Here is a 72,089-nt window from a genome sequence, read left to right on the forward strand (position 1 = left end):
TATCATGAAAGTGTCAAAAGCTCAGTTGGTTGCACTTTCATGGCTTATGCTTTGCTGTAACAACATTATTCATCTTGCCCAGGATGGCATAAGAGAGAGTATTTAGAACCCCAAATATCTCCAAAGGATCTCAGGCAACAAAATGAGAAACAGAGAGAGGTAAAGAGAGAGAGAAGCAAATGGAAAATAGGAATGAATTCAGCTCTAGATACTTTCAATTGCGTGGTCTGCATTTGATAGAATGAATTTACTTCTGAGCAGCCAACATTAGCCACGTGGCTGTTACATGTAGAATGCAGAATCCTCAACCATTAGCTGGGGGTGCAACGATAAAAATGTTCATACATTGGATTGCTAACAATATTTATTGAGTAACAATTTTGTTCAATGCACTCTATGTGTACTAGGCATTTAAAAATGCAAACCAACTTGGTGCTTGTCCTCGTGGACCTAGTAGCCAACTGGGGAGCAAGATAGAGTCAATAAAGAAATACATGAAAGAACTACATAGTGATAAATGCTATGAAGAGATAAGAAACCAGGCTATTGAGGAGGAGGGTAAGGAGAGGGTGACCTCTGAGAGGGTGACATTTAAGCTGAGTCCTAAAGGGAGGGAGGAAATAGAGTGAGAGAAAGAATATTCCAGGCAGAATCAACAACAAGGACAAGGGACCCCAGAGGAAAGGGACACAGCATGGTTCTTACCCTCAAGGATCTCACATGCTTCTAGGGAAGACAGACAAAGTAGTATGTGAAAAAAAAAACATACACGGGTACTGTGCACAAGAAGTAGTAGCTCAGAATGATCTTTTGTGGGTCATAGGAAAATAAGACTTTAATGACTGAACTGATGAATTAATAAGTTACTGAATGGACAGACGGACAGATGACTGACTGAGAGACTGACAACGCAAGGATGCATAAATGGAAAGAAGCCTTCTTGATAGATGGAGAGAGAATGATTTATTTATAATCCAAGGATAGGATTGTGTAAGAGAGAAGGGATATAGGATGGATGGGAAGGAAGGGAGAGAGAGTTGAAAGTATTTTCCAGTCTTATCCTTTTTTTCCCCCTTAGGGGCTAGCTCTGAGTGGCTTCTTGCATTCTAATTTGAAGAACCCTTCTCTACACAATTTAGGCATGAAATGAGAGCATCTTCCACTTCTGTGACAGCTGTCTGGCGAGCAAAGGAAAATTAATTAACTGGCACAAATGGCCTGCAGGTCAGATTTTCCACATAAATGACGCATAAAACAGTTGTATCTTTTAAGATTGGATTCATTTTGAGAGAGTAGGGGAGGCGGGATATATGAACCCAGAGTAATTCAATGAAAATGATCTTTACGAAGCCATGTATACCTGAATTCACACATATGGCACACATATATGTTTGTTGACCTTTTTTTCTTTCTTAGCTTTCGAGCGAAACCTTTTCATAGAAGACAAGAGAGGCAGTAGACATTATCTCTAGTGCTGCTGGATTGCGCCGCTCTGGGTTGCAACATCCTTCTGTGTTATGCCACATGGCAGTCCTGACAACTGTATATGTTACGTGATAGCCTCCATGGGCCAAGGCCAAATAGACTATCAGTATCAAAAATCATTCGAACCACTCACAGCTGGCCAATTTCCAACCTGATGGATTCTCTTCACATCTAGAGAATAAGCAGGGGTGGTCCTTGGAAACCTGAACTATTTGATTTCCCTCCAGAATTATTTTCTGTCATTCTAAGAGGAAATGAATATATTCCATCAATACAGGAACCCCAGAGTGCAAATGCAATTTCCCACAGCACAAGCAGCAACTCCAGAAAAAGGCCCTTAAGCTTCCCACTCATGGCCAGTAACATTGTTTTGTCTGATAGCATTAATAAAAATGACACATGGAGCGTTTGCTCAAGTTGCAAAATGGGACATTTCTGGCTCTTTGTTTAAATTATTCTCTTATTATATTTTATTCTTTCAGATCAAAATGAAATTAACACATGTGGAGGTCAGTGGGTAGTGGTGACCATAACAGGCCACAGTCCCAAATAACTTCAGTTTGCTCTCTATAAGCAGAGAGCAATTGTTCTCCAACAGGCAGAGGTTGCTGGGTGGACTGTGCTGATGCCCAGTCCTGAGATCAAAGAAGGGGGATAGAGGTGGGAAGTAGAGTCAGAGCATGGAGATTAAGCTTGACTCCTTTGCATGGCTATTGCCTTCTAAACCTTATTTTCTCTTTCTCTTTCTCTTCAGTTTCACTCACCTCACAATGACTTCTGATTTGTTTTCAAAGCACAGCATCTCTTCTTGTGCAAAGCATTCTTGTAACCTTCCTTCTCTGCCCTAGGTACCTGCTGGGGTCTTTCTTCCAAACTATCATTGCATGTGAAAAATTTATACAAATTGAAATTATTTTGTTAATCTCTCATTTGGGCTCTGTGATTCACAAAAATAGGGACTGATTGTGAAACTGCCTTTGCAAAAACTATAACAGTGAGAACGTTACGGCAATGAAGGAGATCTGATCTGGCCAACTCTCATCTTGCCTTTGGACTTCAAGCTGCCCTTAATGATTCCTGGGCGTAGGGGCCAAGCTAACTTTGGGAGACATTTAGTTTATAGTTTAAATGTTAATAGCCCTTCCCGCAAACTCAACTGCCTTTAGTAAAGCTAGTGAGAGACCACCAGGCTAGGATGATAGACAAGCCTGAATTATACTGAAATAGGGACATAAATCATCACCAGCCATTATTCTGGAGGTCAAAAGATATGCAACTCCCTCAATTACTCCTGTGGGTAACATCACAATTGTAGAACCTAAGATTGGCCTATAGAGATACCTTTTCTGGTTTTTTACATGTCTGATTACCAGTGGCTCCACCTGGAACACCAACCACTCCTGTGGCCACCCACCCAGCAGGAACTCAGTACCCAAGAGAACCATTTCCCACACCCCTATGATTGCACCCCCAGCAAATCAGCAGCAAGCACTTATTGCATAGCCACTTGCACCCCTTATCCCCAAACTACCTTTGGAAAATCCCTAACCTCTGAGCCTTTGATGACATTGATGGGAGTAATAACTTCGTCTCCTGCGTGGCATAGCCAGCTTCTTGTCAAGTAAACTCTACTGCAATGCCATGGTCTCTATGAATTGATTTTGTTTGTGCAGTGGGCAGGAAGAACCTATTGGGCAGTTACAATTGTGCTGATTGTTTTTTCCTGTTATTCCTATCCATATTGTAGCTACTTAGAAAATGAATAAGTGTGTAGGAACACCCATACATTTGTCCCCATTCTAGCAATTTTCACTGAATCTAACCTTTTTTTCTCCATCTTTATTTCTAGTCTACACTAATTTTAACATATTTTTGGTATTTCTTCAACTGATTTCCTAGAACAATTAATTTTAATTTTATTTTAGAGTCAGGGGTTTATGTGCATGTTTGTTATATGGGTAATTGTATATTGGTGGGATTGGGCTTCTAATGTACTCATTGTGCAAACAGCGAGGATTGTACCCAATAGGTAATTTTTCAGTCTTTGTCCCCCTCCCACCTGTTCCCCTTTTGACATCCCCAGTATCTATTGTTTTCGTCTTCATGTCCATGTTTACCCATTGTTTAGCTTCCGCTTATAAGTGAGAACATGTTTTTGCTTTTTCTCCCAACCCGGAGTTAGTTCACTTAAGATAATGGCCTCCAGCACCATCCATGTTGCTGCAAAGGGCGTGATTTCTTTCTCTTTTTTTCTTTCTCTCTTACGGCTGTGTAGTATTCCATGATGTATATATAGTACATTTTCCTGGGAACATTTTTATCAGGTATTTTTAGGTAGAAACTCTGTGACCTTTGCCTGGATTCCTGTAGCAGCCTGGCTGCACGCTGGCTACATTGTATATGCAGCGCACTGTCTCAATGTATCCTCTAAATGCCTGCAGATTACTATTTCTTTTTTTTTTTTTTTCTTTTAGACGGAGTCTAGCTCTGTCGCCCAGGCTGGAGTACAGTGGCGCGATCTCGGTTCACTGCAGGCTCTGCCTCCTGGGTTCACGCCATTCTGCTGCCTCAGCCTCCTGAGTAGCTGGGACTACAGGCGCCTGCCACCTCCCCGCCGCTAATTTTTTTGTATTATTAGTAGAGACGGGGTTTCACCGTGTTAGCCAGCATGGTCTTGATCTCCTGGCCTCATGATCCACCCGCCTTGGCCTCACAAAGTGCTGGGATTAGAGGCATGAGCCACTGCACCTGGCCCCCTGCAGATTAATATTTCTAAAGCCCTAATCCTTTACCCTGCTTCAAACAAAATCGAAACCAACCAAACAAAATTTTTAATTTATTTCTCTTGCCTTAAAGAGAAAACTTGAGCTGGGCGTGGTGGCCCATGCTTATAATCCCAGCACTTTGGGAGACCGAGGCAGGCGGATCGCTTAAGTCCAGGAGTTTCAGACTAGCCTGGGCAACATGATGAATCCCCGTCTCTACTAAAAATACAAAAATTAGCTGGGCATGGTGGCGGGTGTCTGTAGTCCCAGCTACTTTTGGGGCTGAGGTAGGAGAATTGCTTGAGCCCAGGAACTGAACGCTGCAGTGAGCTGAGATCACGGCACTGCACTCCAGCCTGGGTGACAGAGTGGGATCCTGTTTCAAAAGAAAAAAAAAAAAAAAAGAAAAGATCCATAGACAGATAGTATGGGTATTGAGTCAGAATCGTAGTGCCATCCTAACTATTTCCATAAATTAGTTTATCCAAATCTCAGTTTATCCTTCTGAGAAATTGGGGTAATAATAGTAGCTCTCAGATCCTAAGTGTGATAAAGCGTGAAATGGTATAGAACAAGGGGTGTGTGGCTTTTAACAGTAATTAATGTCGTGGGTAGTGACTACCTGGGGCTGATATTGTGTGCATGGTAAAAAGAATTTACCAAGTCATAGGTAAAGAAAGGCAGATTTATTAAAGAAAGTAGGAAAGTACATTGTTAATAAAGCAACAGGCAAGTCAGCAAGAGAGGAGCTGACTGCAAGGAGACAGAGGCTTGCTGGGGATTTTATAGGACAGTGCTTGTGCTGTGTGTTGAAGGGGGGCGCTTTGTGCAGTACTGACAATGCCAAGGTTGCAGTGAGCTCACTTGCATTTTTCTATCAACCAAGGTGTCTGGTGATAGCTGGGTGCAGGAAGATTGTCAGTTATTTGCACAAGAGGGCTATGTGTCCTGGACCACGAACAAAGGCAGACTTACAACTTATCTTTTTTTTTTTTTTGGCTTTCCCTTGGTCCTGCCAGCCCGACTCCTTTTCCCTAATTAGGACTCCACAATTAATATGTAATCCTTAATTTCATTGGTTATTGTTTCTTTTATTTCTATCCCCATTTCTTTTTACTCTGTTCCTACTTTCCCTTCTGCTTTAAATTCATTCATTCATTTATTCTTTCATTCAACAGCAGCAGTTACAGGATTAGTATATCAGAGACTTTTCCATGATGAATAACTTTGAAAACGAACATTTCTCTGTAGAAATTCTACAGAGAACTGTTAGGCAGGATCTAAAATTTGTGCTCTTGCTAATGACTGTGGTACCTGTGCAGAAAAACCTTATAAACACTGGTAGGATTACAGGATCAGAAAGGACAGCAGATCGCCCTCAGATACCAGAAAAGAGATTGCTGGAAACAAATCTATGGTCTCACCCCTTGGAGAGGATGCTCTGATTTCAAAGGACCAAAGCTTTGGCATGATGAGTTAGCATTATAGCCTTGCCATTTCTGCCTTCCTTTTGTGAATTCATTTCCAAACTCAGAGTGAGCCATTTCATGCAAATGATCTTGCTTCCAGGTTTTGGGGCTCCATAAGTTTCCATTGTTTTAGGCAAAACAATACATTTTATTCATTTCTTCTGTTATTTATTCAACAAAGTATCATGTGCCTATTGAGTGCCCAGGACTAGGGGTAAAGACAAATGAGATATATTTTTCTTGAGGGAGACAAATGATGGGGGAAGGTTGTAATGTGGGTGGAAAGGAGATGCTTCATGCTTTTTCTTTTAGCATGATATTTATGCAGTAGTTCCAAATCAGCGGACTCCCTTGGCAAAATATCACATTTGTGTGCCAATGCAGCAATCTACCTACAATAACCTAAAATTGTAAGTATTAATTATGTTTGGTCGCACATGAATCAAGCGGTATTAAGGTTTTCCTTTTCCTGATTTTCATGCAATGTCTCCCGACCTCACCCTGATTCTCTGTGTGTGGACATTGATATGGTTTGGATCTGTGTCCCCACCCAAATCTCATGTTGAACTGTAATTCCTAATGTTGGAGGTGGGCCTGGTGGGAGGTCATTGGATCATGGGGACAGTTTCTGATGAATAGTTTGGCACCATCCCCCTAGTGCTGTTCTTGTGCTAAATTCTGACAAGATCTGGTTGTTTAAAAGTGTGTAGCATCTACACCCTCCTTCTCTTGCTTTTTCTCTGGCCATGTGAAGTGCCATTCCCCCTTTGCCTTCTGCCATAATTTTGAGTTTTCTGAGGCCTCCCCAGAAGCTAAGCAGATGCCTCTATGCTGTCTGTATAGCCTGCAGACCCATGAGCCAATGAAACCTACTTTCTTTATAACGTACTGCGTCTCAGGTATTTCTTTATAGCAGTGTGAGAACGGACTAATACAGACATGATGCCAATTATTATAATAACAGGCCAGATAACAATGTAGGCAGAACTGAGGCTCTAGAGCCAGAGAGACCTGGGATCAAAACTAGTTCTAAACAATGTGTTGCTGGACAACTTATTCAACCTATGCAGAAGATGTAGAATGGGCCCATCTTAGGGCACTGTCAGTGCTGTGCAGAATAGGTGAGATAATATATTTGAGACATTCAGCCCGGAGTTATTGCATGGTAGTTACTTACTCAATGGAGTCTCTCCCTTTCTTCCTCTCTTACAGTGTAGTACTGTGCCATTCATGGCAGGGGTTTCACTTTAAGTTGTGGCCTATAACGGTTATCATGTGGTGCTGCTTCTGTCTGTTGGGGCAAGAATTGAATGCTCTCACGTCTCATCAGGCTTTTCTTCACCTTAGGGGTTTGAGCCCTGTAGATTCACCCTGAGGCTGTGGATTCCTGGGGAAGGCATAAAGAGAGAGCCAAAGGAAGGGACAGAGTGAAGCCTTCCCACCATTCCTCTCACTGAGCGCCACACTCAGAGGCCCTGCCTTATGAGGAGCTCTGAGGAGACAGCTTCCTCAGACCTTTTCTAGCTGCATGCCTGGCGCAGAGTGAATCAAACGTGGCATAAATCTTCCAGGACACCTTTAGCCTGCTTATGCAAAAAATGTTGAATCTTAATAGCATGGATCTTCTTGATGATGTTTAAAATTAAAAGTTTCTCCTCTTTTTGCTCCCATCTACTGTTGTGTACTTCATTAGAAATAAAGATGTGCATATCTAATGAAAGAAAAAAGTGCAGACCATTAAATTTAGAGTGTAATTTTAAGAGTGCGCTTTGTGTGTGCATGTGCATATCAAGATGCATATTTTGGATGACTACCTGGGGTGTGGGGCTGATATATAAATTTTTTTTTTTTGAGACGGAGTCTCACTGTGTCACCTGGGTTGGAGTGCAGTGGCGTCATCTTGGCTCACTGCACCCTCTGTCCCCCAGGCTCAAGCGATCTTCCCACCTCAGCCTCCCAAGTAGCTGATAGCACAGACACACACCACCATGCCTGGCTAAGTTTTTGTATTTTTGGTAGAGACAGGGTTTCACCATGTTGCTTAGGCTGGTCTCAAACGCCTGAGCTCAAGCTGTCTGCCTGCCTTGGCCTCCAAAAGTGCTGGGATTACAGGCATGAGCCACTGCACCCAGCCTGATACATATTACCTCTGGTGTGACATATCTGGTCTGGCACATATGATGGTTGTGCCTTGGGTGTTGGGGGTGTGGGAGGCATGTGCATGCAGGTAGCATGTCATGCAGTGCTCAGTGTGTTTGGTATGAATGTGTGGAGGGCATGTATATGAATGTAATATTGTGAGCATTAGTAATCCTGTGGTAGGCACTGTGTACACACCTGTGTGGGTGATACTGCCATGCTTGTGTAGTTGTGATAGATGTGTGGTGCCGTGAGTGTGAATAGGTATGTGTGCCTCTGTATCCACCTGTTTATCTGTTCGTTTTGCATCTTCCAGCTGCAATGCACAAATATGTTATAGACTAAAATAATTCTTATAAACCAAAATATTTGGCCTGTGCAGTTCAGCTGTGTGGAAATTGGCATCACACTCCCTGGCAGGGTGTTGATTGCCAAAGGTGAGGCTTTGGGGAGATTCCCAGCTATCTGGAGGCATGTCGAGATGACTCATCTGTGCAGATCGAAACACTCCTGAGATCTTAGTGTTTCACATTAATCAGAGCCCTCGCTCTGCCTTTTGACTTCTTTTTTTCACATCCTAATAATAGAACCATCAGGATCTCATTTAGTCTTTGTATTGACTCGCAAGCCCCAACTTTCATAATTTGCAAAAAGAGAGAGTTGGCAGCAATTAGAGATACGTTTTTTTAAAGCTCCAAATAGCTTAGTTGTATTTTCTCAGGAATAATGTCATGTTAATTTGAGTGTCTGCACTGCCCACAACTTCATACTTGATCCACACCGAAGTGCTTTGTGCCTTAGCTGGGAGGGAATCAATGTGGATTTTTTTTTTTTTTTTTTTTTTTTTTTAATACTTTAAGTTCTGGGATACTTGTGCAGAACATGCAGGTTTGCTACATAGGTATACACGTGCCATGGTGGTTTGCTGCAACCATCAACCTGTCATCTACATTAGGTATTTCTCCTAATGCTATGTCTCCCCTAGCCCCCCACCCCATTGACAGGCCCCGGTGTATGATGTTCCCCTCCCTGTGTCCATGTGTTCTCATTGTTGAACTCCCACTTATGAGTGAGAACATGTTGTGTTTGGTTTTCTGTTCCTGTGTTAGTTTGCTGAGAATGATGGTTTCCAGCTTCATCCATGTCCCTGTAAAGGACATGAACTCATCCTTTTTTTATGGCTGCATAGTATTCCATGGTGTATATGTGCCACATGTTCTTTATCCAGTCTATCATTGATGGACATTTGGATTGGTTCCAAGTTCTTTGCTATTGTGATTAGTGCTGCAATAAACATATGTGTGCATGTGTCTTTATAGATAGTAGAATGATATATAATCCTTCGGATATATACCCAGTAATGGGATTGCTGGGTCAAATGGTATTTCTGGTTCTAGTCCCTGAGGAATCGTCACACAGTCTTCCACAATGGTTAAACTAATTTACTCTCCCACCAACAGTGTTTAAGAGCGTTCCTATTTCTCCACATACTCTCCAGCATCTGTTGTTTGACTTTTTAATGATTGCCTTTCTAACTGGCATGACATGGTTATCTCATTTTGGTTTTGATTTGCGTTTCCCTAATGATCAGTGATAATGAGTTTTTTTCATATGTTTGTTGGCCGCATAAACGTCTTGTTTTGAGAAGTGTCTGTTCATATCCTTCACCTACTTTTTGATGTTTTTTTTTTTTTTTTTCCTTGTACATTTGTTTAACTTCCTTGTAGATTCTGGACATTAGCCCTTTGTCAGATGGATAGATTGTAAAAATTTTCTCTCATTCTGTAGCTTGCCTGTTTACTCTTATGATAGTTTCTTTGGCTGTGCAGAAGCTCTTTAGTTTAATTAGATCCCATTGGTCTATTTTGGCTTTTGTTGCCATTGCTTTTGGTGTTTTAGTCATGAAGTCTTTGCCCATGCCTATGTCCTGAAGAGTATTGCCTAGGTTTTCTTCTAGGGTTTTTATGGTTTTAGATTTTATGTTTAAGTCTTTAATCCATTTTGAGTTAATTTTTGTATAAGGTGTAAAGAAGGGGTCCAGTTTTTGTTTTCTGCATATTGCTAGCCAGTTTTCCCAACACCATTTATTAAATAGGGAATCCTTTCCCTAGTGCTTGTTTTTGTCAGGTTTGTCAAAGATCACATGGTTGTAGACGTATGGCATTATTTCTGAGGCCTCTGTCCTGTTTCATTGGTCTATATACCTGTTTTGGTACCAGTACCATGCTGTTTTGATTACTGTAGACTTGTAGTATAGTTTGAAGTCAGGTAGTGTGATATCTTCAGCTTTGTTCTTTTTGCTTAGGATTGTCTTGGCTATACGGGGTGTTTTTTGGTTCCATATGAAATTTAAAGGAGTTTTTTCTAACTCTGTGAAGAAAGCCAATGGTAGCTTGATGGGGATAGCATCGAATCTATAAATTACTTTGGGCAGTATAACCATTTTCATGATACTGATTCTTCCTATCCATGAGCATGGAATGTTCTTCCATTTGTTTGTGTCCTTTCTTATTTCATTGAGCTGTGATTTGTAGTTCTCCTTAAAGAGGTCCTTCAAATCTCTTGTAAGTTGTATTCCTAAGTATTTTATTCTCTTTGTAGCAGTTGTGAATGGGAGTTCACTCATGATTTGGCACTCTCTTTATTATTGGTGTATAAGAATGCCTGTGATTTTTGCACATTGATTTTGTATCCTGAGACTTTCTGAAGTTGTTTATCAGCTTAAGGAGATTTAGGGCTGAGACAATGAGGTTTTCTAAATACACAATCATGCCATCTGCAAACAGAGACAATTTGACTTCCTCTCTTCCTATTTGAATGCCCTTTATTTGTTTTTCTTGCCTGATTGCCCTGGCCAGAACTTCCAATACTATGTTGAATATGAGTGGTGAGAGAGAGCATCCTTGTCTTGTGCTGGTTTTCAAAGGGAATGTTTCCAGCTTTTGCCCATTGGCTGTGGGTTTGTTATAAATAATTCTTACTATTTTGAGATACGTTACATCACTACCTAGTTTATTCCGAGTTTTTAGTGTGAAGGGGTGTTGAATTTTATCGAAGGCCTTTTCTGCATCTATTGAGATACTCGTGATTTTCCTCATTGGTTCTGTTCATGTGATGGATTACATTTATTGATTTGCATTTGTTGCACCAACCTTGCATCCCAGGGATGAAGCTGACTCGATCATGGTGGCTAAGCTTTCTGATGTGCTACTGGATTCAGTTTGCCAGTATTTTATTGAGGATTTTCACATTGATGTTCATCAGTTATATTGACCTGAAATTTTTTGTTGTTGTTGTGTCTCTGCCAGATTTTGGTATCAGGATGATGCTGGCCTCATAAAAGGAGTTAGGGAGGAGTCCTTCTTTTTCTGTTGTTTGGAATAGTTTCAGAAGGAATGGTACCAGCTCCTCTTTGTACGTCTGGTAGAATTCAGCTGTGAATCCATTTGGTACTGGACTTTTTTTGGTTGGTAGGCTATTCATTACTGCCTCAATTTCAGAACTTGTTATTAGTCTATTCAGGGATTTGACTTCTTCCTGGTTTAGCCTTGGGAGGGTGTATGTGTCCAGGAATTTATCCATTTCTTCTAGATTTGTAGTTTATTGGCATACAGGTGTTTGTAGTATTCTCCAACAGTAGTTTGGATTTCTGTGGGGTCAGTGGTGATATCCATTTATTATTTTTCATTGTGTCTATTCTCTCTTTTCTTCTTTATTAGTCTGGCTAGTGGTCTATTTTGTTACTCTTTTCAAATAATCAGCTCCTGGATTCATTGATTTTTCGAAGGGTTTTTTGTGTCTCTTCTTCAGTTCTGCTCTGATGTTAGTTATTTCTTGTCTTCTGGTAATTTTTGAATTTGTTTGCTCTTGCTTCTCTAGTTCTTTTAATTGTGATGTTAGGGTGTCGATTTTAGATCTTTCCCGCTTTCTCCTGTGGGCATTTAGTACTATAAATTTCCCTTAAACACTGCTTTAGCTGTGTCCCAAAGATTCTGGTCTGTTGTGTCTTTGTTCTTATTGGTTTCAAATAACTTCTTTATTTCTGCCTTAATTTCATTATTTACCCAGTAGTCATTCAGGAGCAGGTTGTTCAGTTTCCATATAGTTGTGTGGTTTTGAGTGAGTTTCTTAATCCTGAGCTCTAATTTGATTGCAGTGTGGTCTGAGAGACTGTTTGTTATGATTTCCATTCTTTTACATTTGCTGAGGACTGTTTTACTTCCAGTTATGTGGTCAATTTTAGAATAAGTGCGAAGTGGTGCTGAGAAGAATGTATATTCTGTTGATTTGGGGTGGGGAGTTCTGTAGATGTCTATTGGTCCAGAGCTGAGTTCAAGTCCTGAATATCCTTGTTAATTTTCTGTCATGTTGATCTAATATTGACAGTGGGGTGTTAAAGTCTGCCACTATTATTGTGTGGGAGGCTACGTCTCTTTGTAGGTCTCTAAGAACTTAGTTTATGAATCTAAGTGCTCCTGTATTGGGTGCTTATATATTTAGGATAGTTAGCTCTTATTGTGTTGATCTTTTTACCATTATGTAATGCCCTTTGTCATTTTTTATCTTTCTTGGTTTAAAGTCTGTTTTATCAGAGAGTAGGATTGCAACCACTGCTTTTTTTTTGCTTTCCATTTGCTTAGTAAATCTTTCTCCATCCCTTTATTTTGAGCCTACATGACTCTTTGCACATGAGATGGGTCTCCTGAATACAGCACACTGATGGGTCTTGACTCTAATTTGCCAGTCTGTGTCTTTTAATTGGAGCATTTAGCCAGTTTACCTTTAAGGTTAATATAGTTAAGTGTGAATTTGATTCTGTCATTATAATGCTAGCTGGTTATTTTTCCCATTAGTTGATGCAGTTTCTTCATAGTGTTGATGGTCTTTACAATTTGATATTTTTTTTTGCAGTGGCGGGTACCGGTTTTTTCCTTTCCATATTTAGCGCTTCCTTCAGGAGCTCTTGTAAGGCAGGCCTGGTGGTGACAACATCTCTCAGCATTTGCTTGTCTGTATTTCTTTTTCACTTACGAAGCGTAGTTTGGCTGGATATGAAATTCTGGGTTGAAAATTCTTTTAAGAATGTTTAATATTGGTCCCCACTCTCTTCTGACTGGTAGGGGTTCTGCTGAGAGATCTGCTGTTAATCTGATGGGCTTCCCTTTGTGGGTAACCCAACCTTTCTCTTTGGCTGCGCTTAACATTTTTTCCTTCATTTCAGCCTTGTTGAATTTGACAATTATGTGTCTTGGGGTTGCTTTTCTCAAGGAGTGTCTTTGTGGTGTTCTCTGTATTTGCTGAATTTGAATGTTGGCCTGTCTTGCTAGGTTGGGGAAGTTCTTCTGGATAATATACTGAAGAGGGTTTTCCAACTTGGTTCTATTCTTCCCGTCACTTTCAGGTACACCAGTGAAATGTAGGTTTGGTCTCTTCATATAGTCCCATATTTCTTGGAGGCTTTGTTCATTCCTTTTCATTCTTTTTTCTGTAATCTTGTCTTCATGCTTTATTTCATTAAGTTGATCTTCAATTTCTGATATCCTTTCTTCTGCTTGATCGATCCAGCTATTGATACTTGTGTATGCTTCATGAAGTTCTCGTGCTGTGTTTTTCAGCTCCATCAGGTCATTTATGTTCTTCTCTAATCTGGTTATTCTAGTTAGCAATTCTTCTAACCTTTTTTCAAGGTTCTTAGCTTCCTTGCATTGAGTTACAACATGGTCCTTTACTTTAGCTCAGAGGAGTTTGTTATTACCCACCTTCTGAAGCCTACTTCTGTCAATTTGTCAAATGCATTCTCTATCCAGTTTTGTTCCCTTGCTGGCAAGGAGTTGTGATTTTTTTCGAGGAAAAGAGGTGTTCTGGTTTTTGGAAATTTCAGCCTTTTTGCACTGTTTTTCCCTGATTTTCGTGGACTTATCTACCTTTGGTCTTTGATGTTGGTGACCGTCAGATGGGGTTTCTGTGTGGACGTCCTTTTTGTTGATGCTATTCCTTTCTGTTTGTTTTCTTTCTAACAGTCAAGCCTCTTTGCTGCAAGTCTGTTGGAATTTGCTGGAGGTCCACTCCATACCCTGTTTACCTGGGTGTCTCCAGTGGAGGCTGCAGATCAGCAAAGATTGCCACCTGTTCCTTCCTCCGGAAGCTTCTTCCCAGAGGGACACCCGCCAGATGCCAGCTAGAGCTCTCTTCTATGAGGTGTCTGTCGACTCCTGCTGGGAGGTGCTTCCCAGTCAGGAGGCACAGGAGTCAGGGGCCCACTTGAGGAGGCAATCTGTCCCTTAGCAGAGCTCGAGCACTGTGCTGGGAGATCTGCTGCTCTCTTCAGAGCTGGCAGGCAAGAATGTTAAAGTCTGCTGAAGCTGCGCCCACAGCCTCCCTTTTCCCCAGGTGCTCTGTCCCAGGGAGATGGGAATTTTATCTATAATCCCCCACAGGGGCTGCTGCCTTTCAGAGATGCCCTGCTTAGAGAGGAGGAATCTAGAGAGCGATCTGGCTACAACAACTTTGCCTAGCTGTGGCAGTTTGAACTTCCTGGAGGCTTTCTTTACACTGTGAGGGGAAAACTGCCTACTCAAGCCTCAGTAATGGTGGACGCCCCTCCCGCCACCAAGCTGGAGCATCCCATGTCAACTTCAGACTGCTCTCCTGGCAGCGAGAATTTCAAGCCTGTGGATTTTAGCTTGCTGGGCTCCGTGGGGGTGGGATCCACTGAGCTAGACCACTTGGCTCCCTGGCTTCAGCCCTTTTCCAAGGGAGTGAATGGAACGGTTCTGTCTCACTGGTATTCCAGGCATCACTGGGGTAAGAAAAAAAAAAAACCTGCAGCTAGCTCAGTGTCTGCCCAAACAGCCACCCAGTTTTGTACTTGAAACCCAGGGTACTGGTGGCCTAGGCACCACAGGGAATCTCCTAGTCCATGGGTTAGGAAGACCAAGAGAAAAGTGTAGTATCTGGGCTGGAGTGCACAGTTTCTCACGGCAGAGTCCCTCATGGCTTTCCTTGTCTAGGGGAGGGAGTTCCCTGACCCCTTGCACTTCTCGGGTGAGGCAATGCCCTACCCTGCTTCTGCTTGCCTTCCATGGGCTGCACTTGCTGTGTAACTAGTCCCAATGAGAAGAACCAGCTACCTCAGTTGGAAATGGAGAAATCACCCGCTTTCTGCATTGATCTCACTGGAAGCTGCAGACAGGAACTGTTCCTATTTGGCCATCTTGCCAGCCAGCAATGTGGGATGTTTCTACAAATCTCCTTAAGGAGGCATTTTCCCACATCACCACCACCGTGCCCTACAGTGACTGTAGTGTATGTCCTGAGTGAGACCTTTCCATAAACCTTCCTTAACCACACTGGGGCTGGGGGACACATCTGGTTCTTAGTTGGTGCTGCCTAATCATTGCACATGTCGCACGTAAACCCAGATTCATAATGAGGTGTGAGGTCTTCTGCATCAGACTGTGAAATTTGAGGGCCAGACTTAGGGGCGTCCATCTTCAGTTCCTAAGCACTGTGCATTCTCTGCTATAGAAGAATAAATGTTGGACTTAGGAAAGAAGGAAAGTAAGAAGGGAGGGCTTAAAAATAATGATAGCCATCACAATTATGCTTACTCAGGGCCAGTCCCTCTAAACGCTTCATGTTATTACCTCACTTAGTTTATCAACTCTATTGAGTAGGTTCCATCACTCACCCCAAGTTACAGATGAAGAAACAGAGGCATGGTAGGGTCAAATGACTTGCCTGGCATCACTCAACTTACTAATGAGGCAAGCTTTGAACCCAGGAAGTCCACTCTAGATGCCAACCTTTAATCATCCTAAATATTGCCTAAGTTTTACATCCTGCCCCGACAGACGTGTTGCTGCTTCTATGACAAAGGGAGAGGGGCTTCAAACTCCATCCACGTCATTTGCCTGAGTACATTCTGCTCCACCACCCCGTTTTTTGTTTTTACTTTATATTAGTAAATATTTTTCTTGGTGGCAAATACTGTATATCAGATTTGCTCTTGCTTAAGCTAAAAGGAAATGTATTGGCTTATAAATAGTGTAGTTCAAGTGTAGGTTACATTTCATGCATGATGGAAGTAGGCAGGACTTCATATATTGGCAATCTGTTTTTTTCTGTCTTTATGTTCTTCTTTCTTCTGTGGGTAATTTATGGTTATGTGGACGTGTCATGGTGGAGCAAAAATAGCCACTAACAGCTCTAGGGATATATGAATGGAATTTAGCAATTCTAATGTTAAGTGGAAGGACTTTCTTTTCCTTGATGATTCCTGAAGAAGTTCTAGACACTGGTTTTCATTCGTTCAGCTTGGTTCATGTCCATCCTGAACCTATCACTGGGCAGGGTTCATGCTGTGTCCTTACTGGCAGGACCACCCCCTTCTATGTCCCACAGGAATGGCAAGGGAGGGAGCTCCTCTTAAACCGCAGGGGCTGAGGATGGGGAAAGGATGTGCCCCATGGGTACACTGGGCATGAGTAGTAATATAGGTCCATCACTGTCTCTCTCCTGATCTCTGTCCCTGACTTATCTCTTTCCATTAACCAACAGAAATGGTGGTGGATCTGCAGTTATCTAGAAATATTTAGACTTGCACTATTTCTAACCCTCTGGGGTCCAGGACATCACAGAGGAAAAAGCATTCTCATCAGATCCAGAGTTCTCAAGTTATACCAGCCAATATCTCCTCATAGTTAGAGTAGACCATGCTGGGCCAGAGATTGACAGTTTCAATGACATCTTTGCCCTACAACAAAGGCCTACTTGAATTTGAAGTGAGGATTAGCATTATAACTCTGAATACAGTCAGAAGGACAAAGGACTCTTTAGGGTCAAAGTAGATGTGACTGTATGCAAAAGAGGAGATGGTTCAGAATGTTTTCAAAAGAAATGTTATTTACAACAGAAAAGTGAAGGAGCATTTATGCACAATGCTGTATTTCCAGGCAATTATGGATCAAACAAAACTGCACAAAACTAACAGTATGCTGGAAACATCATTCTTCCTACTCTCACTTTCCATACATGTACCTGAGGGAAGGTCCTAAAATTCACATGTGACTATGTCATTCTCTGAATGATTTCTCATTCCCTACAAGTTAAAATTCACAGTCTTAGATATAACAAAAGAGCTAGGCTAAAACCTTTAGAGACTGTAAGCACTGAAAATATTATAGTACATACTTCATATGTAATAAAAGATGAAAACAATGCTAAACTGAAAAAGTTATCATTTTTCCCATGGCAGCTACTTGTGGATTTTGTTTGTATTTGTAATATCAAATTTTCTTTTTCCATCTCCTCTCTTGAGTGCCAGAGCATTTGATGATTCTCTATGTAGATTGTTTATTATTACTTCCCAGCTTTTCAGTCTTAATGTGCATACTAATCACATGGAGATCTTGCAAAAATGCAGATTCTGATGCAGTAAGTGTAGGGGTAAGGCCTGGGAATTTTTTATTTCTAAAAGTTTCCCCGGTGATGGTGATGTTGCTGTTTGTATTAGTTCGTTCTCACACTGCTATAAAGATACTACCCGAGACTGGATAATTTATAAACAAAGGAGGTTTAATTGACTCACAATTCTGCATGGCTGGAGAGGCCTCAGGAAACTTACAATCATGACGGAAGGGGAAGCAGGCACCTTCTTCACAAGGCGGCAGCAGAGGGTATGAGGGTGTGAAAGAGGAACTGTCAAATGCTTATAAAACTGTAAGATCTCATGAGAACTCACTCACTATCATGAGAACAGCATGGAGGAAACCGCCCCCATGATCCAATCATCACCTCCTTCCCTCAACATGGGGATTACAATTCGAGATGAGATTTGGGTGGGGACACAGAGGCAAACCATATCACTGTTGCAGCAAGAAAACAGGCCTTTTAATCTTTTCAACTTTTCTCACCATTTTCTGTCTACTGTATGTCATAACTCACTCTCTTGTTAATCTTGAACGTATCAAATCGTTTCCTAAACCTTGCTCAGATAATTTTCTCCTCTAGCACTGCATTGCTTCCCTTTTTGCCTTTCAAACTTGCCCTTTTACTACAAGGCCAAGTTGAAATGTTTCCTGTAAATACTGTTTGAGTTTCCTTTGGCAGACAGAGTGGCTCCCTCTCTTTGTTTCTCTATGATCTTGACCATATTAGGATTGTGGAACTGAATAATCAGAAGTAACAAATCATGATAACTGTCCTATAGGATGAAAGACTGTCATATGGGTAGAAATTTGATTTGCTTTTTGTAGGCAAAAGGAACAAACCTGATTCCTTGAAATAACAAATTTAGATTTTAGCTCATTATGAGGAAGAGCTCTCAGATATTGAGAAGTATTTAATAATGGGAAGGGATGCTTGCCTGGAGTAATAAAAAGTCCCCCATCTCTGGAGGTGTTTGAGCAGAGTTCAGTTAACTGTTTACTGGGGGTACCTCCAAAGGGAGGTGGAATAATGACACGGTTCTGAAAACCTAACACCACAAGGCGTCTCTCTGAAGCATCAGTTTTACTTCACAGGTTTTGAAAGGAAAAGGGAGGAAGTCAAGAAACGTTACTGAAAAATAATTTGAAACTTAAAAAATATATTACAGCAAAAACACAGATTTACTATGAAACAAAATATTGAAGATGAAAGAGAAATTTTGAACAAATTTCAAATTTGAAATTGGCTTATTCTAATTATGACCTATATGTCTTAGGTAATTCCTTCCTTCTGCAAAGCTGTAGGACGCTTTAGTAAAAGCAACTGGGGAGAGGTGGGACTAACTGGGTCACTAGTTCCCGAGCCTGACCGATAATCAGGGAGTCTTTCCAACTCCAAAGTCCTGGAGATTCTTCATCACCAGGGATCCAGGAATCTATATTTCACCAAACATTCTCAGCTGTGTTTGAAGATTAATCAAACATGAAAACCAATAAATGAAAGAATTCATTTTTTTTTTGGTACCAGCTGCAGCAACAAATTGCCCCACAATCACGTATCATAACACGGGGAGTGTTGTTTCTTACTCTCAGCCCACTGTGGGTCAGCAGGATCAGAAGAAAGGGGGAACTGCTCCATGAAGTCAGCCAGGGACCAGGCTCTTCTAATGGTTCTGTAGACCCCTAAACTGCAGCGTGGCGGTGGTCTGATTAGGAAACAGGAAAAGAAAAGAGTGTGTGCAGTGTCACATGAAAGACCTTAGCAGTGACATGCTGGACCTGGCTCTGCCGGCCTGTGAGAGCCAATTGCTAAATTTTTAGGAAATTTGTGAGCTGGTTTTTAAATATGACCATTATGAAAATAAATTATTTAAATCTATGAATAATCACATTAAAAACAAAACATCATTTCCTAATTCTATTACTATATTTTGCTGTTATCTATGGTCTTGAGGTTATTTACATCTATTGTATCTGTAGGGCAGAAATACAATCATCCCTTGCTATCTGCGGGGAATTGGTTCCAGGACTCCCACAAATATCAAAATCCAGAGATGTTCGAATCTCATGTATAAAATGGCATAGTATTTGCATATAAGCTACACATATCCTCCTGTATGCTTTAAGTCATCTAATACAGTGTAATGTTATGTAAATTATTTTAGTGTATTTTTTTATTTGTATTTTTAAATTCTTGTATTTTTAGAGTTTTGTTTGTTTATTTGTTTTGAGACAGAATCTTCCTCTGTTGCCCAGAGTGAAGCGGCATGATCTCGGCGGACTGCAACCTGTGTGTCCTGCTGCAGCCTCCCAAGTAGCTGAGATTATAGGCGTTCACCATCATGCCTGGCTAATTTTTTGTATTTTTAGTAGAGACGAGGTTTCACCATGTTGCCAAGGCTGGTCTGGAACTTCTGAGCTCAGGCAATCTGCCTGCCTTAGCCTCCCAAAGTGCTAGGATTACAGGCGTGAGCCACCATAACTGGCCTTTTTTGGGGTTGAAGATCTCTCTCTCTCTCTCTCTCTCTCTCTCTCTCTCTCTCTCTCTCTCTATATATATATATATATATATATATATATTTTTTTTTTTGTTTGTTTGTTTGTTTTCTTTTTGATTTTCAGTTGGTTGACATTATGGATGTGGAAGCTACGGATACAAAAGGTCAACTGCACTGCTTAATACATTTCTCCCGACTCCGCAGTCAGTGATGTTACACTGGTACCTTGAATTTAGCCATGGTGAAAGTATTTACATAATAGAAAATTAGCAAATGCTACACACATGACTCCTTCCACCCCACTTCTCCCTCCCCAGCAGCCAATACTGGTCTTAGGGGTCTAGGCCTGGAAGTGGCATATATAACTGTGACACATATTCCATTGGCCAAAACTCAGTCATATGTCTTCACTTTGATGTAGGGTCTGAGGAATCTAGTTGAGTAGTGTCGCAAGGGCTACAGATACTGCTAGGCATTTTGTAGCCTTGTCACAAAAGGTAACTTAACCATTGAAATGACTACTTTCAAGGACATTGCTGTGAGCAACTTACGTAGGTGTGTGTGAGGAGGGGGTATAGCTCAGAGGTAGAACATTGGACTGCAGATCAAGAAGTGTGTGTATATATAACTTATACAGGTGTGTGTATATAATATGTAATACGGTGGTTATATATTTGTGTATATATGTAATATGTATGTACACATACATATATTGGTGTGTGTGCATATATGGATACACATATAGAGCCACTTATGAAGATTCATAAAACTGTTGTATAAAACTAGAATTGGGGGTACCCTATGAAGAAAGGCCCATGGTAATACTATGCTTTAATACGTGAATATTGCATTTCTATTTATCATGTGCATTGCCAGCCTAAAATTCTCCTTTTCCTCAAGATCTGCAGTTTTATATTGATCTTACATTTGTGAATTGGGGCATAGGATGCCAATGAAAACACCTGTTTAGAGGATAAACATATTTAAATACCAACCTTTTACTCTGATTGGTTTTGAAAGTTCTACTGATTAGATATGGATATTTTAAATAATATCTAAAAAAAGAAGACATTAAGAAATCAGTTATATAATTAATTCTCAACTCATCAAAATGCTAGAAATTCTCACATAGTAACATAGGGGGTCAAACTGACTTGGGTCTCAGATGGTCTTAGGTAGCTAACAAGATTTTAATATGGATTGGGTTTTTATGCTGTATTAACAATTTTAATTTTGTATTTGTATATTTATTTTTGAAGCTTTTGGGTGATACTAAGTTTGGTCAGTACTGAAATGGATTATGCCTCCAGGAGTCTCCTTCTTTTTGAACATCAGCAGAAGAAGTGAACACAATGAATAATATGAAGTGAAAACAAAGTTCCTCTGCATTGCTGGTTGGAGCAAGGCTCAGTGCTCCTCAGAGCAGCATTTTGGGAAAGCAGTTTTGGAGCATATGTCTTAGGTTTAAGGCTTATGCAAGACTGCCAGTTTCTCTGAATCCCAAATCTAGATCACAGGACCTTATTATCAACTCTATGGGTTGATGCAATACATGGGGGAATGAAACAATGATAAAGATACTCTGAGATGAGTCTCTTAGTCAGTTTACCAATTTACACTGAGGAAGGAAATGAAAAATAAGCATGAGGTACACCCATGTGAATTACTGTTCAGAGCAATAGTTACCTGTTCATTAATAAACACAGCCCAATTTGTGTCCCAGACATTGACAAAATATTTTAATAACCCTTCTCCTTGTGAAGGAGCTGGGAGAGATGTTGAGAGAGGATGTTTCACTCAGTCACCAAACCATCATTTCAAAACTCAGTAGCTGAAGATTTGGAGAGAAATAAGATATTTCCACTTTTTTTGTATTTATTAATTACTATCTAACTGCTTTCCACATTAATCATCATATTGATAAAATACATAAAAAAGAAAATTTTCTTAAAAAACAGAAACCTGTATTTTACCTCACGTGGCAGCCATAAGATTGTTACAGATCTCCGAATGTAATTGATATGGTTTGGCAGTGTCCCCACCCAAATCCCATCTTGAATTGTAGCGCTTATAATTCCCACGTGTGATGGGAGGGGCCAGTATTAGGTAACTGAATCATGGGGGTGGGTCTTGCACGTGCTGTTCTCATGATAGTGAATAAGACTCACAAGATCTGATGGTTTTATAAAGGGCAGTTCTCCTGTACAGGCTCTCTTGCCTGTCGTCATGTAAGACGTGCCTTTTCTTCTCCTTTGCCTTCTGCTATGATTGTGAAGACTCCCCAGCCATGTGGAACTGTGAGTCCATTAAACCTCTTTCCTTTATAAACTACCCAGTCTTGGGTAAGTCTTTATCAGCAGTGTTGAGAATAGACTAATACAGTAATTGACCGAGGGTACCAGTTATTGTGCTCTGAAATCAATAGCAGCTCCTGTGAACAGATGTTTCCCACCAGCTGCTCCCAGCCAATGAATGTGATAGGACACTAAGGCAGTCCTGTTCCAGGGAGATGTGGGACTCCTTTGATGATGACTTCGGCTTAAGAACTCCCCAGTGGCCTTGCCAAAACTTCATATGACAGGGCAGTCTAGGATGCCTCTACCCAATGTCCCCTCCTACTTTCCTTCATTTGGGATCAGATTGCATAGTGTGCTGATGGTTTTCCAAGGTTATCTAGGCATTTCCTCATTTTCTTATACAAAGATATTTTCCCTGATAACATCCTTGAATGTCTAGTCTTGGATTAACACATTCTTTTAGAGTGATGGTTTTTATGAAGAGTACCTTTAACTTGAGAATTTAAGAGGGACTTGCCAAAAAGCGATTTCCATAATTTTATTTTTAAAATACATAATTTATGATGCCTTTAAGAAAGACTAATAAAAATTGTCTAAATTTTCCTTGTAGTTTTGCCTTAAATACTTACAATTTTCCACATTAAGGAAGTTGTTTCACTCGAAATCTGTTAAGTTTAATGAGTTGCCTCCAACACTGTTTAGTTTAAGCTTTATTGGTTGAAAGTACATTTTCTCAGAGGCCATTTTTTCAAGAAATCATTTATTTGGAACAAACTGAACAACGGAATTTTCCACAGCTTGCTTAGCCTACAGTGAAGTAGCTAAGACTTTACTAGGCACGGTCAATCTATCTCTTGGTCAATATCGATCTGTCAATCATCTATCATTTATCTATATCTATTATCTATCTACATCTATCTATCTGTTAGTTTATTATTTTAAAATATTGGTTGGTACAATCTGGCAAATGTAGTATCTTTAGTTGGATTATCTTTATTTGGGATAATGGTCAAGACTGAGTTTGTTAAAGTAAATCTGAATTATTCCAAGGAAGAAGTCAGTCTGTCTGTCTGTCTGTCTATCTATCTATCATCTGTTTATTATTTATTATTTTAAAATATTGGTTGGTACAGTCTGGCAAATGTAGTATCTTTAGTTGGATTATCTTACTTTGGGATAATGTTCAAGACTGAGTTGCTAAAGTAAATGTGAACTATTTGAAGGAAGAAGTTCATATGACAATGAGAATCATTGCTGTGGTAAAGTTCTTCCTGCACAGAGTTGATTAGCGGTGAATGCATACTTGGCTAAGAGTGTCCTGCTCTCAGGTGGTCTCTGTAGACGTGCTTACCCAAGTTCTAATGAAGCTTGAAATTAACATGGCTCTGTCAGTTTAATTCCTGGTGTCTGCTGGAGTCCTTGCAATACTGTCTTGTCAATCCTAAGCAAGGGGCCAGTACATTTCTAGCAATGTCTCTTGCTGCTGGAAATTTTGTTCAAGAAAAAGTAATATCCGCATATGTAGTTACATGTAATTTTCTTTAGCCTGGTATATTTATAGTGGCTAAGCAAAATTAATGTGTGTGTGTGTGTATTTGTGTGTGTGTGTACGTGTGATGGTTCTTAGAGCAGATACATCTCAGTAAATATTAAGTTGTTGTTGTTGATGATGATAGTCTGCATGATATGTAAGAGTTCATTAACCATATCTACATGTGCTGTGTATTTCAATCCTGATTGTAACTCTGAGAATTAATATAATTACCTGTTTTACAAAAGAAGAAGCTGAGAATCAAAGAGGTTAAGTGAGTTGAGAAAATTCTGCAGCTAATAAGAACATAAGCCAGGAAGACACGACTATATTTCCAGCTTATTATCAAAAGACATCATTTCTGTTTTGATACAGCTTTGATTGTGATTGCAAAGTATATTCAAATAAACATTCTATGGTTTTGGACGGCCAATAATTGTTAGAAAGTTTGAAGTTGAAAAATACTTTTGAGTCTTTATAACATGCTAATCAATGATCAGTTATTTTTATGTACATGATCTCACTTAGTCTTTATGATAACAGTTTGAGAACAAATTATTTCTATTTTTACCAAAAACTAGGAAGTTTTCTAAAAATGGCCTTCTCTTCAATGTTTTCAGAAAATGTCCAGTGTAAAGAACAAATGACTGTGGAAGATTAACTGCATGTCAATGTAGGTAATTTTATTATATCATTGATCCCCTGAATCCCATGAGGTAGGCAGTACAGGTCATGATATCCCTAATTTTAGAGATTGAGTATAGCAGAGGTAACCTGTCACTTAGAGTTCTTGGATGGGGATACCAGGAAACATCTCTGGCTAACTTATGAAAAAGGGATCACTTAATGGCAGGATATTGGGCAGCTCTGTATTCCACTAAGACTCGTGAAAGGAGGGTTTTCTCCAAAACAGGAAGAGGAATCAGTCCTCAAATTAGAACTTCTTGACAACTGCGATAATTTGCCAGGGCATCACAGATAAAAGTGTATTGGATGCTCAGTTCTCCCTTTTACTTAAAAAAATGTAAACTTCAAAACTCATGTTTACCCAGTTTCAAAACTCATGTTTACCCAATTTCTTGCTGGTTTTTTTTTTTTTTTTAAAAAGATAGAGTCTCACTCTTATTGCCCAGACTGGAGTGCAGTGGTGCCATCTCAACTCACTGCTACTCTGCCTCCCAGGTTGAAGTGATTCTCCTACCTCAGCCTCCTGAGTAGCTGGGATTACAGGCATGTTACACCATGCCCAGCTAATTTTTGTATGTTTAGTAGAGACGAGGTCTCACTGTGTTGGCCAGGCTGGTTTCGAACTCCCGACCTTAAGTAATCCACTGGACTCAGCCTCTTGAAGTGCTGGGATTACAGGCATGAGCCACCACACCCTGTTCCTGCCACCCCCCAACACCTCCACCTTTTAAAAAAGGAGAACTCAAAAGATCAATGTGCCCATTATCAAGTATCTGTGAATACCTATAATTTGTGAGATTTAGCTTTAAGTTTTGTGATGAGTACAAAGAAAATATACCTTTGTTTAGCTTCCTTCAAGTTTCCCTTCAAGAGTGCTGTGCCATGCTAGGTGGGCAGCACTGTAAACCACTGTAGTGGCTGAAGCAGGTGTTGAGTGGCCAAAACATTTTGGCAGCTAGTCACGCACTAGATTGGAGAGGTAACTAAACACAGAGATGAGGTTAAACTATTAAATTCCAAATGATGTGAATGACTGCATGGCTGAATGAATGACATAGAAAAACACCAAACCAACAGACCCATAATCTGTATTTAGGAGACAGATGATAGAGCCCTTGAGTGCCAGCCCAAGGATGACTAGATTTATGCTGTAAACCATGCTTATTTTGTTGAAAAAAATTCTGTAATTGTTTGCTGTCTTGCACCACAAAATCCTCTTTCATTAATAATAGACTTCATTATTTAAATTTACTGCTGTAAATTTCAAATATCAAGCCTCTTGTGAATTATTACCAGTCTCTAAATAATAAGAGCTAATACTTATTAATGAGAATTTAGGATATGGAAACTATGTAATTTATTAATCTAATCCCAATACAATGCAGTAAGTAATACATGTGGTCCACATCACTGTGATGATATTCTCAAAGCATTCCACCTCTCTTCATTATTATGAAATAATTGATCAGTTTGTCATGACATATAATAAAATTAATAGTGACTGTGCCTGCCAGCAAAAACTTAGATTTTACTTTTTCTACCTGTTTTCCCTTTCCCCCATATCTTTCAACATTGATGCTATGAAAATGAAATGCCATTCAAGATGAGATGCCATGTAGAATAGCATTATAGATTTGTCATCTAGCTAAATACCTTATAAAATAATAAATACAACACTGCTACCCTTTTACTCTTTCTTCTTTAATTTTTATCCAACTCTGGATTTGAGTGTAAAAACAGGCTGGTTGTACATAGAGCTAAAAATTGGGATGTAAAAATTTCCAATGAAATTATGACAGTTTTTTATGTGGAGAAATATTTTAAATGTGTAAAAATAAACATATGTTACTTGATTTCAACATTGAATTACATCTGCTTGTGGCATATGATTCATGTACACTGAATGCTGCTTTTGGCTTGGGTGATTATATGAAAGAATTTTGCTTATGTAACAGGGATATCTGTCTACTTAATAGGAGAATTATAAACGACTTTATCCAAGGAAAACACCTCAGGATGGAAGAGGAGTGGGCTTTAATAATGTATGCACACATTTCTGCCAATGAAAAAAATGTCCTCTTTTTTGATGGAAGCTGGCCATGAGCAAAATTTGTTTCACATGACATTACATATCTTATTCAAATTTGCAGTCATAATCTTGTCAGAGTTGATTATCACATGATTGGAGCAGTAAAAAAAATGAATTGGGGTTTAAACTTTTATGAAAAAGCACTTATATTGTGGAATAAGACTTTTTAATGGAGTATAGACATTAAACAGACCTTATATTAGGCTCTGAAATTAATGGGTCACTGTATAACTTTCTAGTTTTCATAGCTTGATAAGATTAATGCTTGCTTATATAGCAAATTCAATGGCTCATTTAATTTCATATGAATGTTTAAAGTCAAATTGCTTTTGGATTAAGTCTAAACTCATTATTCATTTTAATGTCTGAAAGAACTTTCATTTTTCTTTCATTTTATTTAATCAACTGCATCATCATTAAGTAAAGGCTAAGGACCTAGATAGTTAAAAATAATGTGAAAAGGAAATTTATTAATTTATATTTAAAGGGACTTATTTGTTATAAAATTTATTTAATACTATACCATGCTTATGTATGGTGCTATTTCAGAGAAGATGAGATATTTATAGGCTTTTCATCATGCTTTAAAACCCCATATTTAAAAGCTGCCTGTTTTGCTGCCTATTATTCAATGTGCATTCTTTGAGCAAAAATTACCATTGACTTTTACTTACATATTTTTAATTCATTCTTTTAGTCTACAAACACTTATTCCAGAACCTACAATCTGTAAATAACTAACCAAGCACTGTGAAGGATTCACTGATAAAAACCATTGCATATCTGACTTGAAAGAGCTAACACATCTCAATAGAAGGGAACTTTACTTCAGAGGTCTTTGGAGTTCTCATCTGTATGATGAGGGGATTTTATTCAACGATGTCTACAATCCCCTTCCATCCTTAAGTTCTGTAGTCTCATGCTTCATCATCCTGTGGGTTATGGACAGAAAAGGGGAAAAAAATAAATTGACCTTCAGATTTACAATATTGGTCATATTAATACATCAGTTATAAACATAGAAACAACTATAATTATTAATTTCAGTGTTCCTTTGAAATACATAAAGCATATTGCCTTCTGGTTTATCATTTCATGTTGTACAAGTAACCATTATGATCTTTGGTTTGGATAACCATTGTAATATGCATTTATTGATCATGTACTATATTTCTCGGATTTTGTTGAGTCCTATGACAGCAGGAATGTGTTGGTCTGTCTTGGTCACTGTATTAGTCTGTTCTCATGCTGCTAATAAAGACATACCTGAGACTGGGTAATTTATAAAGGAAAGAGGTTTAATTGATTTTCAGTCCCACATGGCTGGGGAAGCCTCATAATCATGGCAGAAAGTGAAAGAGGAGCAAAGTGATGTCTTATGTGGTGGTAGGCAAGAGAGAGAATGAGAGCCAAGCAAAATGGGTTTCCCCTTATAAAACCATCAGATCTCGTGAGACTTATTCACTATCATGAGAACAGCATGGGGGAAACTGCCCTCGTGATTCAATTATCTCCCACCGGGTCCCTCCCACAACACGTGGGAATTATGGGAGCTACAATTCAAGATGAGATTTGGGTGAGGACACAGCCAAACCATATCAGCCACTGTACTGTCCATGTGGCCTATAATAGTGCTTGACATGAGATGAGTGATCAAGAAATATTTATAAAGTGAATGAATAAAATAATGAAAGAGTGAAGGAACAAGTGAATGAATGCTCTTATTTCCTTTACTTTTCATGAGTAATTGAATGCAGTAGGTATTTTATACTCATTTTATAGATAATGTAACTGAAATTTTGAAAGGTTAAGTGGCTTTCCCAATTAATACAGGTAGGACAATACGGCTGAGTTGGAACCTTAGTTACTCTTTGTTCTTTCCATCTTGATGCACACGAGAGATGCTGGTTTTAAGATCACAGTGGTTCTCAACTTCGGCCATATATTTCAGTCACCTAAACTACCCATGCCTGGATTCCACTGCAGACCAATTAAATCAGCATTGCTGAGAGGTTGGACTTGGGATTATGCATTTTTAAAACTTTCTCACAGTTCTAATGTCAGCTAGGGTTTTGGTTCACTGTGATCACAGTCTCAACAATTGTATGAATGAAGACCATTGGCCTCTAAATTCCACTGTTTAGAGACTAATCTATCTCTCTGTATAATGCATTTGAGTTGGGACACCATAGCACCAGGATAAGAAGCTAGACAGACAATGAAGTCTATTCACTAAGGCTGATTGGCCCCTCCTACTCACAGATCTTGTGGTACGAGAGTTAAAATTACTAATTGGTATGTTTTAGCCTTATTTTCTTCCTATCTCCTTTGTTTCTTCTGTTAAAGAAAAAATATTCTGACGCTTGTTAAAATAACTCAGAAAGACTTTTTTCAAGACTATTGCAATAGGGGAGAAAGATGGAGCTTAATTCCAAATACAGCAAGGATAAGTGAGGATTTACGGCCAATGAGCACAGCAAGAGGGTCAGAGGATGGAAAATTCTCAAGAGGAGACATCAGGGATAGTCAGATGCTTGCTAGACTGGCCTAACAGGTTTCTTGCTAAAGAGAGGCCAAGGAATTAGACATCAAGGGTGGAGTATGGAGTATGAGGAACTCGATCAGATATCAAGAATGGGGAATTCTCCCCAAATTGACTTAGAATTCTTGCCAAGGGCAGGCCAAGATAAAGGTTAGTTGAGATAAGCAGCCTAACTAAAGTATGGTCAAGGAGGGGGAGTTTTTTCTCTTCCTTCCCTTCTCTCTCTCTTTTTTCCTTTCACCCTTCCTTCCTCCCTGCCCCCACTTTTTTTCTCCTTTTCTTCTACTAGTATTTTCTGTGCAAATCTAGGAGGAAAGACGTAAAACTTTGCCTTCAAAGAATATGATTTAGTGCAGTTCCTTCTGAATAGTCAAATCTACAAATGGTGAATCTGAGAATGCCAGAGATGTATTGTAGTAGATTTCTCACCCAGATTGACCATTTCTCCCTAAATCGTAAATACACTAAGGCTGCTGGTTTGGAGTTAATCTTGGCTCTTGACATCTTAAAATCTCCAACACGCCTATTTGTAATAAACACCTGGAGAGCTAGAGATTTACTGAATGGGAATCCACAGGGAGTGGAGTCTAGAATTTTGTATTCTTTTTTCCAGGCACTCGCAGGTGATTCTTAGGAACAGGTCAGTGTAGGAAACATTAATAAAACTCAGGGGTTCTTAAAAATATGATTCCCAGAGCAGCAGCACCTGGGAACTTGTTATAAATGCACACATTTTCTGATCTCTTTCAGAATGTGGAATCAGAAACTCCAGGGTGGGGGCTCAGCAATCTGTGTTCTAACAAGCCCATAAGGGGCACAGAAACATTTGAGAATCACTGATAATAGGAGATAGTTTTGTATTGGGTCCTAAGGAGATAGGAGCATATCCGATGCTCACACTTTTCTGAGATCCAGAGGGTTAGAGCAAAAGCAAATCAGCATTGCAGTTGTGGCAGTGGGAAGTCAGGGCATGTATAGGAAGAAAGAAACTGAACAGAAAGGAGAGCTGTGGAACCTCTAGACATTCTTCCTCTGTGGGCAGGGAAAGAACTTGAGGCACCATCTACAGGAGTTACCTAGCAAGTGTGCTCATGTCTGTGGCTAGGCTGAGTGTGGTAAGAGGATGTTGATTTAGAGATGGGTTGAAACTAAATAAGAGGATTATTTTAGAAGCAGGAGAGATCCAAAATATGGTGTGGCAATCAGTTAGGAAGTTGGTTATGGAGTGGCAAGGCCCATATATCTGTAATACAGAATTTCTTAAACAGAAGAAAAAGAAGAATTTTGTTATATTTCTTATGAGAATTCTAATTCCCTTCCTCTCTTGCTACATAAAGAGTGGCACAACGTGCTATTTTTTTTTCCTCAGGTATGTTGCCTTAGAGAAACATATTAGATAATGAATTATTCAGGGTGATTTCCTAGGCTGGCGGAGAGGCGCACCTGTCTGAGATGCTTATAGATTTGATTAGATAACATTTGTCAGCTGCATCAGCCGCAGGTAACTCCTGACGAGAATTGTATTTCCCTGTAGGTACTGGAACCAAGCGATGTTCCAGATTTCATGGGGTTGCCGAAGAGGCTTGCAGGAGCGTCATGCCGAAGAGGCTGTACAACAGTTGTCAAGGTAATCAGACTATTTGCAGTCACCATTTTCTGCTCTTTTTTTTTCCCCCTAAGTACCTAAATGGAAATGTAAGATAGCCAAGAAGAGAAGACGTGTGTGTGTACTATAAATAGATGATTTCCAGTCAAAGTGTAATCGATAATATAATTTTGCTGATAAATTCCTGTGAGTGCTGGTCCTCTCTTTCCCTCTCAAGTATGTCTTTGGGTGCAACTCTTGAATTATAAATACACAGTAAGCCTTGCTTTTCCCGTCAAAAGCTTGTCTTCATATACCAAATTATAATACTTATACCCAGGAGATTTTCCAGTTTGTGTAAAATGTCTTTTATTTTAGAAAAGTTTGCATTTTCTGAATATCTCTTTTGGAATTGCTTAAAAAATACATCTCCCAGAAAAGCCCAACATTATTTATTGTGTTGGGTAGGAACATCTGTGGTTTTGCTCTTAACATCATCAATGAGAAGGTAGAGCTTAAATCACAGTATGTGAGAAAGTATTTAAGAGACAGAATGCTTGGATTCAAATCTAGCTTCCCCACCAACAGGCCCCATCTTAGGGAGGGTCCATGGCCTTCCCCAGATGGCACCAGTGGCTACTTAAAACCAGTGTTGTGATATTAAATAGAATAATATATGCAAAATGTTCTGGCTCAATGTTAATAGCTTTTCATAAATGATAGTTTAAAACTTTTGGTAAAAGGTAGCAAGGTAGAGTGGGAAGAGTGTGAGGTAGAGATTTGGAAAAGCTGGCTGTAAAATCTTTGTAATTTCCCTCTAGTCCACAGTTTTGTTATTTGTGCTGTGAAGGGTTTGAATTCAGTGGTTTCTAGGAGCTGCTCCAATGGTTGAATCTCACCATTCTATTAAAAGGACCTCAGGCCTACTTTGAGGGGGGAGAGAGAGAGAGAGCGAGAGAGAAAGATAGCAAGAGAGAGAGCACACACATGCTTAACTAGCTGTTTCCTTCCTCCTCCCTTACTTTTCTCTTTTACTTTCATTTTTCTCACTCCCCTAACTTACCCACTACCTTCATATTACAATTGGCCCTTTGTGTCTACAGATTCTGCATCTGAGGATTCAACCAACCTCAGATGGAAAGTATGAAAACTACAACAATAGAAAATACAGTATTAAACAATCATTTACATAGCATTTATATTGTATTAGGTATTCTAAGTAATCTAGAAATAATATAAAGTATATGATAGGGTGTGACACCATCTCCTATCAGGGACTTGAGCATCTGGCAGATTTTGGTATCCTTGGGAGGTCCTTGAACCAACCCAGCCTGGATACTGAGGGACAACTGTATATGTCTTTCCTTCTCTCCTTATTGTGTCACCCCAACATTTATGAGAAGTGTCAATATAGAAAATTGACTTTCTTCCTAAAAAAACTTGTTCAGCAACCCCTTGTTACCAAGTCAGAAATTTCCACATTGTGGCTGGAACCATGCCATTGACAGACATTAAGATGACGGTAACTATTTGGGTCCATGAAGTCAGGGGTTGTTGGGACATTTGAATTTGCAGCAGGGCTGAATAAGGTGCTTCAGTTTGGAACTTCAAGTGGAGCTCAAAGTGCTGTGGTCAATTCAGGTTGTGAAAACATAAATCTTAGATCTACATCATTCTGCGAGAAAGGGAAAAAAAGCCTATCAGTTATTTGATGGATTCTTAGTATTAAGCCACAAGGGTATTGTTTAGATAGTTATGTTTAAGTGTGGGTATTACTCTGTTCTCACACTGCTACAAAGATACTGCTAGAGACTGGCTAATTTATAAAGGAAAGAGGTTTAATTGACTCATAGTTCTGCAGGCTTAACAGGAAGCATGGCTAGGAGGCCTCAGGAAACTTAAAATCATGGTGGAGGGCAAAGGGGAAGTAGCACATCTTACATGGTGGCAGGTGAGAGCGTGTGAAGGAGGAACTGTCAAACACTTTAATTAAACCATCAGATCTTATGAGGACTCACTATCATGAGAACAGCATGGGGGAACTGCCCCCATGTTTCAGTCACCTCCCACCAGTTCCCTTCCGTGACACATGGGATTATGGGGATTACAATGAAAGATGAAATTTGAGTGGGACACAGAGCCAAACCGTATCAGTGTGAGTGATTTGTAAACAAAAAATATGTGCACAACCACAGATGATTGGCTAAATAAAATACCAGAATTGTGGAGCCATTAAGACATATGCAGTAGAAAGAAAACTAAGTGACTCTGAAGGATGATTAGGTAGCAAGTTAAATGGTATGTGCCACTTCTGTGTCAATGAAAAATATGTCTGTATATGAGACTGTAGGTGATGAAAAGTTAGTAGGAATTATCTCCAAATGGTGACAGCTTGAACAAATTGATCGGTACGCTTCCACTATACAAACTTTTAACTTTAAAAAGAGGGGTGGAAATGTTAGCCTTTATGACAAAGACAAAACAAATGCCAGACTCAGAGGTGCTGAACTCACACTCGTCAAGGAACTAATTTTGCAGACAAATCTGCACTGGATAAAAGGACATAGAAGGCAGCTCTATTCTTCAGCCAGATATCGCCCTGTGATTTGAACTGACTCACTTTTCCAGTTCGCCTACTCTGAGCTCCTTGTTCAGTCCCCTGACCTTCTTTTATTTCTGTTGGTCAGAACTGAGCTACAGAATGGTGGATTCTGCCTTGAGCTTTGAAAGTGAGTCAAGGAGAGAATTAAGCAGCAATTCTAAGAGATAAACACATTAAGAAATATTGCCTAAGACTAAAAAAATTGCCCCCAGATTTTTCTCAAGTGTTGCGGAAATGAAAGCAGAAAATTGCTCTGTGCCATTTCTGGGGCCCACTGCTATTAGAGACAGATGATAAACCTCACCAAATTGGCACACCAGGCAACGGCTGGAGCAGATAGACATAGCTTGCCCTTTTTAAACAGAGCGAACATGGCAACAAGCTGATTGCAGCTAAATCAAACCCTCCCTCTGAGCTCTTTCTGGAGGCCATCCGTTGAGAGGAGTAAATATAAATACGTATGTGGACGTGTCTCATGTTCCTTTACTTAGCTCCCTCCAAAAAGGGCAGACAGGATCTAAACAACTTAAGCTTCCTCCTTCCTGCTTCACTGGAATGTGGTCTCAAATTACTCTGACTTTTAGGCAGATTTGGGGTTTCAGTCTCCCAGGAAGGCTCAGTATGCCCTCCGAATCAAACCTGAGTTGTAATCTTAGCTCCAGTGTTTATTAACTGAGTTATCCAAGCAGGTCCTCCCTTCCCTGGTCCTTAGTTTGAGGGATAACATGTATTTCATTTTCTGTGTTACACCATTCCTGCAAACTGAGTTATTTTGCTGCTTTTGTTTTTGGTAGTTGGATCTCCTTTAGTAAATGTGAGAAAGGGGTTGAGAGAAGGAGAGGGAGAGAGCCCAAAGAAAGAAGACAGGGAGAGCACAATAAAAGACCTTGAAAAGGTGGCATCATAAACAGGTGAAAGAAGAGGGGAAGGAGAAAGAGAGAGGTAATAATAGGGTCTGGGGAGTTTGAGAAAGTCCGATGAGAGGGTATGGAGTGGCCACAAAATTCCCAGAAATAGGAATTGGTGGTGGAGAGTTCAGAAACACTAAAGTTTCACAGCATAATGTATAAAGTTATACCTATGTGTGATATCCCTCACTTCCAACGGTTCTGGCAGTCCCACACAGGAATTGTATGTGCATAACTGGGCTTTCCCAGGAATAAAAGTGACAGTTTCCTTCATTGGGCACACTCCATTGGTATAAATCAAAATGTCTTAGATCAAATTTGTACCCCTACGGCATAATGTAAATGATGAAGGGAAGGGACCTCATTTTGTCATTTTCTTTTCAAATATCAACTTGTATTAAAGAAAACATTTTTCTCAATCACAGGTGCAGATGTGAAGGATGAGTGACATCTTGATGTCCTTTCTTTGATAAGTCTCTTCCCTTGGCAGCTTCTCGTATACTTTTAGGAACAAGCTTCAATTTATCTTTTATAGAGTGGGTCTGTAACTTGGAGCCAGCAAAGCTGCATTTAAAAGTGTGCTTCCTGCTTGAGATTCTCAGAGGAGCAGCAAAGCAAACAGCAGAACATTGTCCTGCATGTCTGGAGAGCTCATGTGGGGGCTGAGCCATCAAATGTAACTGGTATCATCAGGATCCCTTGCATTTCAGTTTCCAAAACATTTTTTTTTGGTTTTTTGTTTTTGAGAGAGTCTTGCTCTGTCGCCCAGGCTGGAGTGCAGTGGCATGATCTTGACTCACTGCAACCTCTGCCTCCTGGGGTTCAAGTGATTCTCCTGCCTGTCTCTTGAGTAGCTTGGGACTACAGGCTTGTGCCACCATGACCGGCTAATTTTTGTATTTTCAGTAGAGGTGGGGTTTCACCATGTTGGCCAGGCTGGTCTTGAACTCCTGACCTCAGGTGATCCACCCACCTCGGCCTCCCAAAGTGTTGGGATTACAGGTGTGTGCCATTGCTCCCGGCCCTAAAACATTTCTTATAATCACTCACTCATTTGATCTCCATCAATACAAATCCAGTGTGATAATTGGGGCAGGAATACTTGCTCCAATCTTATTTTACTGGTGAGTAAAGTGAGGCTTAAAGAAGTGAAGTAGGGCCCGGCGCGGTGGCTCATGCCTGTAATCCCAGCACTTTGGGAGGCTGAGGCAGCAGATCACGAGGTCAGGAGATAGAGACCATCCTGGTTAACATGGTGAAACCCCGTCTCTACTAAAAATACAAAAAATTAGCCGGGCGTGGTGGCGGGCGCCTATAGTCCCAGCTACTGGGCAGGCTGAGGTAGGAGAATGGCCTAAACCCGGGAGGCAGAGCTTGCAGTGAGCCGAGATCGCACCACTGAACTCCAACCTGGGCCACAGAGCGAGACCCTGTCTCAAAAGAAAAAAACAAAAACAAAAAAGTGAAGTAAATTGCTGGAGATGAAGGCACATACGCTAGTCTGCTGGTGTAAAACTATAAATGTAAAATTCTTAATACACTGAAAGGCACATAGTAGGTTCTCAATACTTTTTAATCTTACCATGTTGGCCACACCATATATATTTATATATGAATTGTTGAGCTGTCACTAGCCATTATGTAGTGACTTTACTTTCTGTTTCGTTTCTGTGTTCAGTCTCTGTGATAGTTTCAGCAGCCCCTTGATAGAGAATTGACTTATGTTAGGGATGTTTCAGTAGAGCCTGTTTTCCCAAGGCTGTTGTTTTCTGGCTTTCCCATGGATATATATTTTTTGTGGCAGTTCTTGAAATGAGGGAGCTTTTGGAAAAGAAAAAGGTGCCATCATGGAGGAACTCAGACAGGATTCCCAGCATTGCTGTGCCTCTCCAACATCCAGATCACTGGGAATCACGATGCTGGTTCTCCAAGTGCTAAAAAATACCAGAAACCCTTACAGAATCTCTGTATAGAATACATTCAACACTAAAATTGAACTTAAGGTAATTTAAACTCTGTGTATATTCTTTAAAAAATGATTATTTAACCATATAGAAAACCCACTATTTCTTAGCAAAGTTAAGAAGGTCTTGTCGAAGTCTTGAGGGCCTTTGGAGCTATTTTTTTTTTTTTTTAATGGTGGGGGTGGAGTTCAAAAGTTGGAGGCCACCTAGGATTCAAGCTTTCTATGTGGAACAAGTTTTCTATTGTTATGATGTAGGAGTGCCTCACATTTTAGAAATTAATGGTGTTTGAGAAAGGAGTAGGAGGAGACTATTTCTTTCCTTATCTGAGCAATCAGGGCACCATTTTAGGAAATTTGTTATTAACAAGAATGTCACTGACATGGTCATCTGCTGCTGCTGCTGCTTTTCCATTTTCTCTTCCTCCTCCTAATCCTCCTCCTACTCTCCCTACTCCCGCTTTCCTCCTCCCTCTTTTCTCCTCTCCAATCCCCCATTTCTCTTGTTGCTTATGTTAATTTTTTAACTGATAAAAATTAACATTTTTTAAGTAAAAAATAAAACATATATATGTGTCATGTATAAAAATTATTTTGAAATATGTATACATTATAGAATGGCTACATTGAGCTAATTAGCACATATATTACCTCACATACTTATCATTTTGTTGTGGTGAGAACACTTAAGATATCACCACAAACTCTTAGCAATTTTCAGGACTACAATACATTGTTATTAACTATAGTTACCTGTCGTACACCAGATCTCTTGAATTACTTCTCTTGTCTAACTGAAATCTTATATTATTTTGTTTCTTTGTTTTTGTTTGTTTTGAGACAGGTTCTCACTCTGGTACTCTTTAACATCTCCCCAACACCCTCTCACCCTCTCCAGACCCTGGTAACCACCATTCCACTCTCTACTTTTATGAGTTCAACTTTTAAAGATTCCATATATAAGTGAGATCATGCAATATTTGTCTTTCTGTCCTAGCTCATTTCACTTAAAATAATGTTCTCCAGGTTTATCCATGTTGCAAATTAGGGATCCCCAACCCCTGGGCCATGAACTGGTACTGGTGTGTGGTCTGTTAGGAACTGGGCCGCACAGCAGGAGGAGGGTGAGCGGTGGGTGAGCGAGTGAAGCTTCATCTGTATAGCTACTCCACATTGCTCACATTACTGCCTGAGCCCTGCTTCCTGTCAGATCAGCAGTGGCATTAGATTCTTACAGGAGTGTGAACCCTGTTGTGAACTGTGCGTGCCAGGGATCTGGGTTGCATACTCGTTATGAGAATCTAATGCTTGATGATCTGTCACTATGTCCCATCACCCCCAGATGGGACCATCTAGTTGCAGGAAAACAAGCTCAGGGCTCCCACTGATTCTACATATGGTGAGTTGTATAATTACTTCATTATATATTACAGTGTAATAGTAATAGAAATAAAATGCACAATAAATGTAATGTACTGGAATCATCCCCAAAGCATCCCCTCCCCCTGCCTGCCCCCCACCCCCCACCTCCACCAAAACCAGTCCCTGCTACCAAAACGGTTGGGAACTGCTGTTGAAAATAACAGGATTTTCTTTCTTTCTTTCTTTCTTTTTTAAAAGGCTGAATATTATTCCATTGTTCATATATACCACATTTTCTTTTTCCATGCATCAGCTGATGGACACTTAGGCTGACTGAATATCTTGACTATTGTGAATAGTGCTGCAATAAACATGGGAGTACAGATATATCTTTGAAATACTGATTTCATTTCTTTGGATAAATAATACTGGGATTGTTGGATCATAGGGTAGTTCTGTTTTTAGTTTTCTGAGGAACTTCCGTATTATTTTTTATAGTGCCTATACTAATTTACATTCCCACCAACAGTGCGCAAGACTTCTCTTTTCTCCACATCCATGTCAACACTTTTTTGTCTTTCTGATAACAGCCATTCTAACAAGTGTGAGGTGATATCTCATTGTGGTTTTAACTTGCGTTTCTCTGATGATGTGATGTTTGGTATTTTTTTATATACCCATTGGCCACTTGCATGTCGCCTTTTGAGGAAATGTCTATTCAGATCCTCTGTCCATTTTCAAATAATTGGGTTGTTTTCTTGCTGTTGTTTGAATTTTTTATACATTTTGGATATTGACTTCTTTTCAGATGTATGGTTTGCTCATATTTTCTCTCATCTCTTAGATTGTGTCTTCATCTGATTGTTTCCTTTACTGTGCAGAAGCTTTTTGTTTCATGCAATCCTAGTTTTGCTTTGGAGCTTTCCCCCTGTTTTCTTCTAGTAGTTTCATAGTTCCAGGTCTGTTTGTTTTTTATTTATTTTTTTGGAGATAGGGTCTCACTCTGTTGCCCAGGCTGGAGTACAGTGCTGCGATCATGGCTCACTGCAACCTTGACCTCCTGGGCTAAGGCAATCCTCCCACCTCAGCCTCCCAAGTTGCTGGGAGTACAGGTACATACCCCTGCACCTAGCTAAATTTTTTGTATTTTTTTTTTTATGGAGATGGGGTTTCCCTATGTTGCCCATGCTGGTCTTGATCTCCTGAGCTCAAGTGATCTACCTGCCTTGGTCTCCCAAAGTGTTAGGATTACAGGCATGAGCCACCATGTCCAGCCAGTTCCAGGTTTTATGTTTAAGTCTTTAATCAATTTTGAGTTAATTTTTGTATATGCTGTGAGATAAGGGGTGGTCTCATTACATTTTTCTGCATGTGGATATCCAGCTGTATCACTTTTTTTTTTTTTTTTGAGACGAAGTTTTGCTCTTGTTGCCCAGGCTGGAGCGCAATGGAGTGATCTTGGCTCACTGCAACCTCTGCCTCCTGGGTTCAAAGGATTCTCCTGCCTCAGCCTCCCGAGTAGCTGGGATTACAGGTGCCCACCACCACGGTCAGCTAATTTTTGTATATTTGGTAGAGACTGGGTTTCACCACGTCGACCAGACCAGTCTTGAACTTCTGACCTCAGGTAATCCACCTGCCTCAGCCTCCCAAAGTGCTGGTATTACAGGCGTGAGCCACTCCCATGCCCAGCCTTATCTTTTGTTTTTAATACTGAGAGAGTTAATAAAATAGTGAAGAATAGTTTAGAGATTCATTATTGTAGTAGCAGTGTCAAGAGTCACTTGCAGTGGCATCAGCTGTCTGGTGACTGTTTTCGTTGCATGTCAGTGGTGGAGACGTCCCCAGACTATCCCTACCAAATGATGTTGGCTGTGTTTTATATCTATGTGGCCTCCCTTGGTTCCTGCCCATTTTCTTAGCTTTGTTCTCAACTTTCTGTTGATTCTATGAAGTATAGTGTATACTTACAATAAGTTCTTTTCTATGTTTAAGTTAGAATTGATTATTGTTGCGTGTAATCAAGAACACTGACAGGTAGAGTGACTAATAGCAATTTCTGTACTTTCCTATCTGCCTATCCTTATTTGACTTACCCTATAAGGGCTGATTTACATTCCAGCTCTTGAATGGAACCTTCCCAGACTAATTCATTTCCACATTGATTTTGTGCTTTCTGAGTCTGTGTGGCCTTATATTACTTAACATTTTATCATGTGATAACTGGTAATTTTTTCTAACTGAATTAAAGTAATTTATTTCAAATTCAAAATTCCATCAAAAGCTCCTCAAGGGCAGGTTCTTTTTTTGTCCTTCCAACTCCCATTTTTCTCCTTTTCCTCTCTCCCTGGTGAAACTTTTTCTGAGACTAAGCACAGCAAAGGTCAGGTAAGAAAATGCTTGTTTTTTTTTTAAAATTGATATATGTGATAGTGCTTTGCTGATTAACAAAACATTAAATCAAGCTCGTGTAGTCCTGTGTTGAAACACTCTATGTTTGCGTTTATATCTGAACAAGGATAATATAAGAAACTGACAGGCTTGAGTATGAACTCTGAAGCCAACAGACTGGACTTGGCCTTGGAAAGCTTTAACATTTTCTATCTATATGGCCTTAGACTGGCTTTAATTTGCTCGCATATAACATTGTTTGTACATTTTTCTTGCAATCCAGGATGGAAAGAGGATTTAAGGAAAGTAATAATAATAAAGTCAAGCATCTGAGGCACATATCAAGAGCTTAGTAAATTCTGGTCCTCTTTATTGATGAATGTATTTATCATCCATGTGATGTGTCTTATCAGAAAATTAGTGACTTCACAGAATGAGTTAATGGAACTGAAATATTAAAAGCAAGTGAGGTGAAAATTCTACTGTCCATCAGCCCTCCTTGTCTACCTACAGTATGCATTTCTGGAGTCTTTTAGGTAGGATGTTGACAAACTAGAACATTTTCAGGGATGAGGAACCAGGATATTAGAGAGTTGCCATGTGGAAAACGAGTCTCGCTTTATGTTGGTCTGGAAGTAACATCTGCAAACAGCTTTTTTGTGGGGTTATATGAATGGTTATCTTCTATTCTGCCATCTTTGTGACACCGTGACATCCCCCCCCTTTTTTTTTTGGGAGACGGAGTCTCACTGTGCAGCCCAAGCTGGAGTGCAATGGCAAGATCTTGGCTCACTGCAACCTCTGCCTCCCAGGCTCCCATTCTCATGCCTTAGCCTCTTGAGTAGCTGGAACTACAGGCATGTGCCACCACACCCAGCTACTTTTGTGTATTTTAGTAGAGACAAGGTTTCACTGTGTTGCCCAGGGTAGGACATCACCCTTTAGATGCTTTATTGTTTGACCTTTCATGTGTAGGTCTGTGACTCTCCTAGAATTAATATTGTCTATTGTATGAGGTAGGTAGTCAAGTTTCAGTTTTCCTTATTTTCATAGGAATATCCAATTGACTCGGCCACATGTTCAAAGGCCATTATTTCCCTATAGAACTTCAGTGGCATCTTTGTCCATATTTGTGTGGACTGGTTTCTTATCTCTATTTTTTAATCATACTCACATTTTTGTCTGTTCTCCAAAGTGATACCTCACTGGTAGGTCTAACATATGTTTTAATATCTGGTAGTGTACGTTTTCTAGCTTGTTCTTTCTCAAGTACTGATAATCTTATAATACAATGAATTTTATGATTAAACTTGTAGGAGTCAATTTTGATTGCTGCCAAGAACCTTGATACAGGAATCAAGTCCTCTTTAAACCAAAGCCTACACCTAATCGTCAGTTCAAACTCATCTCTTCTACTTGAAATAAACATTAATATTAGTAGATGAGTTAGTGTACTTAGAAAGATGTAACGAAAGATACTCTGGTTCCCTAGGAACCTTGTGGGTCATCATTTGTAGTAGAAATAAGGTCGTGTGTGTGTGTGTGCGTGCATGGGTGTGTGTATGATTTAAAATATAAGTTTTTTTTTTTTTTTTTAATACACCTGAGACTCAGAAAATTCAGTCATCATTATCCAGGTTAGTTTTCTCATGTGAATGATAGGCATAATACTCATCACTTGTATATGATAAATTAGCCACTTATTTAAAATACTTCTCATAAGTAGATGTTTAAAAATATTCACTAATGTTCATTTATTTTATTTTATTTTAAGTTTTTTTGAGGTGGAATCTTACTCTGTCACCCAGGCTGGAGTGCAGTGGTGCAATCTTGGCTCACTGCAACCTCTGTCTCCTGGGTTCAAGCAATTCTTCTGCCTTGGCCTCCCGAGTTGCTGGGATTACATGTGTGTGCCACCACACCTAGCTAATTTTTGTATTTTTAATAGAGATGGGGTTTCACTATGTTGTCTAGGCTGGTCTCGAACTCCTGACCTCAGATGATCTGCCTGCCTCAGCCTCCCAAAGTGCTGGGATGACAGGTGTGAGCCACCGCACCCAGCCTGATGTTCATTTATTGCATCCACTTACGTGAATCTAAGTGTGAAATCTCTAATGTAACAATACAAAGTCAAACAAACCAGGGAATTAAGGCCAGGTGAAATCAATGCCCACAGTTTTTGTTCCTAAAGCAGGTGGAAATCTCTTTAGCCAGTTGAAATCAGTTACCCATTGCAGAGTCTGGTTAGGACTGACACAAAATTAAGTTTTTCAGGTATGTTGAAGAGTTAAGTACTGGTAACATTCATGTTCCAGATCAGTGATTTCCAAAATGCTGTGGAGAGCTCTAGCATTCTCTAGAAAGCCTCAGAGATTGTCAAAGAGAGGAGGTGATGGAAGGGGCCCAGCAAGCCTGACTCTTGATTTGTATGAGTTCTTCATCATCTCTTTAAATTAATGCCTGAATCATGTCATTCAAACCACACAGTGTGGCTCATGACAATGGACTCAGTGACCAAATCTGATTTTTCTTCCTTTTCATTTGTGCAAACCCAAGGGTTTTACTTCACTGAGTACTCATTTCTACTGTGTGTACCTTGAGAAGGTCTATGATCGATATAGTCTTGGTTACCCCTCATGATGGGGTTCAGTCAGGTGAGGATTTACTATAGGCTGAATGACATCTTCTCCTTGAGGTTGGTCTTGGTTGATTTGTGAGGGCACCCTGTTCTTTTCTCCTACTTTGGCATTGACTCCCTCTCTCCATGGAGTTGTATGTTGTTGTCTCTTAGGAGCTCAGTATGTGATTCTAAATTCAGATGATCAGATAGCTAAGAAAGTGCTAATAGCTTATGCTCTCATGAAATATGCTTTTTTGTTTTCTGTACATAATTGCCTTTGTATTTTTCTCCCCTTATCCCCAACTGACAGTGTTTTAATTAAAAGTTGAGGGGAGAGAACATAAGGAAGTCTGTGGAGGAACATTCTTGCTTTTTGTTTAATCCTATCATGCCAAAGAATGCTTTTTAAGCCTTCTGGTAAGCAAGCAGAGAGTCAAACATGAGAAAAAGCCCAAAACAGCATGTTTTTAAAAAAAGATTTTGCTTATTCTCATCTTTTAAGAAAAAGACTTAGAATTCAAATGCTTTTGTTCTCCCAATTCTATTGCTTCAAGAAATGAATAGAAGCACTGAATCCTCTTATTCCTGAATCAAATAAAAATAGTCCAATCATGTATGTTAACACACATATATAAACATTTATATTTATAATATGTCATGTGTGTAATTTTTGAATTGCAGATTCAGTAAGGAACCTAATTTAAATCAAATGTGAAATCTAAGCCTGAATCCAGTTGATTTAATTAAAAACAAAGACAGATCCCATAATCTAAAAGTTTAACAATTCTCCTAACTACTCAGTTACTACTTGTGATTTTTCTTTCTTCTAAAATTCACATTCTGCAAATTGTGTCCTAAATGGATGCTTCTTTATATTACTGTTCATAAGAATACACAAGGGAGGAATACATCATTTTATTTCCTCCATCGGGTGGTTTTCTCTGTTCAATTCTGCAGAAAAATAGAAGCTGCAATATAACTAGAAAAGAAATTTATTTCTATCCTCATTGTCAACCTTACTTTTAGCTCGTCTCTGCAAGTTACACACATCTCTCTCTAGTGTGATCTTCTTCCTGACATTATTCCTGATCCTTGTTTCCAAGGAGAGAAGGAGACATGCACAGAAGCCATGTGCCTTCTCCTAGAAGTATAGTAGGTTGACTTTTGTCATGTTTCTTTTTGTGATTCAGGGTCATTAAAGGCTTCTTTAGCCTAATGTTTATTTCCCAAAGTTGAGTCAGTCCATAAATGGTCTTTGCAAATAATCAGGCAAGAGATGAAAGAAATAAAAGCTATTGTAAGCATTTCCTCTTTCTGTGAATACAGATATTATTAAAGACTTCACCAGATTTCACCATCGTCTATTTTGGGGACTCTATTATTTGCACAGGAATCGTACTTTTGACATCAGTTCACTCTTGGTACAGTTAAGAGACGTGGTGATCTTGCTACCAACATGAGAAAGCTATTTCTTTCACACCCTAGGGAAAGTCAGTTGACTAGATAAAAATAAAAGAAATAGAGATTATGAATGAATTGTTTCATAACTGTTTTTATTCTAAATGCTTATAAAATGACCTAGGATAAAAAAGATTGTTGTTGAGGCGGGGCGCAGTAGATCACGCCTGTAATCCCCGCACTTTGGGAGGCTGAGGTGGGCAGATCACGAGGTCAGGAGACCAAGACCAACCTGGCTAACAGTGAAACCCTGTCTCTACTAAAAATACAAAAAATTAGCCGGGCGTGGTGGTGGCGCCTGTAGTCCCAGCTACTCGGGAGGCCGAGGCAGGAGAATCGCTTGAACCCAGGAGGTGGAGGTTGCAGTGAGCCGAGATAGCGCCAGAGCGAGACTCCGTCTAAAACAAACAAACAAAAAAAATCTTGTTGAACTTCTCTGTTGCCCAATGATGTGGGAGATAGAACTGAAGTGGGCATGGGGGTTCTCTTTAAAATTAATCTTTCTGCAGGAATAGAAAGCCCTACATCTCAGTCACTAAGCACAGATCTAAAAAACTGTTTCCAGGAAAAAAACTGAATTGCAAGAGATGAGGATATATCAAAAGGACTGACTGGCAGTAAGGCTGAATAGAATAAATTTGTTTTCGGTTCTCACTACCTTATTTCTGGGTTACATACTATGCTGGTCATTTGTCTGTTTGTCATAGATTGATTTCCTCACCAGTTCTGCCCTGCTGTGCATTCTGCTTAACTTCATTTTTCATGAATCTTTTGCTCTTGGTTTCTAGGCAGGTTTGTCAGTGGAGACATGAGCAGAGAGCCAGATGCCAAGAAGAGGGAGAAGCCAAAAGATTACTCTTCTACTCTGTCTTAGGGTTCTGTTTGTACCATATACATCAGATTCATGGTTCAAGCTTCTGTTGATTGGGCCTCTGTGGTTCCAATTTTCATCAGGTGGCTTCTGCTCTTGGACTCCAATAACATTGCCATATCTCTTTGTCCCTCGTAACTCCTGGTATCTTCCTGTTGTTTCTGATGTCTGGCTTGCTTCACAGTCTTCTATTTGGCTTCTTTGCTCTTTCATTACTTACCTAAACAATTCCCTGTATTGAATCCCCTCTGTTTGAAATACTTAGAGTAGTTTCTATTTTCTAGCTGGACCCTAACTTACAGACTCTCCCTTCCTTTCACTACTTTTTTCTTTCTTTCTTTTTTTTCGGTGAGAACATAATGTTTCTTGATTGATACCTGCCTGTCAACATCACATTCTTTATTCATTTTACAGATTTTTATGGGTGTTTATGTGTCTGTGATGACTTCCAGAACACTTCTATTTCTTTTTTTTTTTTCTTGAGATGGAGTCTCTGTCACCCGGTTCACTGCAACCTCCACCTCCTGGGTTCTAGTGATTATCCTGCCACAGCCTTCCAAGTAGCTGGGACTACAGGCCTGTGCACCTGGCTAATTTTTGTGTTTTTTGTAGATATGGAGTTTCACCATGTTGGCCAGGCTGGTCTTGAACTCCTTTTTTTTTTTTTTTTTTTTTTAAATTTATTTATTATTATTAAACTTCAAGTTGTAGGGTACATGTGCACAACGTGCAGGTTTGTTACATATGTATACTTGTGCCATGTTGGTGTGCTGCACCCATCAACTCGTCATTTACATCAGGTATAACTCCCATTGCAATCCCTCCCCCCTCCCCCCTCCCCATGATAGGCTCCGGTGTGTGATGTTCCCCTTCCCGAGTCCAAGTGATCTCATTGTTCAGTTCCCACCTATGAGTGAGAACATGTGGTGTTTGGTTTTCTGTTCTTGTGATAGTTTGCTAAGAATGATGGTTTCCAGCTGCATCCATGTCCCTACAAAGGACACAAACTCATCCTTTTTTATTGCTGCATAGTATTCCATGGTGTATATGTGCCACATTTTCTTAATCCAATCTGTCACTGATGGACATTTGGGTTGATTCCAAGTCTTTGCTATTGTGAATAGTGCCGCAATAAACACACCTGTGCATGTGTCTTTATAGCAGCATGATTTATAATCCTTTGGGTATATACCCAGTAATGGGATGGCTGGGTCATATGGTACATCTAGTTCTAGATCCTTGAGGAATCGCCATACTGTTTTCCATAATGGTTGAACTAGTTTACACTCCCACCAACAGTGTAAAAGTGTTCCTATTTCTCCACATCCTCTCCAGCACCTGTTGTTTCCTGACTTTTTAATGATCGCCATTCTAACTGGTGTGAGATGGTATCTCATTGTGGTTTTGATTTGCATTTCTCTGATGGCCAGTGATGATGAGCATTTTTTCATGTGTCTGTTGGCTGTATGAATGTCTTCTTTTGAGAAATGTCTGTTCATATCCTTTGCCCACTTTTTGATGGGGTTGTTTGTTTTTTTCTTGTAAATTTGTTTGAGTTCTTTGTAGGTTCTGGATATTAGCCCTTTGTCAGATGAGTAGATTGCAAAAATTTTCTCCCATTCTGTAGGTTGCTTGTTCACTCTGATGGTAGTTTCTTTTGCTGTGCAGAAGCTCTTTAGTTTAATGAGATCCCATTTGTCAATTTTGGCTTTTGCTGCCGTTGCTTTTGGTGTTTTAGACATGAAGTCTTTGCCCATGCCTATGTCCTGAATGGTACTACCTAGGTTTTCCTCTAGGATTTTTATGGTATTAGGTCTAACATTTAAGTCTCTAATCCATCTTGAATTAATTTTCGTATAAGGAGTAAGGAAAGGATCCAGTTTCAGCTTTCTACTTATGGCTAGCCAATTTTCCCAGCACCATTTATTAAATAGGGAATCCTTTCCCCATTTCTTGTTTCTCTCAGGTTTGTCAAAGATCAGATGGCTGTAGATGTGTGGTATTATTTCTGAGGACTCTGTTCTGTTCCATTGGTCTATATCTCTGTTTTGGTACCAGTACCATGCTGTTTTGGTTACTGTAGCCTTGTAGTATAGTTTGAAGTCAGGTAGCGTGATGCCTCCAGCTTTGTTCTTTTGACTTAGGATTGTCTTGGAGATGCGGGCTCTTTTTTGGTTCCATATGAACTTTAAAGCAGTTTTTTTTCCAATTCTGTGAAGAAGCTCATTGGTAGCTTGATGGGGATGGCATTGAATCTATAAATTACCTTGGGCAGTATGGCCATTTTCACGATATTGATTCTCCCTATCCATGAGCATGGTATGTTCTTCCATTTGTTTGTGTCCTCTTTGATTTCACTGAGCAGTGGTTTGTAGTTCTCCTTGAAGAGGTCCTTTACATCCCTTGTAAGTTGGATTCCTAGGTATTTTATTCTCTTTGAAGCAATTGTGAATGGAAGTTCATTCCTGATTTGGCTCTCTGTTTGACTGTCACTGGTGTATAAGAATGCTTGTGATTTTTGCACATTAATTTTGTATCCTGAGACTTTGCTGAAGTTGCTGATCAGCTTAAGGAGATTTTGGGCTGAGACAATGGGGTTTTCTAAATATACAATCATGTCGTCTGCAAACAGGGACAATTTGACTTCTTCTTTTCCTAACTGAATCCCCTTGATTTCTTTCTCTTGCCTGATTGCCCTAGCCAGAACTTCCAACACTATGTTGAATAGGAGTGGTGAGAGAGGGCATCCCTGTCTTGTGCCAGTTTTCAAAGGGAATTTTTCCAGTTTTTGCCCATTCAGTATGATATTGGCTGTGGGTTTGTCATAAATAGCTCTTATGATTTTGAGGTACGTTCCATCAATACCGAATTTATTGAGCGTTTTTAGCATGAAGGGCTGTTGAATTTTGTCAAAAGCCTTTTCTGCATCTATTGAGATAATGTTGTGGTTCTTGTCTTTGGTTCTGTTTATATGCTGGATTATGTTTATTGATTTGCGAATGTTGAACCAGCCTTGCATCCCAGGGATGAAGCCCACTTGATCATGGTGGATAAGCTTTTTGATGTGCTGCTGAATCCGGTTTGCCAGTATTTTATTGAGGATTTTTGCATCGATGTTCATCAGGGATATTGGTCTAAAATTCTCTTTTTTTGTTGTGTCTCTGCCAGGCTTTGGTATCAGGATGATGTTGGCCTCATAAAATGAGTTAGGGAGGATTCCCTCTTTTTCTATTGATTGGAATAGTTTCAGAAGGAATGGTACCAGCTCCTCCTTGTACCTCTGGTAGAATTCAGCTGTGATTCCATCTGGTCCTGGACTTTTTTTGGTTGGTAGGCTATTAATTATTGCCTCAATTTCAGAGCCTACTATTGGTCTATTCAGGGATTCAACTTCTTCCTGGTTTAGTCTTGGAAGAGTGTAAGTGTCCAGGAAATTATCCATTTCTTCTAGATTTTCCAGTTTATTTGCGTAGAGGTGTTTATAGTATTCTCTGATGGTAGTTTGTATTTCTGTGGGGTCGGTGGTGATATCCCCTTTATCATTTTTAATTGCGTCGATTTGATTCTTCTCTCTTTTCTTCTTTATTAGTCTTGCTAGTGGTCTGTCAATTTTGTTGATCTTTTCAAAAAACCAACTCCTGGATTCATTGATTTTTTTGGAGGGTTTTTTGTGTCTCTATCTCCTTCAGTTCTGCTCTGATCTTAGTTATTTCTTGCCTTCTGCTAGCTTTCGAATGTGTTTGCTCTTGCTTCTCTAGTTCTTTTAATTGCGATGTTAGAGTGTCAATTTTAGATCTTTCCTGCTTTCTCTTGTGGGCATTTAGTGCTATAAATTTCCCTCTACACACTGCTTTAAATGTGTCCCAGAGATTCTGGTATGTTGTATCTTTGTTCTCATTGGTTTCAAAGAACATCTTTATTTCTGCCTTCATTTCGTTATGTACCCAGTAGTCATTCAGGAGCAGGTTGTTCAGTTTCCATGTAGTTGAGCGGTTTTGATTGAGTTTCTTAGTCCTGAGTTCTAATTTGATTGCACTGTGGTCTGAGAGACAGTTTGTTATAATTTCTGTTCTTGTACATTTGCTGAGGAGTGCTTTACTTCCAATTACGTGGTCAATTTTGGAGTAAGTACGATGTGGTGCTGAGAAGAATGTATATTCTGTTGATTTGGGGTGGAGAGTTCTATAGATGTCTATTAGGTCTGCTTGCTGCAGAGATGAGTTCAATTCCTGGATATCCTTGTTAACTTTCTGTCTCGTTGATCTGTCTAATGTTGACAGTGGAGTGTTGAAGTCTCCCATGATTATTGTATGGGAGTCTAAGTCTCTTTGTAAGTCTCTAAGGACTTGCTTTATGAATCTGGGTGCTCCTGTATTGGGTGCATATATATTTAGGATAGTTATCTCTTCCTGTTGAATTGATCCCTTTACCATTATGTAATGGCCTTCTTTGTCTCTTTTGATCTTTGATGGTTTAAAGTCTGTTTTATCAGAGACTAGTATTGCAACCCCCGCTTTTTTGTGTTCTCCATTTGCTTGGTAAATCTTCCTCCATCCCTTTATTTTGAGCCTATGTATGTCTCTGCGTGTGAGATGGGTCTCCTGAATACAGCAGACTGATGGGTCTTGACTCTTTATCCAGTTTGCCAGTCTGTGTCTTTTAATTGGAGCATTTAGTCCATTTACATTTAAGGTTAAGATTGTTATGTGTGAACTTGATCCTGCCATTATGATATTAACTGGTTATTTTGCTCGTTAGTTGATGTAGTTTCATCCTAGCCTCGATGGTCTTTACATTTTGGCGTGTTTTTGCAATGGCTGGTACCGGTTGTTCCTTTCCATGTTTAGTGCTTCCTTCAGGGTCTCTTGTAAGGCAGGCCTAGTGGTGACAAAATCTCTAAGCATTTGCTTATCTGTAAAGGATTTTATTTCTCCTTCACTTATGAAACTTAGTTTGGCTGGATATAAAATTCTGGGTTGCAAATTCTTTTCTTTAAGAATGTTGAATATTGGCCCCCACTCTCTTCTGGCTTGTAGAGTTTCTGCCGAGAGATCTGCTGTTAGTCTGATGGGCTTCCCTTTGTGGGTAACCCGACCTTTCTCTCTGGCTGCCCTTAAGATTTTTTCCTTCATTTCAACTTTGGTGAATCTGGCAATTATGTGTCTTGGAGTTGCTCTTCTCGAGGAGTATCTTTGTGGCGTTCTCTGTATTTCCTGGATTTGAATGTTGGCCTGCCCTACTAGGTTGGGGAAGTTCTCCTGGATGATTTCCTGAAGAGTGTTTTCCAATTTGGTTCCATTTTCCCCCTCACTTTCAGGCACCCCAATCAGACGTAGATTTGGTCTTTTTACATAATCCCATACTTCTTGCAGGCTTTGTTCATTTCTTTTTCTTCTTTTTTCTTTTGGTTTCTCTTCTCGCTTCATTTCATTCATTTGATCCTCAATCGCTGATACTCTTTCTTCCAGTTGATCGAGTCGGTTACTGAAGCTTGTGCATTTGTCACATATTTCTCGTGCCATGGTTTTCGTCTCTTTCATTTCGTTTGTGAGCTTCTCTGCATTAATTACTCTAGCCATCAATTCTTCCACTTTTTTTTTCAAGATTTTTAGTTTCTTTGCGCTGGGTACGTAATTCCTCCTTTAGCTCTGAGAAATTTGATGGACTGAAGCCTTCTTCTCTCATCTCGTCGAAGTCATTCTCCATCCAGCTTTGATCCGTTGCTGGCGATGAGCTGCGCTCCTTTGCCGGGGGAGATGCGCTCTTATTTTTTGAATTTCCAGCTTTTCTGCCCTGCTTTTTCCCCATCTTTGTTTTATCTGCCTCTGGTCTTTGAAAATGGTGATGTACTGATGGGGTTTTGGTGTAGGTGTCCTTCCTGTTTGATAGTTTTCCTTCTAACAGTCAGGACCCTCAGCTGTAGGTCTGTTGGAGATTGCTTGAGGTCCACTCCAGACCCTGTTTTCCTGGGTATCAGCAGCAGAGGCTGCAGAAGATAGAATATTTCTGAACAGCGAGTGTACCTGTCTGATTCTTGCTTTGGAAGCTTCCTCTCAGGGGTGTACTCTACCCTGTGAGGTGTGAGGTGTCAGACTGCCCCTAGTGGGGGATGTCTCCCTGTTAGGCTACTCAGGGGTCAGGGACCCACTTGAGCAGGGAGTCTGTCCCTTCTCAGATCTCAACCTCTGTGTTGGGAGATCCACTGCTCTCTTCAAAGCTGTCAGAGTCGTTTGTGTCTGCAGAGGTTTCTGCTTCGTTTGTTATTGTTTACTGTGCCCTGTCCCCATAGGTGGAGTCTACAGAGACAGGCAGGTTTCCTTGAGCTGCTGTGAGCTCCACCCAGTTCGAGCTTCCCAGCAGCTTTGTTTACCTACTTAAGCCTCAGCAATGGCGGGCGCCCCTCCCCCAGCCTCGCTGCTGCGTTGCCGCTAGATCACAGACTGCTGTGCTAGCAATGAGGGAGGCTCCGTGGGTGTGGGACCCTCCCGGCCAGGTGTGGGATATGATCTCCTGGTGTGCCTGTTTGCTTAAAGCGCAGTATTGGGGTGGGAGTTACCCGATTTTCCAGATGTTGTGTGTCTCAGTTCCCCTGGCTAGGTAAAGGGATTCCCTTCCCCCTTGCGCTTCCCAGGTGAGGCAATGCCTCGCCCTGCTTCAGCTCTGGCTGGTTGGGCTGCAGCAGCTGACCAGCACTGATCGTCTGGCACTCCCCAGTGAGATGAACCCAGTACCTCAGTTGAAAATGCAGAAATCACCGGTCTTCTGTGTAGTTTGCGCTGGGAGTTGGAGACTGGAGCTGTTCCTATTCGGCCATCTTGCTCCGCCCCCCTATACTCTTTATTTAAAACATTTTTTGAGATGTATACTCAGCTATTCCTCTTTTTTAATACATATATTTAAGCTGTATCCAAATGTTTACGGGTATGGTGCTCTGTGTGTGTGCGTGTGCGTGTGTGTGTATGTAATATCTAGTTCATTTACATTTACTGTAATACTAACTGAATTACTATTTGTTTTCTATTTATCTTACCTCAGCTTTCTTGCTTTTTATTGATTAATCACTTTATAAATTATCATTTCATTGTCATCACTTACTAAGTTTTCAACTTTACTATTTTTTTGTGGTTCCTCTAAAAATCAAAATACACATCCTTAACTTCTTCCAGTGTGATATAATTTAGTACTTTTACCACTTCTGAGAAAATCTAGAATTTTAGAACACTTTAGTTCTATTTATCTTCCTCTTGCCTGTATTACTGTTAACTTACATTTTTCTATATATATTAAACACCACAATGTATTACTATTATTGTTTTGGACTATCAATATTTATTTCGATTCCCTACTTTTTTAAACACTGTTTTGTTTCTTCCATCTTAAATTCCCATGTTTCCATGTGGGATAATTTTCTTTATGGTTGACCAATACCCTTTAGAAGGATGCTTATATTTTATTTAGTGTTTCTAGTTTTTTAAGGATTTTTTTCAGGATAAGCCAGCATATTCCAGAAATAGAAATTAGTTCTTCCTTTTCATTGGACTTACCTTTTTCTGCACAGAATTCCTACCTTAAACTGGATAAGTTCCTAGATTTTCTTTTAATCCTGCTATTACTTTCAATGAAAATTCAGTAACTTAGTAAAATTAATTATTTTGAACTAACAAGCTCAATACGACTTCAGTTTCTGCTACAGAATTCCTACTTTGAACTGGGTAAGTCCTAGGTTTTTTTTTAATCCTGCTATTACTTTCAATGAAAATCCAGTAACTTAGTAAAATTAATTATTTTGAACTAACAAGCTCAATACGACTTCACTTTCTGCTACAGAATTCCTACTTTAAATTGGATAAGTGCCTAGTTTTTTTTAATCCTGCTATTACTTTCAATGAAAATTCAGTAACTTAGTAAAATTAATTATTTTGAACTAACAAGCTCAATAAGACTTACTTATATTTTATAGCATGTAGTGCTGCTTAAGTATGCAGGAAATTAATTTATTTTAAAATTGTTGGAAACACATGGTTAAGTGAGGCTTGCCAAAACAGAATATACTAAAATCTAAAACACTTCATTTCTTAATCAAATATAACATTTACTTTTTTTTTATAGTTGTAAAGTTCTTTTCTCCTAATATCCTTATAACTGCTTTGAATTTTCTCTTAATGCACTGTGCTGCTTCCTTTCTGTTTGCTTTTGTATTTGATTAATTTTGTCCCCTGAAACATCACCTACTTTCTTGTCTCGCAGCTTGGTAATAGTATCAGTTGTTGCTGTTATTTTCTTTCTTTCTTTGTTCTGTTAGAGGGGAAAAAGGAGAGCCCAGGAAATGTTACCTGAGAAAACCCTGTTTTGAGTCTATAATAGCATCTACCTGTTACTTCTTGAGATACTACACACAGGGTCATGGTGTCAGAAATGATGTCAAAAATCTCTATTAGCAAAAATCCCTTCTGCAACCATAATACACTGACTTGGAAGATTGTTATGCTGTTTCTCCCCCTTAGGCTTCATTTGGCATGTGAAATTTATAAACATTGCTGCTGTCTCAGGTCTGCATATTAGAAAAATACATGTCTTTGAACAATCTGACAGACTGGCCAAAGCCAAACTTTATTTCTATTATAAAACAAGTCTTGTCTGTTTGGATTTATTATATATAATTAGAAGCTTACTGGAGTCTAATGAAGGCTATCTGTACATCGCCACTGTTGCAAAAACGTATCTTTGACGATCAATATTTTGGGCGTAGAATAGAATTTAATTTTGTGTGTTAGATATATTTTGGTATTCAGGGATTGTCAGACCTTTGGTTTAAGGAAGTTTGATGGGGTTACCTTGGACTCCATTGTTCAAATGAAAAGTTCAGAATAGAGAGTATAATGGAATTTGGAATCTATTCTATCTGCTTTTGAATACGGCCCAGCTATTATATTAATACCAAGACAGATAGGACAGAGCTGGCCCTATGTGCAATTTTTCTTACTTTGAAGCCAGCTACACGAAGAATTTTTATGTTTTGTTTTGGAAAAGCAGGTAGATTATATTCTTGGTTCATCTTTGTTTCACAGAGGTAAAATTAGAGGCTTCAGCCTCCTGCTGGCAGAACAAGCTCTCAATTTCTCGCTGTCGAAATTCAATCTGATTTCTATCTTTTTCACTAAAAAGCTGTCAACAACAAATAAGCATTCCCCATCCAAGAGTCACATTCATTTCTGAGGTATACAAATTCCTCTCATGGGAGAGGATTCAAGTAATTTAAATTGTTTCTGACTTTTTATTTCTTCCTTAGGAAATGGGAAATGATATTAGCATAGACTCTAACTACAGGCCAAAATGGAAGAAGAAAAGGCATGCGTGGTTACTCCCCAGTGTGACATCTCCAGGACCTTTAAGCTTCACAGTGCAGCATGTTTACAATGCATAACACAGGATTTCTAGCTGCACTTTCATTTGCAGCTAGTGGTCTAATCAGAGCTATCGCTGCATGCTCTTAAAATGCGTCAACATAGACTCATTTTTTACTTACAGACTTGGTATAGGAGTGTGTACTGCCACCATAACAGGAGGAAGTGCTTTTGAAATTAAATATGTTTTTCTTTCTTAGAATTCTTAGAGTTTAGTTTGAGAAATGGCCTTCTCTGGAAAAAGATGAAATTCTAGGTAACATACTCTTGCCATATAAAGCCATTGAACACAGTGGCTCTTTCCTGTTTTCTTACTTTTGCTTTATGTATTTTTAAAAAATTTTATTTAAGGTAAGGGTTTAATAAAGTACATTGGTTTATAGCTGGGCCTTTATGATGAGCACCTGTATTACTTTGGTTATAGAACTTCTGTAAATAGGCTTGTAAAAATGTGAGATTTTTGGATTTTAAACTGTAAATTTCTTTCTTTTATTTTCTTCTGCCAGTTCATGCAACCATTCATAATCTCAGAATCTCTTAATTGCGATAGCGAGTGGTAGGCACTGTGTACATGTGCAAAAGAATAAGCTAGCAATCGCAGTTAGAGAAAATCTCCCCCTCTGTACAGATGCATTTGATAGTATTGAGAGAAGCAGCAGCATTTAAGATTTAGAGTGAACCAGAAGTCTGCTGTAATAGTTACCAGATGACTTCCAGGACTTTTAAAGTCCTTATAGCCTTCTTAGGAGAGCTATGATTAGTCAAGGTACCGCTTTAAAATGAAGATACCTAGACTCCAACAAAAATTGCAAATTGTGTTTCATCACACAGGATAAAATGCAATCTTTTTGTCTTATTTGATCCCGTGTAGGCGTGTGTGTGTGTGTGTGTGTGTGTATGTACATGAACATGTGTGTATGCTGGGTTCTTTTATTTATTCAGTATAATTTTTGAAGACCTAGGAGGTTTCTGGCAGTGAGCTAAGCGTTTGATAGTATTGAACAAGCATGAGCAAGGCTGAATCTTATAGTACTGAGTAGGGAGGACATCATCATACATGTGATGCATTTTAACTGTGGAGAAGTGAGGCACATTAAAAGCAGCATGTAATAGGTATAACTAATCCCCAGCTGGGGTTAGATGTGTTAATAACCTATTGATGAGGAAGCCTCAGGTGGTTAACTGTGAGAGCATTTGTTCAACAGGTGTAACCTGCAGGACAGGCTGAGTGGAGGGGCAGTAGGAGCAGTCCTGAGCCTCCGTTTCCTGTCCTGAGGAATTTAGCACTGGCTCTAACTTGCATGTTCCATTCAGTATAATGGAAGTCCTGCAGTTAACCAAACCCCATCTTCTCAAAAGGCAGGTTAGCTGCCGCCTGGTTTTAGGTGATCCCTACTGTTGAATTTCACATATACCACCAGTACCATATTAGTATAGGAGTTATTAAGAAATTATTTTTAGGCAGCTAAAAAGGGTAAAAGATCTCGGCGGAATTTTCCTTTAATAAAAAGCAGCCCCATCACGCCTGTAATCCCAGCACTTTGGGAGGCCGAGGCGGGCGGATCACGAGGTCAGGAGATAGAGACCATCCCGGCTAACACGGTGAAACCCCGTCTCTACTAAAAATACAAAAAAAAAACCAAAAAAAAAAAACAAAAAAAAAAAGGTGGCGGGCGCCTGTCGTCCCAGCTACTGGGGAGGCTGAGGCAGGAGAATGGCCTGAACCCGGGAGGCGGAGCTTGCAGTGAGCTGAGATGGCGCCACTGCACTTCAGCCTGGGCGACAGAGGACACTCCGTCTCAAAAAAAAAAAACAAAAAAAACCCAAACTATTTTTTCTCTAAAGGAAAGCAGCCTGAAAAGTCAGGCAGAGATAGGCAAACCAGTAACTTTTATATGTAAATGCAGACAGCTGTACCAGGAAGCCAAGTGCATTCAATATGCGGTCTCCTGCCTGCTTTTCCTTTTTACCAAGTGTGCTGGCATCGTGGCAGCCTCCGGGTAAAAACCCCGTGTACAGGTATCATGGCCCCCGCCAGGTGGAGGCTATATTTGCATAATAAAAGACTAGGGTGGGAGGGCCAGTGTTTTCCCAGGCTGTGTAAATGGCACACCTGGTCAAACCAATCCCTTGAACCCTATGTAAATAAATCACCACCTCCTCAAGTCTCTGCATAAAAATGATTGTGTTTCGCCACTAACGGTAAACCTTCTTTAGCAATCCACTTTATCAGCCTGTGGAAGCCTTTTCTCTCTCTTCTTTCCTTTCCCTCCCTCCCTCCCTCTTTTCTTTTCTTCTCTTTTCTTTTCTTTTCTCTTTTCTTCTTCTTTTTTTTTTTTTTGAGACAAAGTCTCGCTCTGTCACCCAGGCTACAGTGCAGTGACAGATCTCTGCTCACTCCAAGCTCCACCTCCTGGGTCATGCCATTCTCCTGCCTCAGCCTCCCGAGTAGCTGGGACTGCAGGCGCCTGCCACCACGCCCCGCTAATTTTTTTTTTTTTTTTGTATTTTTAATAGAGATGGGGTTTCACCGTGTTAGCCAGGGTGGTCTGGACGTCCTGACCTTGTGATCCGCCCGCCTTGACCTCCCTAAGTGCTAGAATTACAGGCGTGAGCCACCACGCCCAGCCTCTCTCTCTTTTCTTATTCTATTAAACTTTCTGCTCCTAAACCCACTCCTCTTGTATGTTTATCCTAAATTCTTTTTCAACCGTGACAAAGAACCAGGGTATATCCCAGACAGCGGAGCCGTTTCAATATAACATACGCACAAGGACTTGGTAAATCCAAACTGTCTTCATCTCACTCTGTTTTGAGTGATGTATCATTACCCTTTATAGATAAGGATTCTGAAATGTTAAGGTCTCCAGAATTCTCCCTGGGAAATGGTGTTTAGTGGGGCCTTAAAGGGGAAGAAGAAGCTATGCATATGAAGAGGGACTGGGAGAAAGAAAGAATTCAGGGAAGGTGGACCAGCATGTGCAAAGGCCCTGAGGTAGGAAAGGACAGCTGCTTTATTCTTTTTTATTCTACTTATTTATTTTTCTATTATTATTATTATTATGTTATTTAGGTATTTTTAAAGTTCTATTTATGCTGTATTCAAATAGGTCAAAGGGGGGACATAGAGAGAGGGGGAGGTTAGGTTGGCTTGAGATGGAGCTAGAAGAATGGGCAAACTTCACTTCTCTTTGTTCATTTGCACCCCAAGTTGTATTCATCCATTTCCGCCCTGCTCTGGGCTCTGCAAACTCGACCCTTGCAGACTGCAACACCCAGACTCCTTTGCCGGCTGGTGGCTTGTTGGATTTGGCCGGTAAGATGCAATGGTGATACACTGGAGGGAAAGTTGCATAGAAGTGTGTCTCTTCTGACTCCTTGCTCGGTGCCCCTTTAAAATTTTCATTTTAATAAAAATGTAAAAAATGATTTCTATTTTAGATTCAGGGGGAACATGGGTAAGTTTGTTACCTGGGAATATTGTGTGATGCTGAGGTTTGGGGTATGATTGATCCTGTCACCCAGGTACTGAGCATCGTACCCAATAGTTTTTCAACCCTTATTCTTCCCCTCTTTTCTTCCTCTGGTAGTCCACAGAGTATATCGTTGCCATCTTTATGTCCATAAGTACCCATTGTTTAGCTCCCACTTATAAGTGAGAACATGCGATACTTGGTTTTCTGTTCCTGCAATAATTTGCTTGGGATAATGGTCTCTAGCTGCATCCATGTTACTGCAAAGGACATGATTTCATGCTTTCTTATGGCTGTGTGGTATTCCATGGTATACGTACCACATTTTCTGTATTCAATCCACTTGTTCCCTATTTTCAGGCAAGAACTGCATCCTACCAGTTCCCTCTGGAGACCTTTCCTTCATGGCTTCAGCTCTCATTGGGCTTCTGGAACATGCTAGCTTTGGCTTTAGGGATATCAACATCTTGATGTTATTGTAGTTTCTCATTGCCCCACCATCTTTAGTTTATTCCCTAAACTATGCCTATAGTCCCTAAATCAAAATAACTTCATTTGAATAGTATGTAATAAATTCTGTTTCATGTGTGGAACCGAGTTCATTCAGATGGGTTTTAGGGCTTTACACCTGAGGGTATATCTCTGATAGTCAATAAAAGTACCACTTTTCTTAATGCACTCAAGATTTTTGACTACCACCTATTGTGGCCTATAAAGAGATGGAAGCTTAGACAGCCTCATAATTGCTCTTACTCTCCTTTCTGGTATGACTCATATATAAGGCTAGCTGAAGGCAAAAACTGCAAGGTTGGAGGAAGAGTTTCCATGCCTCCTGATCCCTCTTCTCCCTTCCTATCTGGAAGGCCATTTCTGACCTGTTACATTGCTATCGTGTACTAAGCTAAGGAATTTTAAAAATTTATACTGAAAGTGACAGACATTTCCAGACGGGCAGCCAACACATATGATATACAGGTCCATAACAGAATATATATGGTTTATGATGAATTACTATGTGATTCGTTTCTTCAGGGCAGGAATCTTACAAGATTCTTGGTGCTAGTAACTAGGTCCAGGATATAGTGTCTCAAATAAATGTACCCCAGTTGTGAGGTGAGTCACAAAAAATTTGTTACCGTTTCTAGTTAAACTGTTGAAACTTGCAAATAATTACCTACGGATTCATGGTTATGCTGTAATAATAGAACCTTTCTTGCATTCTGCAATGCTGTCTTGAGGCAGAGAGAAAACAATTAAGATACAGCTAATGTGCAGGGAATTGTACAGAACCCCAGTCTGCTTTGTCTGTGTCACAGCAGTGAATGGGAGTGGTGAGTCAGGTATTTAGCACTTTGGAATAAAAAGACCAAGAACTACTGCCTACACATTTAACTATAACTACAGGCATAGTTTCTCATTTTGTGAAAAGTATGCAAAGAGGTCTTACTGTATTTTTGTGGGGCAGGGTAGATGGTAAGCAATGAAAAGCATCCATAAACCATTAATGTTTGAATTTAGAAGCTTCAGGAGGGTGGGGGCCTTGTTTGTTTTCTTCACTGCTGTGACTCCACTGAGTAGGCTAATCTCTGGCATGTATCAGAAGCACAGTAAGAATTTGTGGGAGGAAGGGAGATTTGGACAGCCTCCTTTTGCGGGACACACATAGTCTTTTCCTCCTCAGCCTCTCTGCCTGAACTGTAAGATACGGGCATAAGAGAATAGATTTTAGAGGTCATTTAAACTTCTGGCATCCAAATCTGCCCCTCATTCAATGTGCCATCTCCTGTGATTTAACTAATTTTGAGATCCTCAATTTTTCCATCGATTCTTCTATGAAATAAGCTACCAATATTTACTTCACTGTGTTATGAGTCAAATAATATGAGGTATGTGGAAATACAAGTAAGAAACATTATTTATGTCACCATATGAGATGATTTATGAGCAAACTGTGTATTTGTAACCTCTGTATCAGGAGAAACTGGAAGATGTTTCCCAATACTGATAGGGTCATTGGGATGGCAGAGCTAACTGTTCAGACCAGTCTTATGGGAAAGTAAAGATCTGAGAAATAGAGATTTATACCAAGACCAGGGCCCTTTTGTCCTCCTATATTTTACTAAATATGGGTTACAGTTCGTTCTGATTAAAGGAAATAATATGTTTTATTATTTTGGTTCAAGTAACTCTTCATTTCAGGGAAAAAACTCAAATTATTTTCATGAGAAGATGCATAAGGGACTGGGGAGAGCCCTAAGAACTAGGAACTGTAAGTCTCAACTTCTTAAGTGCTTTGTTGAATCAATTTTTTCATCTGTAAAATGGGTATAAAAATTTCTGCCTGCAAAGGACATGAACTCATTCTTTTTTATGGCGGCATAGTATTCCATGGTGTATATGTGCCACATTTTCTTTATCTAGTCTTATCACTGATGGGCATTTGGGTTGGTTCCAGGTCTTTGCTATTGTGAAGAAGGACATGGATGAAGCTGGAAACTATCAGTCTCAGCAAACTAACATAGGAACAGAACCAAACACCGCATGTTCTCACTCATAAGTGGGAGTTGAACAATGAGAACATGTGGGCACAGGGAGGGGAACATCACACCGGGGCATGTAGGGGGGTGGGGGCCAAGGGGAGGGATAGCATTAGGAGAACTACCTTATGTAGATGACAGGTTGATGAGTGCAGCAAACCACCATGGCACACGTATACCTATGTAACAAACCTGCACATTCTGCACATGTGTCCCAGAACTTAAAGTATATGTATAAAAAAATTCCTGCCTTCTTCCCCATATAGGGCTGATGAGAGGACAATATCAAAGAATGGACTGGAGTAGCCTATATTAACGTTTGGAACCCTATACATATTTTAGAGGTTATCTGTCTCCCAACCCTGAATTTGATCTAGTGGATTAGTGAATCAGAATGGCTAATCCTGGTATAGTCTATAGCGTGATGGTAGGTGAGGGTATGGGATTTGGCAAACACATAACTTCGTGCTTTCTTGCAGTATGGCCTTTCAGCTCATGAATGGTGCTTTCCACTGCAGAGCCATGAGAACAAACATCCTCTGTCCAAGAGAAGGACAGATGCCTTACTCTGGGAAAATTCCTGGGGCTTCTGGAGCTCTTAGGCTGAAAGCACAAGAGTTAAACTCTGTTGTTCATGCAGAAATCAATACCCTGCCTTTGTTTGGTTCTAAGAGTGAGACAGCTCTGTTCTGATTGGAGTGGGATGTGTGAAGCCTCTGATAGCCTGTGCCAGGCCTCGCCTGGCCAGCAGTTGTGAAGGAAGCAGCTTGATAACCCTAGGTGACTGTAACAATGAAACCCACTGGGGACTTGAAAATGAGACTGTCAGTACATTGCTTCTATTTATCTATTTCTTAAAGACAGAAGTGGGAAAGGTTTAGAGCAAATATTGTTTTGAAATGACAGAATATTTTCAAAATCCTTTCTTTTGCTGTTAGGCTAGCCCAAGATCTGGGTCTGCCTTACACAGAGTGGTTTCAAACACTTTTTGACATTTTTTTGATTAGAAAATCTCAGTAAATGATACAGGTCAAAATGGCCCTGCTCCAGTTGAAGGGGAAGGGAGACCACTGGTTTGGTATCTGACTACATTATTTTCCCAATGATTATCATCTCTAAGATGGAATCCTGTTAGCTTTGTCTACTCTGCTCAGGTTTTCCAGCCCACCTATCGGGGCATTCAAGTGATTTCCTTTCTTGATGGGACTCTCAGGTAGAGTCATGAGGGACTTGGAGGCTCAAGGCTATGATGACCTCATCTCTTATCTCCACAGTACATAGCACATTGCCTGGCAGACAGGGAGGTCAGTGAGCACTTACTGAATTTACCTGGCTTTTCCATCCTGTTTACCATTTTATTGCCTGAGTTGTTTCTTATTCTTCTGTTCATCTCTAGAATGTGTCTGTTCCCTGAATTCTTGGCCCTTTTAGGTCTAGATTGTCCTGCTAATGTTGAGACTTGCAATAAAACACTAAGATATAATCTGGGTGGAGACTTTGAAACCACTGGGGATAGATGGAGGTCCTGAATGCCAAGCAGAACATGACTAGGTCTTAAATAAGACCTCTCTCCGCAGATTATCATTCATGCTTGTCTGTGTCCACTCAGTGAACATTTATTGAGCACCTACTATGTGTCTGGCACTCACTGTTCCAGCTGATGGAAATACAGCAGAAAATAACAAAAACAACATCCCTACTCTTCAGAGCTTACTTTCAAGTTAAGGGAAACAAATACAAACAACAAAACATGAATGCAAAACAACAAATAGTAATACATGCCACAGTACTACCTAATACGGGGGATGTAACAGGGTATCTTGGAGCCTGTTTAGATTGTGTGGACAGGAAAAGTCTCTCTGAGAGGGTAAAAGGCCGAGAACTGAGTGACAAGGAGTAAGTCCTGCAGAGATCAGAGGAAGAGCATTTCAACAAGAGGAAGCAAGGCCCTACTGATGCTTAAGGAGGGTAGGAGTGTGGTAATTGATGAGATCAGAGAAATTTCAAGGGCCTTCTCATGTAGGGCTCTATGAGCCAGGGCAAGCAATACAATGTTATTCTTAATGTGATGAGAAGCCTTTGGGTAATTTTTGAAAACTCAAACTTGGCTGGGCATGGTGGCTAACACCTATAATCCCAGCATTTTGGGAGGCTGAGGTGGGAGGATTGCTTGAGGCCAGGAGTTTGAGGCCAGCTTGGGCAACACAGTGAGACTCCTGTCTCTACAATTTTTTTTTTTCTTTTTAAATTAACTGGGCATAGTGGTGCACACTTGTAGTACCAGCTACTTGGGAGGCTGAGGTGGTAGCATTGCTTGAGCCTGGGAAGTTGAAGCTGCAGTGAGTTGAGATTATGCCACTGTACTCCAGCCTGGGTGACAGAGCCAAGCCCTGTCTCAAAAAAAAAAAAAAAAAAAAAAAAAATCGAACTTGTTATTTTGAGGTAATTGTAAATTCACAAGTGGTTGTAAGAAATAAAATAGATTCTGCCTGCATACCCCACACCCAATTTCCTCCAATGTTAGCATTTTACAATACTGCATTGTAGTATCACTACCACATGCATATTGAATTGACATTTATATAATCCACCGATCTTACTTAGATTTCCTATTTCACTTGTATTCATTTGCGTGTGTGTGTTTGTGTATTCTATGCAATTTTATCATAAGTGGAGAGTCATGTATTCACCACCACAGTCAAGATACAGTTCTGTCACCCCAAGGAGTTCATGTGTTGCCTTGTAATAGTCACACCTATGTCCCTCCCACCCTCTTCTCCATCCTCAACCCCTGGCAACCAGTAACCTGTTACTCATTTGTATAATTTTGTCATTTCAAAAATGTTATATGTATGAAATTTTACAATATGTAACCTTTTTGGATTGGCTTTTTTCAACATCAAATTGTTGTGTGTATCAATAATTTGTTTCTTTTCATTGCTGAGTAATGTTACATGGTGTGGATGTACCACAGTTTATTCATTCACCCACTGAGTTGTTTTCAGTTTTTGGTTATTACAAATAAAGCTACTTCGAATGCTTGTATGCAGGTTTATGTATGAACATAGTTTTCATTTCTCTTGGATAAATGCCTGAGTGCAGTCGCTGGAGTATATGGTAGTTGCATGCTTAGTTTTTTCAGAAACTGACAGCTTAGTTTCCAGAGTCATTGGGAGATTTTAAGTAGGGGATGATTTGATGTATTATTGTTAGTTTTTGTTAAGACCATTCTAGATACTCTTTGGGATATACAGTGTAAGGCTGTCAAATAGAAGCAGAGCGTCTGAGACTGACCAGGAGGATAAAGATGTTGGTTTGGACTAGGGAGGCATTAATGGAGATGAAGAGCAGCAGACTTGACTGCAGGCAAGCTGTTTACCTTCCCAGAGCCTTCACTGACTCTTAGCATCCACATCTGTGAAAGGATAACAGAACATCCACTTCATAGGATCTGGAGGGCTGAAAATCAAACTCACGGAGGGCTTGACACACATTAGGAGCCCAGAAATCAGGAGCTATCATCTCTGAATTCAGTTTCTATTTTAATATGTGCAGGTTCCCTATTGCCCTTTTTTTTTTTTTAATACCTTATGCCTGAATTGCTTAGGGTTTTCTTGTTTGTTTTCTGGCTAACTTATAAAAAAGAGACCAAATATGTGCCTTTATTAACAGATGCTTCACCTTACAAAGTTCTCTGGAGAACGAGACTTGAGACAGAATTCCTTTTTTTTTTTTTTTGTTTTTGTCTTGCTGTGCTTCCAACTGCTTGCAACATCCTTTCTGCTACAGAACCCCACACCCACAGTATTTTTTCACACTTACGCTGATAAAAGGATTCCAGGTTTTATGGAGAATAACACAATAACTACAGCTGGTGGGAGACAATAATCTAGTTAGTCACACTGAGATTGGAACTCAAGTGATTGGAAAACTGAACCTGGAACTCAGTGTGTGAGCTGACAACTTCAAGGGCACAATTATGAAGACTTTGTCTGATTCCCTCTCATTGCTGGGTTTCTGAGAGGAAATTGGCAATGTAGGAAGTAGTGTATGGAGCATCTACAATGTACAGCACTTCTCACATACTTCATTTTATTTAATTCTCCATCTAATTCTACCTGGTAGTTAGACGTCTCCCCATTTTACATGTACAAATTTAAGGCCGAGATAAATGAAACAATTTGCTTAACACTAGTTGTATTAGTGGCAGTGAATCTGTACAGGTCTACAGCAACCTCAATTCTTGCCTCCTCAGAAGAAAGAATTCCACTGAAGGTATAAGGCAGAGTGAGAGACCGAGGCAAGTTTTAGAGCAGGAGTGAAAGTTAATTAAAAAGCTTTAGAGTAGGAATGAAAGTGATGCAGGATTTTTTTCTTGGTTACTTTGCAAGCTGGGAATTCCTGGCCAGCAATGCCCCACCTGGGCCTTGCTCGGCCATGCTGTGTGCCTTAGCTTGCCTGTGTTATAGCTTGTACCTGCGTTTGGTGATTCTCAAGCTCTTGTACCATGCCCAAGAAGAATGAGGATATGTGGGACATTGGAGGGTGAGGAGGGCAGAGAAGAAATTTATTGAGTGATGAAAATAGCTTTCAGTGGAGAGGGGAGGATGGGGGAAGAATAGTTCCCTGGTGTTTCTGGGTCTGAGGCTCTTTATGGACTCAGGATGGGGAGTGCGTGCTCATTGGTTTGTGAGTATGCAAAAAAGGTTAAAATGAAAACACCACTCAAAGGTGGGCATGATAGTGTAGAAAAACCAATTAGGAAAGCGTAGGTATATGTAAAATAAGTGAAGGGTGGGGGCCAATTAGAGGACAGTGCACCAAATGGGAAAACAAGTTCTCAATCTGGTCTGAGGATTTAACTTGTAGCTTGGCTTTCAGGCTTTAAACTCTCTTCAGCTTGGAGGTGGGGTTTAGTGGGGGCCCACCTGTATCTATCTAGGCATTGTCTGCCTTTATGAAAATGAAGTAAAGTACACTTGGAAGAAGGCCAAGTGGGCAACTTGAGAGATCAAGTGCGTGGTTTGACCTTTGACTTGGGGTATTATACATTGGCATTCCACATGCACAGTGGCCTGGCAACACTTGGGAGGGGCTGCATGTGTGGTGTGTTTACTGGAGTAGTTTGCATGCTTGCATTCTTCCCTCGCCAGTTGATGAGTGTTGCTATAAGGTCATATAGCAGTTAAAATTCAACATTTTGCCTCTTAGTGCACATGCTTGAATCCAGTTACTCAACTCCTGAGATCTTATGAGGAAGCTGATCACCAGTTTCAGGTTTTTCTCTCTATTGGGAGACTGCCTTTCTCTGGTACTGGCTGAAACCAATTATTATTTTAGAGAGATGATTTAATAACTACTTGAGCATTACCTGATGGTCACCCGAGAGTCCTGGTTGGCAGAGGAGGGCACTCTCCTGCCCTGCTCGTGTCTGCCTGACTCCCTGCTGTAACAGTTACAACACTAGTAATTTGTAGAGTCAAGATTTAAGTGACTTCTGTCTGTGTTCAGCATTTCTTCTTTCTTTTGTTATGTGCAACAGTAGGTCTCAAGTATCTGAGCCTGTTTCCTACTTTCTGTAATCATGTTAATGAGAACTCTTAGTCTTGGTGATAGAAACTGAACTCTAAATTAGCTTCAAATTAAAAGGGAATTTATGGGCTGACAATAAAAAATATTAGTTTCAGATATAGCTAGATCTAAATGCTCAGATAATGTTGTAAGAAGCTAGCTTTCTGCATTCCTAGATTCTGCAGATTTCATTTTCCTTTCATTTTCAGGCAGGCTCTCAACTCAGAATCATCCCAAAACACTGATGACTCATTTTTTTTCCCCCCCACTTTCCAAGTGTGTGGAGAAGGCTTCTTGCCCATTTCGTTTAGAAAAGTTCTGAGATTGACTTTGACTTGATGTGGGCCTTTGCCAATCCTGAAATAATTACTTTGGCCAAAAAGTGAAACTAAATGATTGCTGAGACCTATGATCTGGACCCACCCCTGAATATAGGAAATGGATGAAACCGTATAAACACAAAGTAGAAAAGAGGTGGCTTCTTGAGAAAAACATTGAGGTGTGATAATCATAAACATGGCAGGTGAACATTCAGTAGATAGAAACAATGAAAGGCCGCTATAATACTCTATTAATACCATCTTACCAAAAATTGTCCCCCTTCCCTCCCACCTCTTATTTTCCCCTTTCTTTTTTTTTCTTATAAAGAAACATTTAATATGGATTTAGGAAGAAAAGCCTTATCTGTGTCTCCAGCAGCTAGAGTCTAGGTGGTAGATTATGCACCATTACCTGACAGACCCAGGGATTACATACCGTAAGGGAGAGGCACACTTGCTTCAGAGGGGATAGATAGAAATTTGCCCTAAGAGAAGTATTTAAGGTATGTATTAGGCCATTCTTGCATTGCTATAAAGGAATACTAGAGACTGGATAATTTATAAAGAAAAGAGGTTTAATTGGCTCATGGTTTTGCAGGCTTTATAGGAAGCATGGTACTGGCATCTGCTTGGCTTCTAGGGAGTATACAATCATGGTGAAGGGGGACCAGGAATATCACATGGCACAAGCAGGAGCAATTGATGGGGGTGGTGGCTTGGAGGTGCAGTACACATTTAAATGAACAGATTTTGAAAGAACTCACTATTTGCGAAGACAGTACCAAGCCATACGGGATCAGCTCCCGTGAGCCAAACACCTCCCACCAGGCCCCACTGCCAGCCTTGGGGACTACTATTCAACATGAGATCTGGGCGGGACAAATATCCAAACTTTATCAAGTTAAGTAACTGCCCTTACACAGGGAACAACTCAACTGGACAGTTCAGAGGCCTTTCTGGGACTGGGGTTAATCAGAAGCAAATATGGTAGATTAGCATCCAAGATGGAGATGCTTCAGCCTATACATTCCTCCCCCTAATCTGGCTCTTACAATCTCATGCACCCTCCTCTTCTGTGGTGGTCTTTGAGACTTTGGGGAGGGTGCTTGATATTGTACAGCTTTAACAGCAATGCACTGGCAGTGGGGAACAGATCAGGCCCAGTGGGATTCCAAATGGGGTAGATTCACAGGCTGTTGAATCATTTCTTGTCTTTAGTTTTCTTGGGAGAAGTAAAGCAATGAGAGATACATAACGTTAATAATTTGGTTAGTAGAAATATAATGCACACAAGGACTATAATCAAAAGAGAATTTGTCGCAAGCACAACAGCAGCAACAAAGAACCCATTTCATTAAGGAGCCAACTAAAAGCATCATGAAGAAAAGTAAAACTTGATTCTATTTAGAGATTTCTTGTAGTCAGGAAATAATTCAGAGTTAGCCCAAATTGTAGGCAAATAATAAAAAACTCACACCATGGTCAGGGCTAGAATCTAAATTTTCTCTCTACCTAGTTTCCCTGTTTCTACTAAGAATAAATCATAGTAGGAACGATTTATTTGCAAGATAAATTTTGGTTTTTATTATGCTTGGCTTGATTATTTGCATAAAGTGTAACAAGAATAGTGATCAGCCCTATAGGCTGTTTTTAAGTTAGCTTTGCTGGAACTTTTACAAGAAATTTTGAATTCAACTTTTTAAAAGCCTCAAGGCCAGAAACTAAGCTAAGGATTTACTATTAGCCTATTCTTATAATACCTGTATGAGTTCCTTTCTTCAGGAGATCCTAAAATATCTTGAGGTTCCTGGGTCTGTTAGTAAGTGACATTCTTTATTTACTACACGTCAGAAGCCTTGTAAGGGAACAAGTTAGATGAGATAGTAGGCCAGACTTTCCAAGGGGCTTTTATTAGCTTTATACAGTCAACCTCACTTCCTCAGTCTGGTCATATCTGAAAGTATGTCATTCCAGTCGAAGCCTTGGTAAAAGAACCAGTGTCTTCAATTTTGTCCTGTTAAGATTCTTAATGAACTTATGTGAATAACTATATTGCCATAAAATAAGAATATTCACAAATAGTTTCCAACATTTGGAGAACTCTACAAAGTAAACTTTGCTCATGAAACTATACTTTATCCAGCTTCTCTAAGCTATAAATATCTAAAAAGAAAAAGATTTTCTTGACTCTTCTTCAGAGAAGCAGCCTTCCAAACAGGATGTTGTCCATTCACCTTGGAACTGCCATCCACAAGCCAAGCAGCTCTGTCAGGTGAGAGCTATTTATTGGGCACTGTGAAGACCAGCAGTTCCTTACACAGTTCCAGAGTCAGTCCTAGGGGAAAAAATGCTCCCTGCTTGTTTAATATCTCCTCCTTGCACTCTCCATGGAGTAAGTTCCTTTGTAAATGATTTCCACCTTACCATGGAACTCTTTTCTTCCTTTCCTTCTATAATGCTAAGTGCACATAAATTATTTTTTGTATCCTTTTTTGTACATTACAAAACAGATGAGAAGTGTTTATTGGCCAGGTATAGTTTCTGATGTCTGTAATCCCAGCACTTTGGGAGGCCGAGGTAGGTGAATCACTTGAGGTCAGGAGTTTGACACCAGCCTGGTCAACATGGCAAAACCCTGTCTCTACTAAAAATACAGAAATTAGTCGGGTGTGGTGGCGCATGCATAGTCCCAGATACTTGAGGGGCTGAGGTGGGAGGATAACTTGAACCCAGGAGATGGAGGTTGCAATGAGCCGAGATCACACCATTGCACTCCAGCTTGGGCGACAGAGTGAGACACTGTTTCAAAAAAATTATTATCTTTATTCTCATAGAGTAGGTCATTGAGACCTATATAACAAAATGACCTTTTTTTCCCTGCTAGAGTTTGTCCATGGAGGAAATATAGTAAGAACTGGTAACATTCTGTGATATTTATATGTCTAAACAAGGAAGGGATAATCTTTTCGCCCATGAGAAATCAAACTTGGCACTTTTACCTCATTATCACTGAGCTACTAGCTCTTTGAAAATATAAGGCAGTGAATGGTATTAGAGAATTAATACGCATCCCAAATGTCTAATGTGTTACTAGACTGAGAAGGCCCAGGGGCAAATGTGCCTCATTCCATAACTACAATATGAGTTATATGTCATTAGGAGCCCTTAGAAAGGATTTATAAAGGAACACACACTATGTAGTTAGAAGGGAACCCTGTTTTTTAATACATTGTTGACTGTTTTTCACATTGAGGGAATTGATGCTTAGTCCAGAGAAGCTATAGATGTGTTTGGGGCATAGTAGTAGAATGGGATCTGTGGTTCTTCTGAAAGGGCGATAAATTACAGGCACCATTAGCCTAGCTCTCCTTGATCAAAAGGTGTGTCGTGGTGAGCTTAGAAAATGAACTACCATTTGCTAGTGTGATTACGAATCTGGGGTTTAACAGGCATTTTACTGAATCATCTAAAGCTTTAAGACAGGTATTTTTTTTCTGAGGCTTGTGCTATAATGTAGAATCACATAAAATATAAAAAATGTTAGCTAATTTTTCTTCACTTTCTATTATAATTAACCTATCAAAAGGCAGCATACTCCTTGTGAACAGTCCTTCATTTGAGATACACTTCAAGTGTGTCTTAAATTTACTTCTTAAATCTAAATCTTAAATTTCCTTCAATAAATATTTGTTGTGTACCTTGTGTCTGTCAAGTACTTAAGTTAAAATGGTAAATAAGACACATGTGGCTTAGGCTCTCACAAAGTTTATAATCTAGATTGGGATGGGTAAAAGAATAATGTAAGCATACAGGCTGAATCTCAAGTCTCTTACTGGAAAATGGTAAAGTCTTTGGCCTTAGTTTTCTCATCTTTAAGTAAATATTAGTTTCTATGGAAATAAAACTAGACAATTTCTTTAGAGTGCCTTTTATGTGGCAAAAATTAGGATATCAGATTTCTTAGCACTGTTCCTACTTTCTACCATTCTGTCTTTACCTATCTTTCTCTTCTCCCTCCCTTTTCATTGATCAAAAGCTGGAAGCAAAACTTGCTCTCTCAGTTGGGAGCAGTCACTCTGCTCAGATTCTTCTACAATCGCCCTATACCAGGACTTACTGACTGAGTGCAAGATGCAGGGATGGAGCACAGATATGCCCATCTTAGAGGAAATAAATATTTTTCCTCAAAGGAAAAGAAGCATCTTAAATCTAGGGAACATTAATGCGCTAATTTTTTAAATCCAGGAGGAATCTTTATAATCATCTATTCCAGATATGTATCAGAGTCACCTTGAGGATCTGGTTAAAAAACACTTAAAATGTCTGATGCAGTAAATCTGGGTTGGGCTTTTCTCTTTAAAAAATGTTCACCACTGTGATGTATCCACACAATGAAATATTGTTCAGTGTCAAAAAGAAACAAGTTACCAAGACATGAAAAGATCTGGAGGAACTTCAAGTGCATTTTGCCAACTGAAGTCAATCTGAAAAGGCTACATACTGTATGTTTCCAACTATGTGACATTCTGGAAAAGGCAAAACAATGGATACAATAAAAAGATCAGTGGTTTCCCAGGGTTTGGGTGGAGGCAGGAATTAATAGGTGGAGCACAGGATTTTTAGGACAGTGAAAATACTCTGTATGCTACCATAATGATAGATTTGTGCCTTTGTACATTTCCCAAAACCCACAGAATGTACAACAGAAAGAGTGAACTCTAATATTAACTATGGACCTAGGTTGGTAGAAATACGTCAGTGTTGGTTCATCAATGGTAACAAATGTACCACAGTAGTACAGTGTGTTGATGGTAGGGGAGTGTCTGCAGGAGCTATGTGGGAACTCTCTGTACTTTCCACTAAACCTGACTGTGAACCTAAAATTGCTTTAAAAAATAAAAATCTATTCCTCAGTAAGATGACAGAATAGAATAGGTGTTCTCTAGCTTCACTCTCCACAACATAAATCCCACTAACAACTCTCCGCTGGCAAGAATATCATTGTGATTATCCTAGAACTCAAGAGTGAGGCTGAGACAGCCTCTTGAACTATAAATCTGAGAGAAGCCATGTTAAATGGTAAGAGGAATGGCTCTCTTTGACTGCATCGCCCCTCCTTCAAGCTGGCACTGCGCCACACACACAGAATTCCTCCAGACCCAAAGTTTTTACAGTGGGAATAGTGAGTTGGAGGCAGACATTCAGCTTTCCACTATTCTGAGACCTTTTATTGGAGGCTCATTCTTGTCTTATCCTGCAGGAAACATTGGGAGTACCAGCCAGGCTGGACCACCTATGATCAGTGAGAAAGAACAAGGGTGGGCTTCACAGTGGTCAGGGTGCAGATCTTGGCAGCTGCTTTCCATTTTGGCAGCTGAAGGTACCACACCTACCACACCAGACAAACTAGCCAACAAAAGCAGACTGTAGGAAACATGCTCCATTGGTCTTCTGGGCTTGAATTCCTAGCCAGCTTCCCCATACAGCTCAGGTGCTCTTGTTACAGCTTCCCCAGGTCAAGAGGCAACTGCAGGTTAGAGATTACCCTCAGAGGGAGCATTCGGCCCTGCCCAGCCCTGGTAGCATAGAGGTAATCCAGATAAGTCGTGGTGCTCTCATTAAGTCTTCTCTAGACTGAGAGGCAACTTCAGGTCTGCAGAGGGAACATTTGGCCCTATCCAACCTCAGCTGTTGAGTGGTGACTTCATCGAACTTGGTGTTCTACTTAAGCTTATCCTAGGCTGGGATACAAACCCAAGTCCACACGTACCTGTGGAACATAGCCTCTGGCCTGCCCTCCCATGTAGTTGAGCAGTAATCTGAGAAACCTCACTCAAAGCCCAGGATATAGCCCACTATGGATTCTAAACAATAATACTGGCTAGACAGAGAAGACAACCTGCCTGACTTGAGATGTTCACAGAGCCCACTTAGCAGCTTTGCCTAAAGGGAGAGTCAAGAGTCAGTGATTCCACCAAACCATGGAGCACAACTAGAAGTTTATTTAAGCTCAGAATATACAAAGTGACCCAGCCCAACTAGAGAACCTGACATTGAAGTCTGACTGTTCAGGATTGCTACCAGTGGCTTATTT

Source organism: Chlorocebus sabaeus, chromosome 5 (genome assembly GCF_047675955.1).
Source record: "Chlorocebus sabaeus isolate Y175 chromosome 5, mChlSab1.0.hap1, whole genome shotgun sequence".
NCBI lineage: Eukaryota > Metazoa > Chordata > Mammalia > Primates > Cercopithecidae > Chlorocebus > Chlorocebus sabaeus.